General features: G+C 41.7%; 1 long non-coding RNA gene, 1 pseudogene and 7 gene segments (V, D, J or C); all 9 read right to left on the reverse strand.

Annotated features, from left to right (window-relative positions):
• Nucleotides 1–4318: 4318 nt before the first annotated feature.
• On the reverse strand, nucleotides 4319–5468 carry LOC125251384. Its single transcript, XR_007180987.1, has 3 exons — nucleotides 5385–5468; nucleotides 5012–5296; nucleotides 4319–4903 (listed from the first exon to the last, which is right to left on the reverse strand). It is a non-coding gene; the product is annotated as an uncharacterized LOC125251384 (long non-coding RNA).
• A 6712-nt stretch (nucleotides 5469–12180) lies between these two features.
• LOC125251378 lies at nucleotides 12181–13090 on the reverse strand (annotated as a pseudogene).
• Nucleotides 13091–23625: 10535 nt separating this feature from the next.
• On the reverse strand, nucleotides 23626–24730 carry LOC125251380. The segment is given in 2 exon segments: nucleotides 23626–24252; nucleotides 24421–24730. Coding segments are annotated over 2 exon segments (354 nt in total).
• A 159-nt stretch (nucleotides 24731–24889) lies between these two features.
• Nucleotides 24890–25734, reverse strand: LOC125251377. The segment is given in 2 exon segments: nucleotides 24890–25416; nucleotides 25511–25734. Coding segments are annotated over 2 exon segments (398 nt in total).
• An 11718-nt stretch (nucleotides 25735–37452) lies between these two features.
• Nucleotides 37453–38113, reverse strand: LOC125251369. The segment is given in 2 exon segments: nucleotides 37453–37914; nucleotides 37989–38113. Coding segments are annotated over 2 exon segments (501 nt in total).
• Nucleotides 38114–44322: 6209 nt separating this feature from the next.
• Nucleotides 44323–46617, reverse strand: LOC125251374. The segment is given in 2 exon segments: nucleotides 44323–45032; nucleotides 46354–46617. Coding segments are annotated over 2 exon segments (429 nt in total).
• Nucleotides 46618–46758: 141 nt separating this feature from the next.
• LOC125251375 lies at nucleotides 46759–51691 on the reverse strand. The segment is given in 2 exon segments: nucleotides 46759–47125; nucleotides 51596–51691. Coding segments are annotated over 2 exon segments (399 nt in total).
• A 13666-nt stretch (nucleotides 51692–65357) lies between these two features.
• Nucleotides 65358–66680, reverse strand: LOC125251950. The segment is given in 3 exon segments: nucleotides 65358–66193; nucleotides 66286–66484; nucleotides 66660–66680. Coding segments are annotated over 3 exon segments (588 nt in total).
• Nucleotides 66220–67639, reverse strand: LOC125251376. The segment is given in 2 exon segments: nucleotides 66220–67058; nucleotides 67161–67639. Coding segments are annotated over 2 exon segments (399 nt in total).
• Between the last annotated feature and the right edge of the window lie 4450 nt (nucleotides 67640–72089).

Genomic DNA, 72089 nt, shown 5'->3' on the forward strand with positions numbered 1-72089 from the left:
AGTTCAGAACACGGATTCCCATCTGTCTGAGCGGGGAAAGAGCCGCATTCATGCACTTGATAAAAGTGCGAGGAGCCAGGGACAGCCCGAAGGGCAGGACCGTGTATTGGTAAGCCACACCCTCGAAGGCGAATCTCAAGAACCGCCTGTGGTGGGGGGCTATCTGGATGTGAAAGTAAGCATCTTTCAGGTCCAGTGAGCAGAACCAGTCCTCGTGACAAATTTGTGCGAGGATCTGCTTCAGCGTCAGCATCTTGAACTTCCGTCTCATGAGGGAGCGGTTCAAGATCCTGAGATCTAGGATGGGTCTGAGACCGCCGTCTTTCTTGGGGACCAGAAAGTAACGGCTGTAAAAGCCCGACTCGCTCTCTGGAGGAGAAACTATTTCTACAGCCCCTTTCTTGAGCAGCGCAAGACTTCGGTTCGGAGAACGTGAGCGCTGTCCGAATTCACCGAAGTCTGAAGCACCCCGCCGAAGCGTGGGGGTCTTCGGGCGAACTGGAGCGAGTAGCCCTGACTTATGATCCCTAGGATCCACTCTGACAGCCCGGGGATGGCACGCCAAGCCTCGACCCGGGCGGCAAGAGGTTGAATAACATCGGCTGACAGCCCGCCTGAGGGGGGGCTGTGCACCGAGGGGAGTGGAAGAGGAAATTTGCCCTTTATTAGAGAAGGTAAAAATGTGTTCGCCGTGAAAACGGCGGTTTGAGTGGACGCAACATTTGTGGGTCCATCTGTAACACTGAGCATTATTCCCGCGCCCGGATGTGAACGAGGCGGAGGGGAAACTGCACAAAGGAGCTTTGGGGGTGGTCCGGCCGCAGCGAGACATTCCCCCGTCCTCTTCCTTCTTGGATCAGGATGACTTGGGCGTCACAGGGTCCAGCGCAATCTTGGGCCGGGGTCCCTGGCGTCTCGGGAAGGAGCGTCTGGCAGAACGCGAGCGGTGGCGTTGCTCCTTTGGCGGTGCTGCCTGGGAGGCAGAGGGGGTAGGCTTGCTCTGCTGAGCCGGCGCAGGCCTGGGTCGGCTTGAAGCAGATGCGGAGCTGGAGCGTTTTGGCAGGAAGTGTCTCATGGCCTGAGACGACTTCTGCGCTGCGGTGAATCGCTCGGTGAGACCCTCTACTGATGTCCCAAAGAGACCGGAAGGCGAGACAGGGGCGTCTAAAAAGGCCATCTTATCTGCATCCTTGATCTCGGTCAAGTTGAGCCATAAGTGGCGCTCTAAAACCACCAGGCTGGCCATGGACCTTCCAATGGCCTGGGCTGTGGCCTTCGTGGCTCGCAGGGCTAGGTCAGTGGCGCTGCTGAGGTCCCTGAAGGCGGGTGCATCAAAGCCGGACTCGTCCATAGAGCGGAGAAGCTTGGCTTGAAACACTTGGAAGATGGCCATAGTGTGGAGCGCCGAGGCAGCTTGGCCAGCTGAGGCGTAGGCTCGCGAAGCCAGGGTGGAGGTAGTTCTGCAGGGCTTCGAAGGAAGGGCTCTCTTAGATTTCCAGCCCACGGCCGTGGGAGGACAGAGGTGAGCTGCCACTGCTTCATCCAGGGGTGGCGGGTGCTCGTAACCCTTTTCTTCAGCGCCGTCTACAGTGGTGAGGGCTGAACGGTGCGTGGTGTGCAGGCGGGCAGAGTAAGGAGCGCGCCATGACTTGGTAAGCTCTTCGTGTACCTCGGGGAAGAACGGGGCAGCACGTTGACGAGGGGCCTGGCGTCTTCCCGGCAGGAACCACTCATCTAGACGGCTTCGAGACAGCTCTTCCGGCGGAGCCCAATCCAGGTCCAGCTCCTCCACAGCTTTTGAGAGGACGCGGAGAAGTTCGGCGTCCATACCCGAGCCGTGTTCGATGGGCTCCAGCGGAGGCGGGGGGGCGGGGTCGTCCAACTCGCCAACCCAGCCTTCTGCTTCAGAAGCCGCGAGAGACATGGACTCATCCAGCGGCTCTTCGTCGGATCCACCAAATGAGACGAGGTCACTTGCATGTGCTGAGGGACGCTGCTCAGGGTGGGAGAACCTGACGGGCGACTGCTCTCTGGTGGGAGAGGGCGAGGCACGCGGGGGCTGGGCCGACGTGAGCTCGCTCATCTCCGGGCGCTGAGTCGCTCTACCCCGCTGTCTCTTCCTCGCAGGCTCGCGGCGGGAAGGGGACGGGAGGGCGCGAGCGGCGGGACTGCTTCCGGCAAAGAAAGCAACCCGCGAGCGCAGAGAGGCCAGACTCATGCACTCGCAGTGCGGGCATGAAGTGTCGGTGAGCGCGGCTTCCGCATGGGGCTTACCCAGGCATCCAACGCACTCATCGTGTCCATCGTTGTCCTGCAGAGGGGCTCTGCCGGTGTCACAGAAGTGACGCGGCATTTGTAACAACGCCGGCGCCGTGAAAACGGCAATTGGGGGGCTCTTATAGAGCGGCGAGGGCTGCGGAAGCTCTTTTAGAGCGGACGAATCCGTTAGGAAAAATGCTCTTAGAGCGGTAATAAACCGCGAGGAAAACGCTCTCAGAGGGGGCGCCGGATGGCGGCAGGAGACGGCTGAGACGGCGGCCGGAACAGGAAGCAGGCGGCGGGCGTCTTGAAGACGGCGCTCGGGGCAGTAGTCCACGAGGGCGCCGGCGCTGTGGAAGTCCGGCGGCTCAGCTGGGTCCGCTGCGGGGCCTCTTCAACGGCGGCGAGAGCTGCTTATTCCAGGCGGCGAGCTTCTTCGGCTTCAGAAGAGATGTGTAGTCGTCGCTGAAGGAGAAAGGACTGAATTCCTATGGCGAAACGCCCGCTTATATAGCACTCAACCCCGCCCCTTTCGGCGGGAAAATTCGCGCGCTTTCTCGCCATAGGGCGCGCAGCTATGCCGCGCCGTCATTGGTCCAACAACTTCTCATGAGTGAACCAATGACGATGCAGTTACACTGCGTTATTGAAAAAGGCTTCAGTGACGGGGAAAAAGGGAGACTTTTCCCCATACGCAGTACGAGTGAAGTATCGAAAGGGAAACCAGACCGTTATTTCCGGCGTGACGATCGAGTCTGTCCCAAAAATGCCTCTCAATGCACCCTCGTGGACTCGCGCCAAGGGCCCTAAAGGTCTGCACTACATGACGTCACCAAAGTGTGGACTCTGAAGAAGTCCACAAGTCCGGAGTGTGCCATTTGGGACAGGGCCCATAGTAACCCTGAAGACCTTGATCAGCTTCAGGTGTGTTTAAATAGGGTTGGAGCTAAACTCTGCAGGACAATGGCCCTCCAGGATCAACGTTCCCCACCCCTGGCTTAAAGGGATAGTTCACCCAAAAAATGAAAATTCTGTCATTTACTCACTCTCAGGTTGTTCCAAACCTGTATACATTTCTTTGTTCTGTTGAACACAAAGGAAGATATTTTGAATAATGTGGGAAACTGAACAGTTCTGGTGCACCATTGACTTCCATAGAATTTTTTCCTACTATGGAAGTCAATGGTGCCCCAAAGCGGCCTGGTTACAAACTTTCTTCAAAATATCTTCCTTTGTGTACAGCAGAACAAAGAAATTTATACAGAATTTAAACAACTTGAGGGTGAGTAAATGATGACAGAATTTTCATTTTTGGATGAACTATCTCTTAAACTAGTCCTAGACTAAAATGCATGTTTAGGCTGTTTTAACTGAAAGAAACTTGTACTGACATATTTTAAAATATGTGTCTCAAGATGCACACCAGTAATTTTTTTTTTTTTTTTTTTCTAGGGCACATATATAAAAGCTACTATCCTAATTGAACTAAGACATAATCCTGGCTTAAAGGTGGTAAATAGGATGTTTTTGTTTTATACATTTTTGCAATATTACTTGAAACTGTCTTTACTAACTGATAAAAGACTATTTATTAGGTGCACTGAAAGGAATAATATTAATATATATCATCTGTGCATGAGGTAGGGCCTTAAAAACATCAGCCAATCGTTTACGCGATGATTGGCCCTCTGGCTTGTCAATCACTGCCATGACGTTCCTTGTGAGAGACGAGCGCGGCTGCGCGCTCCAGTAACTTTCCACACTCCACAGGCGCCGCATGCAATGTTTTTGTCAGGAGATAGGAGTAACAACTGCAGATTATGAGTTACCTGCGGTGAGTCCGACATAATGAATCCACTAACACGACACAGCGAATGCCGGTGGTAAACACTCGTGTTCCAATACTCGTGCACGAGTTTTGGGAGGCTTTCCCTCGAAATGAGCTGTGAAGGAGGGGGGGTTGTTCTTACGCATGCGCTCATTTCAAAAACTCACTAACAGTCTTTGGATTCTCAGTCGATGAAAAAATCCTCTCTATAACCTTTAATCTAAACCCTGTCTGTGAAACCGGGCCAATGTGTTACACATAATAATGCTTTGAAACATAACTTTTGTATGGATTTGATATAATTAAAAATATTAGAACACTTAATACACTATTCAATGTCACATTGATTTTACTTGTTTATCTATTCACTTTTATCAGTTCTGCACCTCATTAGATATTTATCAAATTATTTACCTGTTCTACATAATGCATATTAATCACAGTTCTCTTAGTCTTTGTGTATCTTTCTTCTTTCACTAATTAAGATAAGGAAATGTTTTTCTACAGTGTTCTTGTGTTTCAGAGCGCAGTAATACAGAGCAGAGTCTGATACTGCAGCAGAGGAGATGATCAGATCCACACGTTTGATCTCTTTTGAAGCTTTTGAAAACAGACGAAGATCAGGTTCAGATGTGGTTGAATATTCATTAACATGAAGTAAAAATTCAGGTTTTCCTCTGAGATACTGACGATACCAGTGGAGAGTAACACTACTGCCACTAGTGAGACTGTAGTTACAGGAGAGAGTCACATTTTCACCCTCAAAATCATGTTTTTCTGAAAACAGTGGTTGTACTGTATCACCAAAAGAAATTCCTGTAAAAAAGAAAAGGACCCTAATTAATCAAACAATTAAACACACACCTACACACACACACACACACACACACAGAGGCTGATACTGATTGGCTAAATATTTCTTACCCATGCAAAGTTGCAATATTATCCAGGTAAAGAGAAACATGATGTCTTCAGACAGACAGTGATGGCAAAAATAGTATTTGGATAACTGTTTGACTCTCTCACACTCTCAACAGTGTGAATCAGCTCCACCCACTGCTTGTAAACTGGGAATCCATTGGTTTTCTGCTGGTACCAGTAAAGATAAGGGTATTGGTCACTGGTGCTGTAAGTGCAGTGAAGTGTGACCACGTCATGTTCAGACGCTGTTTGAACTCTTGTTGGCTGATTAATCTTGTGTGCTGCACTCTGTCAGGAAATATAAAAGGAAAGAAACAAATCAGTTTTCATATATCAATATCTAAGGATACAATTTTGATACATTTAAGTTACTTACCAATTACTGCAGCCATTGAAAGTAAATTCCTCCATCAGATCAACATGTTTATGTTCAGCACACAATATTAGTCTGAAGTTTACCAGAGGTTACACACCTACAGCAGGAGCTTCAGTGAGCAGTTTCCATCATCATCAGATTATTACACACAGTGGCCAACTTCTGAAATTACATCATATTCATTAAATTATAAAGAGTTCTTTTCAGAGACAAAAGCTGAAATAATCTTTATCACTGTCTGACTCGAAAGGTTTGTTTTACTTTCTGTATAATGAAAGCACAAGTTTTTGAATTGTATCATTCTTTACTGACTTTTCTTTGTGCACAGAGATATTTTGTCATGCTGAAATTGTAAAGGTCCCTCCAAAAAACTGCTGCAGCGAGACTAAAGAGAACACAATTCCCTAGAATGTTATTAAGGAGAATCAACCAATCAGTCAGCAGAGCCATGAACTCAACAGGAGTGTTGTTGAGAGACACAGAAAAAGTACAGAGAGTCATATATTGAAAGAAAGTGGGATTTCAGCACAAATGAAGTTTAACTGATCTCCCTCTACTGGCTCTCCATTATTGCTGCATGATGACATTTAAGAACTTAAGAAAATATTTAAAAAATGTATTTGTTCATAAAAGGAACCACATGGAACGTGAATTATAAATATATTGTTAACAGGCATAATTCAGCCTCACACAGGTGTTACCACATATTTTATTACATTTGGGGCTGGATAGATTGTGGTTTTGATTGTGGTTTTCACTAGATCGGTTCAAAGTGAAAAGAGCTTCAGGTTTTTGTACGACGTGTTTCATATTTTGTATCACTGGGCTCCAACTCTTAGAGCACAATAATAGAGAGCTGAATCTGACAGACGTACATCAGTAATAGTGAGTTCAGTGGATGAATCTGATGCAGTCGACTGAAACCGTTCATCAGAGGTGTGTTTATAAGCACTCCGTGATCGAGCTCCTCTGTATAATAAATATTGAGGTTCTTTGTTTGGATATTGTCTGTACCAGTAAAGATAAACATATTCACTATTTGTACTATATGAGCAGCTCAGCTTGACAGTTTCTGTTTCTTTATTGTTTTTTTCTCTCTCTTTATCTGGCTCAATGTTGTCTCCAGTCACCAAACCTGTGAACAATAAAAAAGTGATTGATTCGTGAAAGGTTGACAAAATGATACTGCAAACACATATACAATTAATAACAAAAATAACAATTACTAAATTAATATAAATTTAGCCTTTGAGGTTTGAGATTTGAAAACAAAGTAAATATTTATGTTCATAATTTCATTAATTACTCAGTAAATAACGCACCTGTTCCCACAATGAGAATCAGTATGAAGCATGTGTCCATGTTGAATCAGATCAGATCAGTTCTCTGTTGAGGCTCTCAGTGCTTGAGCTGTAAGTCACTGCAGATCAGTCACAAACACACACAGGAACTTCCTGCTTTATAAAGGTGTGGCTTAAATACTAGATGTCTTTGCATTTTTCTGAGAAATTTCCTTCTCATTTCTCATGAAAATATTAACTGATGGAAATATGAAGAATATTTACTTTATAGTTATATATATATTTAGCTAGCTATTTTATAACCATAATTTAGAACAAGTAACAGCTCAGTTTGAATGTGTGTGCTTTATAATACATGAGAATCATTTGAGATATTTTAACTTTTGCAGTTATAATAATACTTCGTTACAGTAGCCTACTTAAGTATTTTTTGGGAGAATCTGTACTTTACTTGAGTTTTTATATTTCTGTCAACTTTTACTTTTACTCCACTACATTTCCTAAATAAATTGTATACTTTTACTCCAATACATTTTCCCAAAGCATTTTCATTACTTACAAAATAAAGTCGGAAGAACACAGACTGCAAGCAAGCATGTGCAAACAAGTACTCGCACAACCGCGGTTGATTTCATTTTCCGGGTTGCGTCCGATGCTGGAGCAGCTGAGAATTGCGCTGTCATTACAAGACATTACGAGAGCGACCTCTAGAGGTGAAATAAAAACTATCACTGATGCCTCGAATAGTTTGTTTTGACACGTGATGTGAGGCTGCGCGCTGCACAGAGCGGGTCACTTCAAAAACGATTTAAAACGGACAACAAAACGGTATGTTATACAGTGTACACTACAGTACATGTTTTCATATCACTATAAAGTCATTAGTTTGTTGACTAGATGCTGCATTAGTGGAGAACAGTATGTTTGCCGTCGAGGCTGAGGATGCTAACATTTAAAAAACAACAACAACAACAACAAAAAAACTGTATGCCACGATTGTTACCATTCATTTGCATTAGTTTATATCTATTTGTTCGCTGTTATGCATTCATTATCCGGCAAAGTTGCATATTTAAACTGTATTCTCATCATACAGCGACAGAAGCATAACAAATCAGAAATGTAGCCTATTCAATTTCAGTTTTTAACGGCACTGTAACACATATTTTGATTAGATAATCATCAATTTTTCTAAAATAGAGCCAAATAATGTGTGAAAGTATACATATAATAGCCCCATGCTATGCCTTTGTGTGTAAAGGTGGTAATTTTGTAAGCATGACTGTTTGGATTTATATGAAATAGTAACATTTTACAATGAGAGTACATAAATAAGGTTAATAAAAGTGTTGTTTATTTTTAATATCAACATTTACATTTTAACATTTTAAAGTTGTCTCTTACATTGGTTATAATGCACTATGAATTAACATGAATGATCAATGTATAATTAATATATTAGATTTTTTTTATGTATAAAAATTACAATAAACATTTAGCCATTTTTTTAATTTAAAGAAACAAAATGTAAGAGAGTTAAAACTGAACACAATCTTGTTGCACAAACTGTGTATAGAACGTATATCAAGTAAAAACACAAACAATAACCATACAAACATAACTAGCAGTAACGCACTTCCCCCCATAAACTCTTTTTAACAACAACAAAAAAAAGAAACTATGGTGGAGTAGCTAATGTTTCAAAAGAAAATTAAAGAAAAACTAAAAAACAAATCAAACAAGTTATGTTTAGATTCTTGACAGACTGTCAGCTACCACATTTTCTGACCCCTTTTTATGTTTAATCTCTAAGTTGTAACTCTGCACAATCAACGCCCAGCGCATGAGCCGTTGGTTGTGATTGTACATCCTAGACAGAAACACCAAAGGGTTGTGGTCAGTAAAAACAGTCACAGGCGCAGAAGAAGAACCCAAATAAACTTAAAAAAATTGCAAAGCAAAAATAAGTGCTAGAGTTTCCTTTTCTATTGTAGAATAGAAAAATAGCAGACTGGATGATCTAAACCTCTTTCATCCTCCTGTAAAAGTACAGCCCCCGAGCCTGAAGCACTAGCACCAATCTCCAATTTGAATGACCGGGAAAAGTCCGGGGAAGCCAACACGGGAGCGTTAGTAAGCAACGTCTTAATGCTATCAAAAGCATGTTGACAATTTTCTGTCCATTTCCAGGTTCTCTTAGGACTCAATAGATTTGTAAGAGTCTGCACAATAACGGAAAAATTACGACAAAAGCTACGGTAATAGCCAGCCATCCCTAAAAATCTGCGCAATTCACGGCGCGTAGTGGGAGCTGGATAATCTACTATTGCCGTCACTTTAGCATTGACAGATTAGCAACTGCTTTGTTTATGGGGTTACCGGGGTAACGGCTGCATTTCTGCTGTGTCATTTTCATTCAGTGCATGTCCTTCACTCGTTCCGAAGGAAGGAAAGATGCATTGAGTCATCTGAAATGGTTTGGATGGTTTTCTACTGTATGAAACATCACATTAGACCAGAGTGAATTTGGAGGACATTACAGCTATTCTGTGTGAAATATAGGGGTTAACAGATTTCGGTGACCTTTAAAACAGCTTTGTTATAGCCATTCTGTGTGAAATTGTCATTATTAGGACCTGAGCATATTTTTGGTATGTTTTTGTCAATATTATTAAGGCCAAAGGTGAAGGGCCCTATTGTTTTCCTGGGTACATTTTTTTCAGACTTTCAGGAACTTTTGGAGCCCTTAACATGCTCAAAAACTCGTGAAACTTTGCACACACATTGGAATCATCGGCCATCAGGGTCGGGCACAAGTTGTCATGGGGGGGGCTCTGTGGTGCACCCTTTTATATGGTTGTATTTGTAGAGCACCCCTTTTCACTTACAGTACCAAAACTTCATACAGTTATAGATCTCAGCGCATACTCTAAGGCCGTGTGTCCACCAGAGCGTTTTTTCCAGCTGCTAGCGTACTTTTTCAATTGTTTTCAATGGGAGTGCCGCATTTTTTAAACGGTAGGACCGTAACGAGGCACTGAGCGTCTTTTTCACACTCAAGCGCTGAGAGCTCGGTGTTTTTTACTGGTCGCCTCGAGTTGAAGAATGTTCAACTTTGAGTAAAACGCTGCGCTCATCACTGTCACTTTTTAGCCAGCCGTCCAATCAGAGTGGAGGAGAGGCGGGACAAATACTACACCGGCCAACCGTCACAACATTCTTGCTGTACAACAACATCAACAAACAGAGAACGGAACAAAATGGATGAGAAATTAATATTGCTGCTCTCCGAAAATACATAGCACAGTAATTTCACATTGTGTCAACATTTTAAGTCTGAAACAAATTACCTGCAAAATCAGTTATAAGTAACAGTGCCGCAGATATTCCGTATCATAGCAACAAAGCGTCTCAACGGAAAAAAATGCTGCACTGCAGAAGCGCTCTCAAGCGCTCACAGACGGGCATTTTAAGCAGAGCGGCTAGCGTTTTCAGCTGGCTAAAAACGCTCTGGTGGACACACGGCCTAAGTCATACGCCAGCCCAACAGAAAGTTGGCTATTATGAGTTGTTCGAAAAATGCATTCTCTGGAATTTTATATACTTCTCCTAAGGGAATTCATCCGATCGCAAGCAAACTCAGTCAGCATGAAGTGAAAACATTGAGGATGCTAAATTGTGAAGGGATATTAGATATCTCAAACGGTGTTGCCATGTTGAGGGATTAAAATAATGACGAAAAGGGTAACAGGAAGAGTCTTATATCTTCTAAACAATATATTATACACCATTTATTTCTATATAAAATAATACAAATATTAGAAATAAACATTTTATTTTACTTTTTCAATTAAAGCAGTATGTGTAAGTTAAAATATTTAATATTTAATTAACAAATTTATATTTAGTGTAACCACTAGATGACAGCATAGGTATTTTTTTTAGCAAGGTTGAGAAAATTCTTTTTGCTGAAAACATAATGTTGAAACTGATAAAAATTGTTCAGACATAATCCTTTTATCAGGGATTGCATTTGGATATATGTTTAGACATTATCAAAAACAACTTTCTGTCACAGTTTAGATTTAATTTTTGTTTTTGTTTAAAATGTGTCATGGTCTGTGTGTTCATTTTGCTTGGACTATCTGTCTTATTGCCCATCATGTTGCCCTGAAGCTACCGGGGTGGTGGTGGTGCCTGGGCTTGGGCCCGTCATTGCTGCTTGCAGCTATATTACAAATTGAAATTGTATAATGATGTAACTGATGCTGTTGCACTGTGAGTGTTGAGTGTGTTTGAGTCACAGTGGGCTTCAGAGCACAGTAGTACACAGCAGAGTCCGACACACACAGGTTCTTGATTGTCAGAGGAACTGAAGTTTTGCTGAGATTTGCTTGAAATCTCTCCTCGAATTCATCCTCATTTCGTCCAGAGTTAGAGTATCTATTCAACATGTACTTGGGGATCCCATTAACTTTCTGCTGGTACCAGAAGAGAGTCGGGTTTGTGTAAGACGCCTGATATGTACAGTTGATTGTTACATCATCACCTTCAAAAGCAGACTGAATCTTTGTGTGCTTATCAACTTTGTCTTGAGATTTACATCCTGAAATAGAATTGAAACAATATCAATAAACATTTCACACATTGGTCACAAGGAATATACACATAGACAAAAGAATCATTATTTAATAGTGCTACTCACCCCAGATATATAAAAATATGATCACAATGACACTTTTCCAGAGTGCCATAATATACAATTGAAATCCCCAAGGATATATGCAGAGATGTTGTGATCTCCTTCCTCTTTCTGTATCTGTTAAAGCAGCAGTAAATTCAAGTCATTTGGTCTGACTGCTGGGAGGAGCCTGTGCTACAGTAAGTGCCAATGAAGACTGTAGTTTATGTAATATATAGTGCTGTATCACTTCATTTTGCTTTTATGTATAATAATGAATCTTAGGATGTGTGTATACGTGTATTTGATTAGCTTATATCACTTTTTATTCACTGAAAAACACAGTATCTTATTACACTTTAGAATGCTTGATTCTGATTGGTCAATCATGGCATTCAGCAGCAGTCTGATATTTCCTGATATTTGCCATCATCCATAGAAACATTATATATCAGTCCTCTTATCTGAGTAACTCAAACAGGATCTACTTTCATGTCTCTCGTATCACAACTCTTGCTCTCTCGTTCCAAACAAACACAACTTGCATCTCAGGCCCTGTTTCCTCCTGATATTGTAAATCATCTTGGAAATGACCTCAGATGACTTCAGGATTAATGTTACTATTATACTGTTGCAGTGTTTGTCTTGTTGCTAGCCCAGTTGTTCTGTATGCTGTTGTGGACTTTAAGATAACATAGCTAGAGGTCAGATTAAAAACTAAAGTCGCAAACTTGAACTGTAAAATCCAATTCATATCTACATGCCCTCACAAAAAAATAAGTATACTTCAAGTTCATTTTTATTAAAACAGTATATTTAGTTAAAAGAATTCCTCAGCCTGATTAACAGAATATAAGAGGCTAATAAGTATTCCAGTGCAGTTTAAGAATATTTAATGTAAAATCTGATTTAAAATGTAAACAATTGAAATGAACACCTGCTATTGTCAAAGGTATTATTGAGTAACTACTGCCCTCTTATGGTTAACAGCAAGTATTACATAAATGAAACAGCGCCATCTCATTGTGTAACAAGTAAATAAATATATATGACTCAGTTTTAAAATGTTGCTTTGTTTTATGTGTTATCATTCTTGCATTAGATTATGTAATTATTTGTATACTAGGTTCTTTCTCAAAGTTTTTTTCTCTCCGTCTCTGTGTTTCTCTCATTGTAACAGGTTTTTGTACAGTGTTCTTGTGTTTCCTGTGACTGTGGGCCTCAGAGCACAGTAATGCAGAGCAGAGTCTGATACTGCAGCAGAGGAGATGATCAGATCCATGTGGATTTGTTCCTTTTTTGTTACTTTAACAGAGAATCTTGATCTACTTTAGATACTTCAGGATCTGTTGCAGTACTGTAGGTGGAAACAAGAAATTCAGGTTTTGATCTTCCATACTGACGGTACCAGAAGAGATAATCTGTAACTCCAGTGGAGGAATAACTACAGGACAACTTAACATTTTGTCCCTCATCAGCACCAACATCTGTTGTGTCTGGTTTGATGGTATTTCCAAAGACAGCAGCTGAAACAGAAGAGGAATGGGTTGATTTATAGAAAGATTTCTTTATAATCAGTCAATGAATGAATCAAAGAAATACACACCTGCTGAGACACAGAGCAGAATAACTGAATGAAGATTCATTGTTCAAGTGTTCACTCTGAGAAGAGTCAGACTGAATCGTTTCATCCACAGTCTCTTTCAGACACGATTAGATGTCAGATCTGTGAACTCTGAGTCCATCCTCTCTGAGAACATCATGTCTATATTTCACACTTGAGGAACTGAAGAAAGAGCCAATCACACTCACTGTTCTCTCTTGTTTTCTCTGTGCTGTGTTTTGTGTGAGATTTTGAGATATGTTTTATATAGGAAATATATTAATGTCCTGCAAATTAGATTTCTGAAATTTACCTTTCAGTTTCATCTGCATTTACAAGCAATGTTTGAAAAGGGCGGGGAAAGGCCCTATATAAGTGAGCATTTCGCCATAGGCAACTCAGGCCATATCGACTGAAGCAACGACACTGAGCCGCAGCCTAGTGGCACGGCAAGTAATGCAGTACTCGTTCCGTATCTCAGGGAACCGAGGTTACGTTAGTAACCGATAAGTTCCCTTTCGATACTTCACTCGTACTGCGTATGGGGGAACGAATTCAACCACGCCGTGCCACTGCTGGGGAACGACTGGACTTGACCGGACACCGCAAGGGGACCGAATGTCAAGTGAGAAGGCCGAAGCCGCCGTAACCCTTGCACTACGAGGGAGAGACTCCCGGGTTTTGCGTAAAACGCAGAACTATGATGGCTGCGTAATTACGCCGAGAGGACCCGAGCCTGAAAGGTTGGAATGTCCAACTGATAAAATCTGGCAAAAGTGGACGGCGAGGACCAGCCGGCCGCCTCACAAATGTCTTTAATGGAAATTCCACTGGACCAGGCCCAAGATGAGGCCATACCCCTAGTGGAGTGGGCTCTTACTCCTATGGGGCAAGGGGTCCCCACCGAGGAATAACAGAGCGTGATAGCGTCGACAATCCAACGCGAAAGACGTTGCTTTGAGACCGGAAACCCTTTGGTGCGGCCGCCAAAGCAAACAAAGAGCTGATCAGACTGCCGGAAGGGTTGTGATCGCTCAATGTAGATGCGCAGTGCCCTGACAGGGCAAAGTAATTCTTGCTCCTGATCGCCCGGCATAGGGGAAAAAGGCAGAGAGCGAAATGACCTGTGATCTGAAAGGTGTAGAGAGCACCTTGGGAACGTAGCCCACCTTAGGTTTCAGCACGACTTTAGAGTCGTCTGGCCCGAACTCGAGGCATGCAGGGCTAACAGAAAGGGCCTGCAAATCGCCAACACGCTTGATCGACGCCAGTGCAAGAAGCAGGGCAGTTTTAAGCGTCAGGGGCCTAAGGTCTGCTTGGCGCAGTGGCTCAAAGGGCGGGCCCTTTAGAGCTCTGAGGACCAAATGGAGATCCCAGGAAGGAACCGTAGGGGTCCGTGGTGGATGCAACCGCCTGGAACCCCTTAGAAACCTAACAACGAGGTTGTTCCGACCTACAGACTGGCCAGCAATAGGAGCGTGAAACGCTGCGATGGCTGCTACGTATACTTTGAGCGTGGAGGGGGCTCGCCCCGCGTCCAGGCGCTCCTGGAGGAAGGACAGTATATCGGCTACGTCGCATTCCTCAGGGTCTATGCTGCGTGTAGAACACCAGCTAACAAAGACCGCCCATTTCTGAGCATAGAGGCGTCTAGTGGACGGGGCTCTAGCATGTGAAATGGTATTTAGCACATTCTCGGGGAGGCCAGAAGGCTCCCGTCGAGAGACCACAGGTGCAGAGCCCACAGCTCCGGCCGTGGGTGCCAGATTGTTCCGTTCGCCTGAGAGAGGAGGTCCCGTCTCAGAGAAATCGGCCAGGGGGCTTTCGTGGAAAGCCTGAATAGCTCCGAGGTCCAAATTTGGCACCTCCAGAGCGGGGCCACTAACAGAACTCTGTGTCTGTCTTCCCTGACACGCCTGATCACCTGGGGGATCAGAGCGACCGGGGGAAAAGCGTAGAGAAGGGTGTTGGGCCAAGAGTGGGCCAGCGCATCTTCCTTCTTCGAAAAATAAATTGGGCAATGAGAGCTGTCTTGAGAGGCGAAGAGGTCTACCTCTGCCTTCCCGAATAACTCCCAAATGGTGCGAACTATCTGGGGATGGAGCGTCCACCCGTCTGAGGGGACGTTGCTCCGGGACAGCATGTCTGCTCCCAGGTTGTTCTTTCCGGGAATGTGGGTCGCTCTGAGCGACCGAACCCGTGAAGAAGCCCATTCTAGCAGTCGTTTCGCCAGGGTGCATAGGCGGCTGGATGAAAGACCTCCTTGGCGGTTGATATATGACACCACTGTCATGCTGTCCGATTGGACTAAGACGTGGCGATCCGTCAAATGAGCCTGAAAGGCCTGTAGGGCTCGAATCACTGCCAGCATCTCGAGGCAGTTGATGTGCAGATGGCTTTCCTCGTGGGACCACGAGCCGAAGGCCGGACTGCCCTCGCACAGAGCGCCCCAACCCAGGTTGGACGCATCCGTGGAAAGCACCGTCCTCTGTGACACCGCCTGTAGGGGTACTCCAAGACTGAACCAAGAGGGGTTCGTCCAGGGCCTCAGGGCTGCTACGCAGGCCTGATTGACCTTGAGGCGCAAGCGGCCGTGCCGCCATGCGTGAGGAGGGACCCGAAATTTCAGCCAGTACTGAAGAGGTCGCATTCATAGCAGGCCTAGCTGCAGCACCGGGGAGGCGGAAGCCATCAGCCCTAGCAACCTCTGGAACAGCTTCAGAGGGAGGTAAGCTTTGTTCTTGACGGAGGCCGCGAGCTGCTGAATGGTCAGAGCGCGCTCTGACGAGACTACTGCCGTCATACTGACAGAGTCGAGAACTGCACCCAGGAACGAGATACGTTGAGTGGGAAGCAGCGAGCTCTTGGCTAAATTGACCCTGAGACCCAGACACTGCAGGTGGCTGAGAAGCACGGATCTGTGGTGCTCCAACTCTGACCGCGAGCTGGCTAGGATGAGCCAGTCGTCGAGATAGTTCAGAACGCGTATACCCATCTGTCTGAGAGGGGAGAGCGCAGCGTTCATGCACTTCGTGAAAGTGCGAGGAGCTAGGGACAACCCGAAGGGAAGGACCGTATACTGGTAAGCCACACCTTCGAACGCGAATCTCAAGAATCGCCTGTGTTTGGGGGCTATCTGGATATGTCTTTCTTTGGAACCAGGAAGTAACGGCTGTAGAAGCTCGCTCTGTGAGGGAGGCACTAATTCTATAGCGCCTTTTCTCAGAAGAGTTAAAACCTCGGCCCGGAGGACATGAGCGTCGTCCGGTTGTACCGTAGTTTGAATCACCCCGCCAAAGCGCGGGGCCTTCTGGCAAACTGGAGCGAGTAGCCTAGGCTTATGGTTCTCAGAATCCAACTTGATACATCGGGGATGGCTCGCCAAGCCTCGACCCGGCAGCAAGGGTAGAATGACATCGGATGGCGACCCGCTTAGAAGGGGGTCGCACACCGGTATGGTAGGAAGAGGAAATAAGCTCTTTTGAGGAGTGTGTAAAAATTGGGTCGCCGTGATAACGGCGGTTGTTGAGGACGCAGCAAGTGTGGGCCCTTTTACTGCAGGTTGCATTTGTCCCGCGCCCAGCGATAAACGAGGCGGAGGGGAGCATGTGCGCGCGAGCTTTCGGGGTCGTCCGGCCGTGGCGAGACATGCCCCGATCCTCTTCTTTTCTGGCTGATCAGGACGACTTCTGAGGCGCCGGGTCCAGCACGATCTTGGGCCGGGGTCCCTGGCATTTCGGGAAGGTCGTGCGCTTCGCAGAGCGCGAGCGGTGGCGGTGCTCTTTGGGCGACGCAGCCTGAGAGGCAGAAGGGCTGGTTTCATCTGCTGAGCCGGCGCAGGCCTGGGGCGGCTAGGAGCAGATGCTGAGCTTGAACGTTTGGGCAGGAAATGTCTCATCGCTTGAGAAGACTTCTGTGCTGCCGTGAAACGCTCTGTGAAACCTTCAACTGCCGGTCCAAAGAGTCCTGACGGGGAAACAGGCGCATCGAGGAAGGCCGTCTTGTCCTGATCTTTGATTTCCGTCAGGTTAAGCCATAAATGGCGCTCCAGCACCACCAGGCTGGCCATTGATCTGCCAATGGCCTGGGCCGCTGCCTTTGTGGCCCGCAGGGCTAAATCAGTCGCGCTGCGGAGATCCCTGAAGGCGGTCTCTTCAGTGCCAGACTCGTCCATGGCGCGGAGAAGTTTGGCCTGGAAGACCTGGAAGATGGCCATAGAATGGAGCACTGAGGCGGCTTGGCCAGCGGATGCATACGCTCTTCCTGCAAGGGCAGAAGTGGTCCTGCAGGGTTTAGACGGAAGGGAACGCTTCGTCTTCCAGCCCACGGCCGCGGGCGGACAGAGGTGAGCGGCCACTGCTTCGTCCAGGGGCGGCAGGTGATCGTAACCCTTTTCCTCCGAACCATCAACTGAGGAGAGGACTGAGCAGTGAGAAGTGTGCAGGCGGGCCGAATAAGGGCGCGCCATGACTTCGCCAGCTCCTGATGAACCTCAGGAAAGAACGGGGCCGAGCGTTGCTGAGGAGCTTGACGGCGGCCTGGGAGGAACCACTCATCCAGGCGGCTTCGTGACAGCTCCTCTGGTGGAGCCCAGTCGAGGTCCAATTCCTCCACGGCTTTAGATAGGACGCGGAAAAGTTTGGCGTCCATACCCGTGCCGCGATCAATGGGCTCCAGGGGAGGCAGGGGGGCAGGGTCGTCAGACTCGCCCAGCCAGTGCTCCGGTTCAGAGGCTGCTAGAGACACGGAGTCATCGAGCTGCTCTTCGTCGGATCCGCCGAAGGAAACAAGGTCGCTTGCATCAGCCGAGGGACGTTGTTCAGGGCGGGAGAACAGCACTGGGGACTGTTCTCTGCTGGGAGAGGGCGAGGCACGCGGGCAGTGGGCCGGCGTGAGCTCGCTCAGCTCAGCGCGCTGAGCCGGTCTTCCCCGCTGTCTCTTCCTAGCCAGCTCGCGGGAGGAAGGAGAGAGGAGGGCGCGATCGGCGGGGTGACTTCCCATGAAGAAAGAAGCCCGTGAGCGCAGCGATGCCAGGCTCATAGACTCGCAGTGCGAGCATGAGCCTCCAGCAAGCGCGTCATCTGCGTGGGACTTGCCCAGACATCCGACGCACTCGCCGTGGCCATCTGCATCAAGCAGAGGGGCTCTGCACGTAGTGCAGTGGTGAGGCATTGAAAAATGCGGGGGCGCCGTGAAAACGGCGAGGGCCGTAAGCGGTGAAAACCGCTGTGGAAAGTGCTCTTAATGCGGTGTGAGAACCGCGGAAAAATGCTCTATTAGATGCGCCGGATGGTGGCAGGAGACGCGCTGAGTCCGGGCCGGAAGCAGGAAGCGGGAGGCGGCGGCTCGTCGACGGCGCTCAGGCGGCAGTCGGCGAGGGCGAAGGCGCTGGCGAATCCGGCGACTCAGCTGGGTCCGCTGCAGGGCCTCTTCGACGGCGGCAGAGCTTCTTCCAAGGCGGCGAGCTTCTTTCCAGGCGAGCAGGCTTCTGCGAGGATCAGCGAGGAGAAGACGAGTCGTCGCTGAAGGAGAAAGGACTGAGTTGCCTATGGCGAAATGCTCACTTATATAGGGCCTTTCCCCGCCCTTTTCGGCGGGAAAGTTTGCGCGCTTTGTCGCCATAGGCTGCGCAGCAAAGCCGCGCCGTCATTGGTTTAACGACTTGCAATGAGTGAACCAATGACGATGCAGCTGCACTGCGTTATTGAAAAGGCTTCAGTAGCGGGGAAAAAGGGAGACTTTTCCCCCATACGCAGTACGAGTGGACGCATACGTCGGACAGACCGATGAATAGGAATCCCTACCAAAGCGCCACAGGAGCTGCCCCCTTCCAGCGCTCTGTTGTAAGCCACCTGAACCCCCTTGCCTGAGGATGGTGGGACAGGGCTAACACAGAGAGAGTCGATCACTGCTGTTCCCCAAAACCCATTCAGTGAGACTATTGAATAATGCTGGGAAAGCGTACCCTTTCGCTGGGAAAGGAACGCTGCGGAAGCCACATCCTTCCCCGAAGGAGTTATGTGGAGAAGTACATATGGACTAACCCTGTAGGGCTGTGCTACATATGGAAGAGCTGGGGTGACTCCAACCCGATGAAGGGTAGGTTCTCCCAGAGGGAAAGACACGGGCTTCGTTTAGGAGCAACCGTGGAACCAACCATATGGGATCCCCGTAGGGTCACACATATGGAACCCAGCCTAAACCCGGTTCTCAAGGATACAACGGAGTATAGGCCTGGCGCCAGACGCTCCGCCACGTCGGCTGCCGAAGGGATATCGGAGGACTCGACAGGGTCTGCCTTGTAGGGACTCTCTGGAGAAAAGAAGCGCATGTAGCGCAGCAAGCCGACACTAAGCCGGGGCCTCTCCGTGCCTCTGACCTGTGGCGAGAACACGGGAGGAGACCGGCTCGACACGAAGGCTATAGTATCTAGCGAACGTGTAGGTGTCGCCCAGCCCGCAGCTCTACAAATGTCTGTCAGCGAGGCGCCACGAGCCAGCGCCCAGGAGGATTCGACACCTCTCGTGGAGTGAGCATGCAACCTGAGCGGGCAGGGCACGCCCTGAGCTTGGTAAGCCAGGGCGATGGCATCCACTATCCAGTGGGCCATCCTCTGCTTGGAGACAGCCTTTCCCTTCTGCTGGCCTCCATAACAGACAAAGAGCTGGTCTGAGGTCCTGAGGCTTTGGGTTCTGTCTATGTACTGTCGCAAAGCGCGAAGTGGACAGAGCAAAGCCAGGGCTGGGTCTGCCTCCTCCGAGGGCAGCGCTTGCAGGCTCACCACCTGGTCCCTGAAGGGAGTGGTAGGAACCTTGGGCACATAGCCAGGCCGGGGTCTTAGTACCATGTGGCTATCACCCGGCCCGAACTCCAGGCACGATACGTGATTAGCACCCGGAACGTGCCGCGTTGCCACGCCCATCTCGGGACTCGGCCGTGAAGCCAGTGTTGAAGCAGTCTCATATGAAGCAGACCAAGCGGGGTTACTGCCGCCACGGCCGCCATATGCCCCAGGAGCCTCTGAAAGAATTTCAGTGGGACCGCTGTCCTGCCATTGAACGTATTCAGGCATTTCAACACCGACTGAGCACGTTCCTCTGTGAGGCGTGCTATCTGTTCGACCGAATCCAGCTCCATACCGAGAAAAGAGATCCTCTGCACAGGGGAGAGTTTGCTCTTTTCCCAGTTGACCTGAAGACCCAACTGGCTGAGGTGTCTGAGCACCAAATCCTTGTGTTCGCACAACTAACCCCGGGACTGTGCTAGAATGAGCCAGTCGTCGAGGTAGTTGAGAATGCGAACACCCTGTTCTCTCATGGGAACAAGGGCTCCCCCTACGACTTTCGTAAAGACGCGGGGAGACAGGGCCAGCCCGAAGGGTAGGACTCTGTACTGATATGCTCGACCTTCGAACGCAAAGCGCAGGAATGGCCTGTGTCGCGGAAGAAACGAGACATGGAAGTACGCGTCCTTCAGGTCGATCGCTGCAAACCAATCTCGGGGACGGATGCACTCAAAAATGCGCTTCTGCGTCAGCATTTTGAACGGTAGCTTGTACAGGCTCCGATTCAAAACTCGCAGGTCCAAGATCGGTCGTAACCCACCGCTCTTTTTGGGTACAATGAAGTAGGGACTGTAGAACCCTGACCTCATATCGGCTGGAGGGGCCGGCTCCATCGCGTCCTCCGCCAGTAGGACTGCGATCTCCGTACGCAAGACAGGGGCAACGACATCTTTCACTGTAGTGAAGAGGACGTCCCTGAACTTGGGGGGATGCCGGGCGAACTGAATCGCATAGCCGAGCCTGATGGTCCGAATGAGCCAGCGAGACGGACTGGGGAGCGCTAACCAGGCTTGCAGAGACCGTACAAGCGGGACCAAAGAGACCACTGGCGTACCCGCAGCGGGGGCAGCGAGGTGGAACACAGGGACGCGGCTCGGGGGGCTCTCTTTGTGAGGCGGCCCGAAGCGGCGTCACAGTGTGCTAGGCAACACTTACCTGGTTCCACGGATGGACAGAGGGAGCAGTCGAGGCTTTGGCTGCCCGCTGCTCGCTGCTGTCCACTGGCGACAGAAGAGGGGGATGAGAGTGGTGAGGTTTTTCTCCTCCCACTGCTCTCCAAACCCTCTTCAGACCTGGAAATGGAGGAACTGCTCTTTTAATTTTGGGTACCACTGCCTCTTGGGTCAGTGGCGGAACAGAAACAAACCCAATAAAAGGATTTACCACCCGGCCCTCCTCCGGGGGTGGAAGAGCAGCCCCACCCATCTCTGGGTCGCCCGTCTCAGGGGTGATTCTCACCAACCACTTAAACAGCTGCAGAGACGGGAGGCGTCATCTCCCCGCAATGGACACAGCAGAGCCTGCTGGGCCAGAGTTTCTTGCAGGGGACGACACCCTTGGCGACGAGCAGACCGAGGGGCGGCCCAAGAGGAACTCAATGGTTTGTCATGGGAAGCTCCCCGATCCGCTACTAACTGAGGAGAACCGCTGGGCTCAGTCCTCGACAGTGTCACCGAAAAGGCCACCTCGTAAGATGGGAGCATTGAGAAAGCATTTAGCTTGACAACCTCTCGCACCTCACAAGGTAAGCCAGGGGGCACTTCTGGACCACTGAGGTGGACATCGTCTGGCTGAGGGCCTGCGCCGTGACTTTGATCACGGTTAGTCAACAAGCGCAGCTCAACCCCAGCACAGAACTACCCTCATGCAAAAAGAGTGCCTTGGCCTCACATGCAGGGTGGGTGTGGTCTGTGTACAGCCACCCCAACCAAGAGGGTAGTGAGAGAGGAAAAACTTATGCAGATTTTGGCACTTTTGGCATTCCATATTTATGGCATCAACATACCCCATACTGCCAAGTTTTCCATGCACATCTGGAAGACCCAGGAAAGCATGGCTGTAAACTCCGAATCTGAGTCAGCATAAGCACACACCATTACAGTGGGCAGCGTCACCCTCATTTCCAGAGCATAACAGCACTCTCTCCGATGCTGCAATCGACGTCTGTCCCTCAGCTGGAGCTCTGAATGAAATGCTAGGTTCCCCTATGAGAAGGACCAGCAATCCACTCCAGAAACTGCACAGCTTGCAATGCGCTAGAGAGGGAGGGGCCCTAGGGGGTTGGTTCCCCGAAGGAACCCCTCAACCTCATGTCACCCAAGCCATATCAGCAAAGTAGACCTCTTCTGGTGCACCAGAGAGGGCGCTACAATGGAGATTATGCAAGGGAACCGCGCATCTAGAGCGCCGAGCGAGCGCTGGGTTGCCGTGACAACCCGCGCTGCAGCCCGGCAGCTCGACGGCACACGACACGCAGAGGAGCGAGAGGTTTGCTCTCGCTGATCTCCACGGTCTTCCCAGAGTGTCGGGCAGACCCGCGGCTGTGCTTTTACACACAAGCGGCAGCTGGCCAACAACAGAGGGGACTCAAGCTTCCCGGAGAAAGAAGAGTCACGACCGGCGTGTCGACGTGATCATGTTCTCATATGAAAACATGAAACACCCATGAACATCATTTCAACACGCGCCCAGACATGTGAAACAGTGATCGTGGCCATCAGTGAGGACAGGAACGACCGCATCCAGAAACACAAGTAGGATGTCATCTTTAAAAAGACGCGAATCTACTTGTGTAAGCTCTTTCAGGGACTTTACTCTTTTAAAAGTGCTGAAGCACGCAGGGGAACGGCCGCCGCAACACAGACAGGGATTGTGTGCAGCCTGTCGTGTGCTCTCTCTCTCTCTTTGAAGGCGCTCACTCTTACCAGCCGTAAAAACGGCTTTTCAGCGCTCAAAAGCGCACCGTACCGGCAGTGAGAACAGCCTTCCGACGCTGTCAAAACAGCTATTTGCTCAAAAACGGCAAACGAAACAAAAACAGAAAAAGAGAGGACTTCAACCCCGCTGCTGTGCTGTTCGCCTGCACTCGGAAAAAAAAGAGAAGTTCAACCAAAAAGCTTGACTCGTCTTCTAGCAGACACTCGCTTGCAGAGAACAGGAACAAACACCGTTCGGCTCCGAAGCGAAAAGCTGAAGATGCAACGCACCTGCTGCTCATTATATACCCGCGCTGCGAGGCGAGCAGCTGATGCATATGATTGCATGCCAATGTGCATTGGCTCGTTTTAGTTACACTCGAAGTAGATTGGCCTCTCTAGCGAGATTCCTATTCGTCGGTCTGTCCGACGTACGTCGAACGTGACCGACTGAATGGGAACTAAATATATATTGTGCTTATTTTCTGTATTAAATCAAATTATATCAAGCAGCATTAGGCAAAATTCAGAATTTAAAAAACTGGCTCCCTTTCATGAATTTGAATTGAATTGGTCACATCCCACTGGAAACTGAATTGGAATTTGAATTAGAATATTAGGAAGTGGAATGACAATCCATACAATTAATGTTAAAGTTACACTTTATTTTTAGGTGTCCTTGTTACTGTGTAATTATACATTTAAGTACAGAGTAATAATAATTAACAATGTATTTAATATAGAGTAAGATTAGGGTTTGGTTTAGGCTAGTTGTGTGTAAATGAAATTATTCCTAATTTATAGTTATTACTAGAGCAACATGTAACATGTGTAACAAGGACACTAAAATAAAGTGTTACCAAAGTTAATATATGCACTTTTAAGAAATTATAAAAACTGCATTACGTCTAAGAAAGAGAGAAAGTGGTTTAACAAATTGATGTTTCTGCAGAGAATGCAGATTATATGGCCATAAAAAAGTGGTTTGAACATGTGGAATATGATATCTGGTCATATTGTTAATATTTCTTTTCTGAAATTTCTAATTTATGCCTTATAACAAAGACCTAATTCAGCCTCACACAGGTGTTACCACATATTTTATTACATTTGGGGCTGGATAGATTGTGGTTTTGATTGTGGTTTTCACTAGATCGGTTCAAAGTAAAAAGAGCTTCAGGTTTTTGTACGACGTGTTTCATATTTTGTATCACTGGGCTCCAACTCTTAGAGCACAATAATAGAGAGCTGAATCTGACAGACGAACATCAGTAATAGTGAGTTCAGTGGATGATTGTGATGTAGTCGACTGAAACCGACTATCAGAGGTGTGTGTTGCAGCACTCGCTGATCGAGCACTGTATAATAAATACTGAGGTTCTTTGATTGGATATTGTCTGTACCAGTAAAGCAGAACATTTTGACTATTTGCAGTATATGAGCAGCTCATCTTGACAGTTTCTGTTTCTTTAGTGTTTTTTTCTCTCTCTGTATCTGGCTCAATGTTGTCTCCAGTCACCAAAACTGTGAACAATAAAAAGTGATTTTTGATTTGTGAAGGCAAGGTTGACAAAATGATATTGCAAACACAATTTACTTTTTATAAAAAAAAAAATAAAAAAAAAAAAATGCTATTTGATACTTTAAAGTTGTAATTGTTTATGTACAGAATTTTATTAATTAATAACATACCTGTTCCCACAATGAGAATCAGTATGAAGCATGTGTCCATGTTGAATCAGATCAGATCAGTTCTCTGTTGAGGCTCGCAGTGCTTGAGCTGTAAGTCACTGCAGATCAGTCACAAACACACACAGGAACTTCCTCCTCGCTCAACTTCCTGCTGCTGTTCACTTTCATCCATATGCTGTATTGTATATTATACATCATTTAATTGTGTTTGATAAATCTTTTCCCACCATTTTATAATAATTCTTCAAAAATACTAACCTTCTAGTGCTGAATCTGTTTATATATCACTGATCTTCCTTCAGTCACATGTTTTTCTGATCAACTGTGTCCTCTGATCTGCACTCTGTGAAGGTTTAAGAATATTTAACATAAAATCTGATATAAAATGTAAACAATTGATATGAACAGCTGCTGTATTGTCACATGTAATGTTGAGTAACTACTGCCCTCTTATGGTTACCTGCAAGTATTGCATAAATGAAACTGCGCCATCTCATAGTGTAACAAATGAAAGAAAAAAAAAGATTCACTTTTAGAATGTTTCTGTTTTATGTTTTATTATTCTTGCATTAGATTATGTAATTATTTGTATACTAGGTTCTTTCTCACAATTTTTTCTCTCTGTCTCTGTGTTTCTCTCATTGTAACAGGTTTTTGTACAGTGTTCTTGTGTTTCCTGTGACTGTGGGCCTCAGAGCACAGTAATACAGAGCAGAGTCTGATACTGCAGCAGAGGAGATGATCAGATCCATGTGGATTTGTTCCTTTTTTTCAACTTTAACAGAGAATCTTGAATCTACTTTAGATACTTGAGGCTTTTTTCAGTACTGTAGGTGAGTACAAGAAATTCAGGTTTTGATCTTCCATACTGACGGTACCAGAAGAGATACTCTGTAACTCCAGTGGAGGAATAACTACAGGACAACTTAACATTTTGTCCCTCATCAGCACCAACATCTGTTGTGTCTGGTTTGATGGTATTTCCAAATACAGCAGCTGAAACAGAAGAGGAATGGGTTCATTTATAGAAAGACTTTTTTGTAATCAGTTAATCAATCAATCAATCAATCAATCAAATAAATATACACACCTGCTGAGACACAGAGCAGAATAAGTGAATGAAGATTCATTGTTCAAGTGTTCACTCTGAGAAGAGTCAGACTGAATCGTTTCATCCACAGTCTCTTTCAGACACGATTAGATCATGTCAGATCTGTGAACTCTGAGTCCCTCCTCTCTGAGAACATCATGTCTATATTTCACACTTGAGGAACTGAAGAAAGAGCCAATCACACTCACTGTTTTCTCTTGTTTTCTCTGTGCTGTGTTTTGTGTGTGATTTTGAAATATATTTTTTATAGGAAATATATTCATGTCCTGCAAATTAGATTTCTGAAATTTGCCTTTCAGTTTCATCTGCATTTACAAGGAATGTTTAAAAATATTTAAGAAATATTGATTTTCACTTTCGTTATTTAATTTTCCAATCCCAACATGATATTAGCTACATATATTGTGCTTATTTTCTGTATTAAATCAAATTATATCAAGCAGCATTAGGCAAAATTCAGAATTTAAAAAACTGTCTCCCTTTCATGAATTTGAATTGAATTGGTCACATCCCACTGGAAACTGAATTGGAATTGGAATTAGAATATCAGGAAGTGGAATGACAATCCATACAATTAATGTTAATGTTACACTTTATTTTTAGGTGTCCTTGTTACTGTGTAATTATACATTTAAGTACAGAGTAATATTAATTAAAGTAATTTATATTGGGTAAGATTAGTGTTTGGTTTAGGCTAGTTGTATGTAAATGTGTAATAAGGACACTAAAATAAAGTGTTACCAAAGTTAATATATTAAAGGCAGGGTAGGTAAAAAAGTTTGTTCCAAATTTGTTTAAACTTTCTATATATATCCATGCATAATTACAATGTAAGAACTCTGATAAAAAGAGTATAAAAATCGAGTGACTCTAGACCGTTTAATCTGTATTAAACACAGCTCATTATTTCCATCCGGGACGAAACATAGGATTGGCTTAGGCAGCTGTCACTCTCTCGCAACCATGGCAACCACCCTTTTGCCACACATGACCTGCCCACTTGCGCGCGCACGTTTGATTTGGGGAATTCAAGAGGCATGGATCCTAGGAATACCAAAACAATGGCAGAGAAACAGCAAGCAAAATTCACAGTACCGGCCTATGCAGTTAGTGAAGGCAAACCAGGCAAAAAAAGGAAGACAGTAACAGTACAAGAAAAGGCAATGAACAAAAAGTCTTTGGATAAACAAAGAAATAAAACGTGAGTTAATATCGGCGTGGCTTTCCAGCGATGGCGAGAACTGAGGGAACTCAAGGGGCTGAAAAGTGACTCCTTGATGGCTTTATTTCTGCTGGACAGGTAAATCTTTCTTTTTGTATTTTGATCATACATATTTTTTGTTTATTTTTTCATGAAGCATGTGTCATTAGCACACGTAGCTGCGTAATATAGCTAACATAACATTACTTAGCGAGCCGTAGTAGAGACGATAAATAATCTATAGCTCAAGATGATAGCTATAGTGTTGAATTGTGCATAATTTTGCTTTAGATATCTAAATACATGTTTAACAGATAGTAGGCCTAACGTTACTCCGCATCTAGGAACTTTTCTTAGAACTATATTTACCCTCTGTCTAACTCTTTTACCATGTTCACCTGTAAGTTTACCTGCACTTTTTTTTTCGCCTTTGTTTTGTTTTTATATTCTCTACCTATGTTTTCTGATGTCTTTATCTTGTATCTGTGTGTGTCGTACACACTTTGTTGTATGTGTGTGTTATTATTTTGTGTCTGCAATGCAGTTGTGAGTTGATATTTGAGTGTATGTTACTCTGTTTATCTGTAGAACAACGTATATGTTATGAATCTTACACGAAATTCATCTGCATCACAGTGTAAATGATGGTAATGGAAAAACGTGTATCATGCAACCTGTTTTTAGCTTTGCCTTATAGATAACTAGCTCGTTAGCGAATCAAAAAATATATATTTTAAACTTAACCAATATCAATGTGCTAGCTTGATAGTGAGTACTAAAATACATCTTGTTTGTTTATCTTCATAATTATAAAGTTATTTTTATTACATGTGATTCTGACATGATGTCACTACATGCACTGTGCTCCTTCCTCTCCGCTCGTCTCAGGTAAATAATGCGTCTTCCAGCTCAGTGGTCGGAGTCGCACGTTCATGCGTTTTGGGGGCGTGGCTTTGGAAGGAGCCCAGAAGGGAGGGGGTGGAGTGAATGGAAATAATGAGCTGTCTTTAAAACAGTCGTGAGAGGTCTACAGACACTCGATTTTTATACTTTCTTTTTCAGAGTACTTACATTTTAATTATGTATTGATATATAAATAAAGTTTAAACAAATTTTGAAAAAAAGTTTTTTTATACATTTTTTACCTACCCTGCCTTTAACTTTTAAAGGAAATATAAAAATTGAATTACATCTAAGAAAGAGAGAAAACGGTTTAACAAAGTGAAGTTAATAAACGTAATTTCGGGAGGAGTACGCCCATCTAATCTTCCAGTGAATACCAAGGTATAAAACCAGCATCTTACCTCTTCCTGTTGTTAGTTCTCTTGGCATTTGGCCCGCACAAACCGCATCATGACTGACTTCCAGGAAATCGAACTGTTTCCCTCCGACGACAAGCTTTCTAATGTGCCAGAAACTCCTGCATGTTTTTCCCCAAACAGGTTGGATCCTCTTTCACATCATATGTCACCTGTTGATCGCCCAGGTCGCCGGTCTCATCGTTCCACAAACCAGCTCAACACACCTCGCTCAAGAAGACCTCTTTCTCCTCCTCCATCTAGATCATCACGGGGCTCGGCTGATCTTCGCCGTGATGCATCTCATCCTTCATCATCATCATCATCCTCTTCAGCAGCAACCCCTTCCGTCCCTCCGGTAGAGAAATGGTCCGTCAACGCGCTCAAGCAAACGTTATCCAACGCGGGTATCCATTTCTCCTGGAGGAATACAAAAGTGCAGCTTCACGATCTGCTCGTGCGCTCGCACCACAACTCTCCGCTTCCTCCCAGCAACACGCAAGTTACAACGCAAACAGCGGCTCGATCTATACGGTTTGCCTCCAACCCACCTCAGTTTCAGCCCGCATCAGCAGCGGTGGCAGCAGCGGTGGCAGCCGCGGGCGCCGCTTCCTCGTCCGCCACTCATTCCAGCCGGTCTATCGCGGCCACTCGTAATAGTTCCGCGTCCTCTCCGACCGTTACTGTTACCTTTCCTCCGCCCACAGGTGAGTCTTCCTCTGTTCACACTTCCAACATTTCTCTTCCTCCTGTCTTTCAATCTCAGTTTAATTCATCTAGCCATGGAATAAATAATTTGAGGCTACCTTTGCAAACGGCTCCCATCCCCCCCCAACCCAACCTCTTCCATTCCTTTCTCATCCACTTTCAGAGCAGACCCAAGCGTGAGGCTGCCTCCGCAAACGGTCCTGCCCCCCCCCCCCCCCTCCCTTTCCTTTCTCATGCGCTGTCTGAGCCGATCCAAGTGTGCCTCCCCAAGCAATCTATTCTCCGGCCTTATTCCATCCAGCTACTGCTTCAACTGTTACTCGCCTCCCAACATTTACACTTTCAATTGCATCTGCTCTTCCAGTTACTTCCAAAGCCGTTGCTATGGATCCACCACCCGTCTCCACCCATCTACGCTCCCAGATTTGAGTAGGTGCGGACATTGATCTCTCTTCTCTTCTCTCCTCTCCTCTGTGTCAATAAGTGAACCCTATCGCACCCTTGACTGTGGTCCCATTACGTTAAATCTAAAAAACCCAAATCCCAAATCGAATCGTATACTTACCATGGCTGAATTTTGTATCGCTTTTGGAAGATATACAAAAATTATTTATTCGGTCTTCGCCTCAAGGCGCAAAGAGCTGAATGATTTTTTAACCATCATAGCCGAACTGTCCCACTCCTTGGTACCCATTTCTACACTTATTACAGGCTTTTTTCAGCGAAATGCGCAGCTCGAGTCACCCAGTGGAATCAATGTCCTTATTGGGGAGCTCTCGATCTTTCGGTCTTCGATCTTCGGTTTTTCTGGGTTGCCGTAGCGTCTCTTGCGTTTTGTGCAATTCCGCCACACATGAGCCGTCCACGTGCCCCCTTTTCAATCCTGCCCCTCCAAGCAATCTGGGCCATAATCCAGGCACTTCTCAATTCGTAAATTCCACATCTTACATACCACAGTCCAGGGGCGATTCCAAAAACTGCAATTTCAGGTTCACTTCAGGCAGTATGTAATAATTTCAATCAGTTTGGCTGTACTAGACAACGCTGCAAATATCTTCATGTGTGTAATTTCTGTGGTGGCGCTCATGCTCGCTCTGTATGCCCTGTCTATCGCTCCTCAGCAAACTCCAATAAAGAATTGAGAAAGTATCTGTCTTCTCCTATCATTGTCTCCTCTTTAGCGCACGAACTGGTGAATCACCCAGACCAAAACTTCACACAGTATCTACTTGCAGGTTTAAAGGAAGGTTTTAATCCTGGTTTGGAAAGCTTGCCTACCACTAGCCATATTTGCAAAAACCTACAGTCTGCAATAGCCGAACCTGAAGCAGTTGACACCCTAATAGCCAAAGAGCTAGAGTCTGGATTTATGATTGGCCCCTTTAATTCCCTGCCTTTCAAATTGTTTCGGATTAGTCCCATCGGAAATTTTCAGAGAAAAAAAAAATGATCATTGATCTCTCTGCTCCGCACTCATCCAAGTATTAACAGCCTCATCCCGCTAGAAGAATTCTCCTTGTGCTACCATAAAGCCATCAATCTAATAAAAAATGCAGGTTACGGAGCCTGGTTAGCAAAAGTTGACATTACTCCAGCATTCAAAGTTATGCCCATTCATCCAGATTTATGGCACCTTTTTGGCATTCGCTGGAAAAGAAAATTCTATTTTGCAGTGTGTTTAACTTTTGGCTACAAAAGTAGTCCAAAATTTTTTGACATGCTGTCAGAAGCACTGTGCTGGATCCTGCAAAACAACTACGCAGTCCTTACCTGGTGCATCTTCTAGATGACTTTCTCACCATTTCCCCGAACTTCTTTCCTCCAGCTGCTCACCTCTCCACAGTTCAGGAAGTTTTTTCTAAATTGGGAGTTCCACTGTCCCCAGAGAAAACATCAGGCCCTACCACATCCCTAGAATTCCTTGGAATTAACCTTGACTGTTAAATTCCAAGCTTCCCTTCCCAAAGACAAAATAGACAGGATAATCGCCATCTCATCCAATCTGCTGGATTTGCTATCCCTGCTAGGCCACTTAAACTACGTCATGCGTATAGTGCCTCAACGACACCCTTTCATCTCCCACTTGCTGTCTCTTGCATCTTCTATTCAGGAATTGCATAATACCATATCTCTAACCCCATCTTGTCTCGCCGATCTGAATCTATGGATCATGTTTCTTAAACAATGGAATGGCCTTACTTTTACGAGGACATTCAATCTCATTCTAGTGATCTCCCTCTGTTTACAGATGCCGCTCCCTCAGTTGGCTTTGGAGGTTTTTACAAGAGTCATTGGTTCGCTTCAACCTGGCCTTTTATCTCAAAGTTTATCTTAGCGGCATTCAATTTTTCTATAAACTAATCTATGGCTATCCATGCCCTGCCATAACAAACCCTCAGATCACACTCCTTATCAAAAGAATTCAAAAAAACCAACCCCACTCGTCCTGATTCTAGGCAACCTCTAACCATTGATCTTTTAGCTAAATGCCTGACTTTCCTCCGTTCTGGTCTTAAGCCCCCCGATACAGCAAGAACTCTGGATGCTATGTTTACCTTGGCCTTTTTCGGATTCCTCAGAGTTTCTGAAATTACAACCAATTCTAAATTCAACCCAGCCATCCACCCAACCTTCTCCGATCTCTGAGGTTTAGACATGGACACCATCCGTTTCCTCCTCAAATGTAGCAAAACTGATCAATTAAAAAATGGCCATTTCATCCATATCTTTAATCTTCCAACACCCATCCAGCCATATCAGTCTCTTTCCTATTTCCTTGCACACAGGAAGGTTCAGATCTCCTCTCCGCTCGACCCGCTTTTCATTGATGAGAACAACCTTCCAGTCACTAGGCATTGGTTCCATAAAAAGCTTAAATACATCCTCACCCACTCTGGTATCCAAGCTCACTTGTATTCATCTCACTCCTTCCGCATTGGAGCAGCCACCACCGCAGCCCAAAAAGGTCTACCAGATCATCAAATCAAACTACTGGGTCGGTGGTCCTCAGACGCCTTTCAGTCTTACATTAGTTCCGACCTCAGCCTCATCAAACAAGCCCATCTAACTCTCGCTTCTCTTTAGGATAGAAATTTATTTTCTGAAATTTCTAATATAAGCCTTATATCAAAGACCTAATTCAGCCTCACACAGGTGTTACCACATATTTTATTACATTTGGGGCTGGATAGATTGTGGTTTTGATTGTGGTTTTCACAAGATCGGTTCAAAGTGAAAAGAGCTTCAGGTTTTTGTACGTCGTGTTTCATGTTTTGTATCACTGGGCTACAACTAGTAGAGCACAATAATAGAGAGCTGAATCTGACAGACGTACATCAGTAATAGTGAGTTCAGTGGATGATTGTGATGTAGTCGACTGAAACCGATCATCAGAGGTGTGTATTGCAGCACTTGCTGATCGAGCTCCTTTGAGTAATAAATATTGAGGTTCTTTGTTTGGATATTGTCTGTACCAGTAAAGCAGAACATTTTGACTATTTGTACTATATGAGCAGCTCATCTTTACAGTTTCTGTTTCTTTAGTGTTTTTTTCTCTCTCTTTATCTGGCTCAATGTTGTCTCCAGTCACCAAACCTGTGAACAATAAAAAGTGATTTTTGATTCGTGTAAGGTTGACAAAACAATATTGCAAACACAGTTTACTTTTTACAAAAAAAAAAAAAAAAAAAATGCTGTTTGATGCTTTAAAATTGTAATTGTTTATGTACAGAATTTTATTAATTAATAAATATTGTACCTGTTCCCACAATGAGAATCAGTATGAAGCATGTGTCCATGTTGAATCAGATCAGATCAGTTCTCTGTTGAGGCTCTCAGTGCTTGAGCTGTAAGTCACTGCAGATCAGTCACAAACACACACAGGAACTTCCTCCTCGCTCAACTTCCTGCTGCTGTTCACTTTCATCCATATGCTGTATTGTATATTGTACATCATTTGTGTTTGATAACTCTTTTCCCACCATTTTATAATAATTCTTCAAAAATACTAACATTACAGTGCTGAATCTGTATTATATGTTACTGATCTTCCTTCAGTCACGTTTGTCTGATCAGCTGTGTCCTCTGATCTGCACTCTGTGAAGGTTTAAAAATATTTTATGTAAAATCTGATATAAAATGTAAACAATTGATATGAACAGCTGCTGTAATATTGAGTAACTACTGCCCTCTTATGGTTAACTGCAAGTATTGCACAACTGAAACAGCGCCATCACATTGTGTAACAAATTTTTAAAAATATGACTCACTTTTAGAATGTTGCTTTGTTTTATGTTTTATCATTTTTGTGTTAGATTATGTAATTATTTGTATACTAGGTTCTTTCTCACAATTGTTTTTCTCTCATCTCTCTCTCTCATCTAACAGGTTTTTGTACAGTGTTCTTGTGTTTCCTGTGACTGTGGGCCTCAGAGCACAGTAATACAGAGCAGAGTCTGATACTGCAGCAGAGGAGATGATCAGATCCACACGAGTTTGTTCCTTTTTTTCAACTTTAACAGAGAATCTTGGATCTACTTTAGATACTTGAGGCTTTTTTTCAGTACTGTAGGTGAGTACAAGAAATTCAGGTTTTGATCTTCCATACTGACGGTACCAGAAGAGATACTCTGTAACTCCAGTGGAGGAATAACTACAGGATAATGTAACACTTGAACCCTCCTCAGCAAAAACATGTTTCATCTGGTTTGATGACATTTCCAAATACAGCAGCTGAAAAGAAGAGGTACATTTGTACATTTTTAGTGCTTTTTATTTTATTTATTTCATTTTATTAATACAACAAAAAATAATCAATCAAATAAATATACATACCGGTTGAGACACAGAGCAGAATAACTGAATGAAGATTCATTGTTCAAGTGTTCACTCTGAGAAGAGTCAGACTGAATCGTTTCATCCACAGTCTCTTTCAGACACGATTAGATCATGTCAGATCTGGAGTTCCTCCTCTTCTGATACTTCAAAACAAAAGAGCAGCTTTATGTTGAATGAAGGTTTTTTGAGTCTGGCTCATTATTGCTACTATTATTTCAAACAAATCTGTTGATCAGTGTTAAAATACAGGTGATTTCTAAGTGGCAATAAATAATTATTGGGTACAAAGTGGATTTTGTAATAATAAGTTAAAATAAACTGTGTCAGACAGTTTGTCACAGTAAGCTTTAAAACAAAATTATGAAACATATTTATGTTTCCAGCAAAAATGATCTCAAAATCTAAATTGTTTATATAGCAATACAATTTTACTTGTGATCAAAATGTATTGATTGCACGTTCATGTGTTCATAAAATTTTGTTTATAAATTTTATAATGTTCATATGACTGTTACTCTGAAAGTTTGAGCTAAATTCTCATATACAATAGTGCAGGTATATAACAATTAGTTCAAACTTTGACCTGTGGAGGGCAGTAATACACTTAGCAGCGTCTACACTCCCAGAATACTAATAGAGAAGAAGAAGAGAGCTCTTTCAAGATGAGCATTTGTGGTTAAAACCAGGGCTGCGTTCCAGTTCGGTTTTAGACACGCACTCGCGAACTTCCCTACACACTTCCCCTCGGGGGAATCCCTGCTGCCATTTTGAAGTGCGTTCCACTTCGTGAAGTGGACGAGGGAAGTTTATATGGACAGACCCTCGCTCCCTCGATTTTGTACTTCATATGTACACTTAAGGCAGCTCCATAACCCACAATGCAACACGATTGTGACGTCACCGCATATCGTGTTTAATTTACCCCAACACAAACAACTCTATGATATATTAATTATTTTTTAAACATTTAAAACACACATATATACATATAGAATGCTGTATTAAACAATTTTGTAAGGGGAAAAAATAAATAATAAATCAGCTCCATTGCGGATTCCAAGTGATCAAGGGACGTTCCAGTTCAGCCCATTGCAAAGGTTCCGCCAGAAGTGGGCACTCGTGCAACGTAAGCAATGATGTACATCCGAGTCAAAGAGACCGAGTGAAGTTAGCGAGGGAAGGGCATTTAAAAACCGAACTGGAACGCAGCCCAGGACTTGACATTTACTTTTTTGTTCACCAGCCACTGTGACTAGTGGTTTTCCAAAATTACCACTTTTGGCACTTTTGCCACTAAAATTACTTGATTTTGAGTCATTTTACTTGATTAGCTAGATTTAAAACCCTTTAAAACTTTCAAATGCAGACTGACCACCAAAATCAAGACAAGGGCACTTGGTATATCACCTGGTACAGATGGGCAAGGGGTGGGTAATATGACCATAATATTAGTTTTTTTTATCATAATAAAATTAATTTTTATTAGGCTATATAAAAAGAACAAAGAAGCAAATTAGCAAATTACAAATACAATAGTAAATTAAATAGCCTAAACTCTTTTTTTCAGATACAGTAAGTTTATTTAACATTTATTTTACATTTTTTGTTGATTAACGTTAATGACAGACAGGTATTTAATTGGGCTGCTGAATGCATGTAATATACTGACACATATCCAGTTTTTACCAACCTGTTTACGTCCACTTAAGCCATAACTGACTGTATTCACGCAAGATACTCCACACGATGGACATTTTGACATCTGTGTGTGCATGTATTTGACGTGAGGAGATCTGATCGCGCGCGCGACAGAGAGAGAGCGCTTTTGTTGTGTGTCATTCAACGCGATCCTGCCTTCACTAACTGCAAGTTAATCGATAAGGAATTGTGATCGGATTGTAATTTTGTGCTACGACAAGTTTGGCTACCTTTGATTAGGCTGTAGGCTGAAATTTTATTTTATTAAAACATATTTTATTCAACCCACCAAAGTGGCTAGTGGGAGTGGCTGAAATCTACCCACATTTGGCGGGTGTTAATGTCAAGCCCTGGTTAAAACGTATATATATATATATATATATATATTTTATTTTTATTTTTATTTTATTTTTTTTTTAGAAAATAAGCGATGATTTCGCTAGATAAGACTCTTATTCCTCGTCTGGGATTGTGTAGAACGCTTTGAAGCTGCACTGAAACTGTAATTTTGATCTTCAACTGTCTGGAGGCCATTGAAGTCCACTATAAGGAGAAAAATCCTGGAATGTTTTCATCAAAAACCTTAATTTCTTTTCAACTGACGAAAGAAGGACATGAACATCTTGGATGACATGGAGGTGAGTAAATTATCAGGAAATTTTTATTTGAAAGTGGACTAATCCATGAATTGTCTTGCTACCAATGGAGGCTTCACTGAGCCATCGGATTTCATCAAAAATATCTTAATTTGTGGTACGAAGATGATCGAAGGTCTTACGGGTGTGGAATGACATGAGGGTGAGTAATTAATGACAGAATTTTCATTTTTGGGTGAACTAACCCTTTAATCTATAGACTACTTTAGTACGGATTTAACATATTTAACAATATTAGGAGCTTCATTCATTTTGAATGTCATAAAGATTTTAATATGTAATCTTTCTATCTGCAGTTTATATTTGTAGATGTATATCCATTAGCTTTTTATCAGTTTATTTATTTTCATTCAGTTATTGCTCTACTTATTACTTTCATCTGCAGTTTACAGATTCTCTTAGTCTTTGTCTCTGTGTCTGTTGCTTGTTCTCATTGGATTAAATACAGAAGGGTTTTTGTACAGAGTTACAGTGTTTCCTGTGACTGTGGGCCTCAGAGCACAGTAATTCAGAGCAGAGTCTGATACTGCAGCAGAGGAGATGATCAGATCCATGTGGATTTGTTCCTTTTTTTCAACTTTAACAGTGAATCTTGAATCTACTTCAGATACTTGAGGCTTTTTTTCAGTACTTAAGGTGGAAACAAGAAATTCAGGTTTTGATCTTCCATACTGACGGTACCAGAAGAGATTATCTGTAGTTGTAGAGGAATAACTACAGGACAACTTAACATTTTGTCCCTCATCAGCACCAACATCTGTTGTGTCTGGTTTGATGGTATTTCCAAAGACAGCAGCTGAAACAGAAGAGGAATGGGTTCATTTATAGAAAGATTTCTTTGTAATCAGACAATGAATGAATCAAAGAAATACACACCAGCTGAGACACAGAGTAGAATAAGTGAATGAAGATTCATTGTTCAAGTGTTCACTCTGAGAAGAGTCAGACTGAATCGTTTCATCCACAGTCTCTTTCAGACTCGATTAGATCATGTCAGATCTGTGAACTCTGAGTCCCTCCTCTCTGAGAACATCATGTCTATATTTCACACTTGAGGAACTGAAGAAAGAGCCAATCACACTCATTTAAATGTTTTTTCTGTGTTGTAAATGCATCTACTGTGTGATTCCATAATAAACACTACCTTAATTTTTTTTTTTTGTGTCAGTAAGATTTTTAAATGTCTTTGAATTAAGCCTCTCAGCATCATTACTCCAGTCTTCAGTGTCACATGATCCTTCAGAAACCATTGATGATTTGCTGCTCAAGAAGCATTATTATTATTATCAATGTTGAAAACAGTTGTGCTGCTTAATATATTTGTGGAAACTGTGATGCATTTTATTTTCAGGACACTACAAACAGTTCAAATGAACAGCATTTATTTAAAATCGATTTTTATTTTAACAATGTAAATGTCACTTCAATGCATTGATTTAATTTAATGCATCCTTGCTGAATAAAAGATAAAATAAATATGTTGTTTTTCTTATCACAACAGTATTACTCTACACAGTTTTTAACAATGTATCACTGCTTATATAAATTTATTGATGATGATGATGATGATAACTAGAATATGATGATGTTGTAACAAAGAAGCACAGACTAAACCATCCGTGATCTTGTTTCTGCTCCTGTGTTTTTGTATGTGGTTTGACTTCAGTTTTCTCACAGTGGGGTTCAGAGCACAGTAATACACAGCAGAGTCAGACACACGCAGATCCTTGATCGTCAGAGGAACTGTTGATGCAGATGTGTTGAGAACTGCATTAAATCTCTCCTTGAACTCTTCATCATTGTTACTCGATCCAGAAAGTCTTATCAGCATGTATTTTGGTGATCCATTTGTCTTCTGTTGGTACCAGAGGAGATTTGGATACTGAGTGCTGGTTGCTTTGTAAGTGCAGTCAAGAGTGGCTGTTCCATCTTCAAAAGCTGTCATAACTGGTTTGGACTGTATTACATTGTCCTGTGCTGTGCATCCTGTACAGTCGGAAATAAATCAGTGTCCAAGAACATATTAACTTTATGATTAAAAAAATCAAGAAAATGCTTACCAAGGATAAATGCTGTCACAAAAAGTGCATTACTGTAGCACATTGCCATCATTGCAGTGTTAAATGCATGCAAAATAAAAGAGATATTACCTAGAGACCTTTAAACACCTATGGTAGGTCTTTTTACTGCTTCCATCACAAATACTAAACACAAAACCTGGGAGGAGTCATTAACATACAGACTTCCCTTATTGCCTCACTGTAGTTTCTCGTTTTATTCTCATATTATTTTTATTTACAACAACAATACTATCAACATTTGGGCTTGCTTTAAAGATATTTAAGCACATTCTTGGATTTTAAGTTGGGCCTAATTGTACCCCATTATATGCCATTAAATATGGTGGAATATCTTGTTCAATAGGCTATTTTCGGTTACACTTTATTTTAAGGTGATGTAGTTACATTGTACTTACTCAAATAAGTACTGAGTAATATTAATTAACTACATGTACTTACTATAGAGTTATAGTTAGGGTTTGGTTTAGGGTTAGTTACATGTAATCATGCATAACTTACTGTTATTACATAGTAAGTACATGTAGTAACATGTAATAAGTCACCTTAAAATAAAGTGTTACCCTATTTTCTCTGTCTATAGTCTAATAGGCTAAATATTTTTCCTCGTTTATTTATTTATTTTTATTTAAGCCCTAAATCTTACTCTATTTAAAATCTATTTGTCTAAGGTGTAGCAACCATCTGTGGTGTTTCTGCATGAGGGTTGAATGTGATTTAGTCACAGTGTGTCTCAGAGTATCAACACTGAGGATGACTTCAGGCCTCTGTTATATCACTGAATATGTTCTCCATTAGTCCAATGTCCATGTGCGTTATTCATACAGAGAAAATACAAAATAAGATCGGCATCATAGTTAAACCATCAGTTGTTGTAGGCTACTTCACTATGAGGCTATTAGGTTATTTTGAATATGAGGCACAGTCTGTCACTTTGATTCCTGAGACGATACTGCCATCTTGTGGTGAGTTCTGAACATACTAACTAGTATCATCACGTTGTCTTTTTAAAGGATTAGTTCACTTTCAAATTAAAATTTCCTGATAATTTACTCACCCCCATGTCATCCAAGATGTTCATGTCTTTCTTCTTCAGTCGCAAAGAAATTAAGGTTTTTGATGAAATCATTCCAGGATTATTCTCCTTATAGTGGACTTCAATGGCCTCCAAACATTTGAAGGTCAAAATCACAGTTTCAGTGCAGCTTCAAAGGGCTTTAAACGATACCAGACGAGGAATAAGGGTCTTATCTAGAGAAACGATCGGTCATTTTCTAAAAAAATTTAAAAGTATATGCTTTATACAAATTATCGCAATATTACTTTAAACTGAGAGTTTTATGGCCATAAGAAATGTTGTTTGAACATGTGGAATATGATATCTGGTCATATTGTTTATATTTCTTTTCTGAAATTTCTAATTTAAGCCTTATAACAAAGACCTAATTCAGCCTCACACAGGTGTTACCACATATTTTATTACATTTGGGGCTGGATAGATTGTGGTTTTGATTGTGGTTTTCACTAGATCGGTTCAAAGTGAAAAGAGCTTCAGGTTTTTGTACGACGTGTTTCATGTTTTGTATCACTGGGCTCCAACTAGTAGAGCACAATAATAGAGAGCTGAATCTGACAGACGAACATCAGTAATAGTGAGTTCAGTGGATGAATCTGATGTAGTCGACTGAAACCGACGATCAGAAGTGTGTTCAACATAACTATATGATCGAGCTCCTCTGTATAATAAATACTGAGGTTCTTTGTTTGGATATTGTCTGTACCAGTAAAGCAGAACATATTGACTATTTGTACTATATGAGCAGCTCATCTTGACAGTTTCTGTTTCTTTAGTGTTTTTTTCTCTCTCTTTATCTGGCTCAATGTTGTCTCCAGTCACCAAACCTGTGAACAATAAAAAGTGATTTTTGATTTGTGAAGGCAAGGTTGACAAATTGATATTGCAAACACAATTTACTTTTTTTTACAAAAAATGCTGTTTAATGCTTTAAAATTGTAATTGTTTATGTACAGAATTGTATTAATAACGCACCTGTCCCCACAATGAGAATCAGTATGAAGCATGTGTCCATGTTGAATCAGATCAGATCAGTTCTCTGTTGAGGCTCTCAGTGCTTGAGCTGTAAGTCACTGCAGATCAGTCACAAACACACACAGGAACTTCCTCCTCGCTCAACTTCCTGCTGCTGTTTATGATTTTCATTTAAGTAATACGACCCGATCTTATTTTATTATATAAGATTTAAAACAGCAATATCTCCATGTGAATGTGTCTGAACACTGCCATCCTGTGGCATACATGTACCAGTAGTGATGTAGTCAACTGAACTTGGAAGTATTTGATGAAGAAATTATTTGTTAAAGGGCAAATGTTACTTAACTACCCATCTAAGTCTGGGGAGCCAGTAAGAAAAAAAAAGAGAAAATAAATAAAAACAACTAAAAGAAAACCTTGGAGAGAGAACCAGGGCAATCCAACCTCCTGTCCCAGAGTGAACCCAAACACCAATTCAAATTAATGTCTTTTCATTTGAAAAGATAGTCATAAAAAAAAAAAAAAAAAAAAGTACTCTCAAAGTAAGTATTAACAAACATGTAGGAAAGACTTCAGGGGAGAGCTAGGCCAAAATAAACAAAACCAAACTAACTAACCCAAGAACATTTATAAATTACCTAGAAAAAGATAATCCACAAATAAAGTACATAAAACTTCCCTCTCTCCCTATAGCCATAACCTGGAGAAAAAGGGAAGTACAAACAAAAATGGCACCTTCCCCCTACATTCCCTTAAATCAAACAAACAAACATAGAAACACAAGACATAAACACAGTCAAAAGATGTAAAGCAACTTCAGTTCTGTTTCTGTTAAAGAACAACAAAATCCTGAGTTCACTTACTCAGAAATAGATCAACACAATCAAACAACTAATAAATCTGGGAAAAAGGAGGAAGTATTTGCCCTGGCAGAAGGAAGTCTCTCTCTCTTCTCCACAGATCCACCGTGTCTTAAATTCCTACTCCTTCCTGCCATCATCCAATCCCCCACATCACCGGATTGAACACAGCTGACTGGAACACCGGTCTCGTGATGAGAAAGAGAGAGAAAGAGCAAACAAAACCACATCCAACACACATACATAATTATGAACACACTGAATATGTCCTCGGACGTAACAGCAAACTACAGCTACAGTGTTTGGTTTTTCCTGTGAGATGTTTGTTTTCTGTGTCATTTTTTGCATAGTAAAATAAATCCTGTGGCTGTAGTTTGCCCTTTAACAAATAATTTCATCAGATAAATACCTTAACCAAGTTTAGTGTTCAATCAAACTAATCTTATAAGTTAATTAATAGAACAACAGGTGAACAAAATCAGTAATTAAGGGAACAAACCGGCACACACTAGAGCAGTGGTTCATTCTTGGAGGTTCCTCAACACTGCATGTTTTCCATGTCTCCTTAATCAAACACACCTGATTCAGATCATCAGCTCATTAGACTCCAAGACCTGAAATGTGTGTGTCAGACAAAGGAGAGATACAAAATATGCAGTGTTGGGGCCTCCAGGAACGTGGATGGGAACCACTCCACTAGAGAACTAGATCAGGGGCCGTATTCACAAAACATTTTATCTTACCACTAAGAGTTCTCCTAAATAGCAGTAAAAGTTCTTAGCAAAGAGTTTTCTCTTAAAACCTATTCACAAAGCTGCAGAGAAAAACTTTTACTAAGGAATAGACTGAAGTCTTAAGCTAAGAGTAAGGGCGGGGTTGACCTCGTTGCTATGGAGTAAACACACAGTGATTGGCTGATGGGGAGGAGTCAGCGATTTAATCATAGAAATATTGTAGAATGACGTGTCATGTTTCCATATTAAAATAAAGGTTTTAAAATACAAATGTTGCCCTATTCAAATATTTTTTATTCAAAAATGTTGCCAGTCAAAATAAAATGTTGCCATATTGTTGCCATAAAGGTTTTAAAAAGTGTCACTAATTAAACTAGTATATACAGTTAATTGTCCACCTCTTGGATGTCTTCATCTCAAGAGAATACAGAATTCAAGCAACAAATTATGTTTTTATAAACAAAGTTTGGGAGAAACACATTGAAACGGTCTTTCTAATCAGCTCGAGAGGAGGAATATATACACAGACGAGAGCCGACTCACAGTTACTGTGACAGTTTTCTGTATCCCTCCTCCACCCCGCTCCTCACTCTCTGCTGGGGATACAGGGAGAACTTTGGGTTTGGGCTTACATTCCAAGCTCGGAGCCCTAAATCCCCTTGGACACAGGCCCGGATTAAGAACACATTGGGCCCTGGGGCTATAGCAACACCAAGGGCCCCCTTTCATCTGATTGCCATGCCACAGTGTCTTGTACCACAAGAATTTTTTTTTTATTGTTATTATTTTATATTTTTATATTGTATTGCATATATTGCTGACACAATAATTCTTTCCTCTGATTAACACAAAATAAACTATTTTGAAGAATGTGGGTAACCAAACTGATTTCCACATTATATTTTTTTTCCTACTATGGAAATTAATGGGGACCAGCAACTGTTAGGTTACCCACATTCTTCAAAATATTTTCTTTTGTGTTCAACAGAAGAAAGAAACTCATTCAGATTTAAAACAACTTGAAAGTGAGTATGTGATGACAGGATTTTAATTTTTGGGTGAACTATCCCTTTAAGGACAAGGGTCCGCATGCTAACTATTAGGATGCTGTCACTTTAAGACCTGTACGCGTCCGATTTTCTCAACTCACTTCAGACATAACCAACTGTGTTTGTGTAAACCTTTTGTGTGTTTGACAGTATTATAGCGCAATCAGACGCGAAAGATGAAGTCCATAGTCAGGTGCTGTTTGACAGGCTTAAGTGTGTGTGCACGCTTCGGGTGTATGGGGTCAGAAAAAGCGCATCTCAGAACAGCACACAAATGACATGTTTAACTGGCAGGGCTTTAAAGCACATGCAAATAAAGAACTTTTGTGATTGCGAATAAGTGCAGTGTCCCGTGAGTAACTCTACCGCTGTGTTAACATGTGATGTGAATGTGTCGAGGTCGAGTTGTACGGATGGAGGCACCAAAACTGCAACCGATAGAATGTGCTTCAAAGGCAGATAGTGGAGACAAGTCACACGACATTGGTGTTCGTCAAAAAACAGTAGGAAAGTTAATTCGGGATTTTTACACGGGTGATGATGATGATGATGATGAGAGAAAAACTCTGACATTCAGAATTCAAATGGCAATAAAATCAATCGACTCGTCCCTGTAAATGTTGAAAACACCTTACGTTTTCATGAGAAACAATTACCATCCGAATAGGGCTTAACTCGTTATAAGAATAATAACTTGCTGCAGCTGCTATCTCACCTTCTTCAACGTAAAGCACGCAGATCGGCGACGGTGTCAGTGGGTGAAGATAATTGTGAGCTGCCGCTGCACGCGGGGTCTTCCACTGGCTCGGATGTTTTATGTGAACCGAAGTAGTCAGTTAGTTTTGGAATTTTTGCTGTAAGATTAGCATCCCTTTTCTCCCTTTCAAGCTTATTTTTCCTTTTTTGCGCACCACTATCACTTTTTTTATCATTTTGAACACCAGCGAGGCTGAACAAGCAATAAAGGCCAATTTCCCATTTTGTAGTCTGCATGCGATAGCATAACGCAAAGAGGCGTTTCCCGATGTCATGGCGCGAATTGTAAAGTGATTTTGATTGGACGGTGATTTATCATAGTGATTTATCAGTCAGGCACATTTTCCAATCATTTTTTCTTGTTATTTTATTAGACACAAATCAAATATATACACAAATATATATATATATATATTTTTTTTACTCTATTCATTTGTAAGTGTGAACTCATAAAAAAAACACACAGGTACAGGTAATCAGACAATATTTATTTATTTGTTAAAGTTTTTTTTTTTGGCGTCTCATCATATATTCAAATCTATAAATCAAAATGTATTGCATTTATAAAGAAAAGGTTCAGCACCCAAGGCTCAATTGCTATTGTCTCAATGGTGTTCAGTGTCTTTGGGTGGATTAGGACTGTTCGTGATTTGGTCTTAGTGACTTAGGAGTCCTCTTGACTACTCCTAACGTTTCACAAATTTAGGAGCTACTTTTAGGGCTAAAATGCTTTGTGAAATACTCTTAGAGCAAAAATTTAGGACTCCTAAAATTAGGACTGACACGCCCATTATTTTTAAGAGATTTTCGGCAAGTTAGGAGCTACTTGTAGCCTTAAGATGTTTTGTGAATACGGCCCCAGATCACATAAAACACAACGAACAAAACATAATCCTGACACTTGTAGGATCATTAAATATATATTTAAATCCTAGTCTCCAGATATCATTTTTTGCCGCTACTGTATATTGCACATGACAATAATTTGAGATATTTTATTGTTTGTTGTATTAAAGGGCAGTTTATAGGGATTTAATAACTCTAATTGAATAATGTAAATCTTTCACATTGCCACACAAATTCACACCTTATAATTAAAAGAAAATAAATCTGTATCTACCTTTTGATTTGGTACCTGTGATTTATTTATTGGTTCTATTACTTTCCTGAAATACATAATGCTTTAATTGTTAGTTACAGTTTATTTCTGTGTTCGTCCGTGTCTCTGTGTAACAGGTTTTTGTACAGATCTGATGTGTTTCCTGTGACTGTGGGCCTCAGAGCACAGTAATACACAGCAGAGTCAGACACACGCAGATCCTTGATTGTCAGAGGAACTGAATTTGATGAAAGTTCAGAGTGAAATCTCTCCTGGAACTCAGTGCCATTTTCTCCAACTCCAAACTTGTCTCTCCTCAGGATGTATTTAGGAAAGTCATTCGCTCTCTGGATGTACCAGAATAAATCTTCTCCTGTTGAATCTGTTTTATATTTACACTGTAATGTCACTGATCTTCCTTCAGCTTCAGTCACATGTTTGTCTGGCTGATCAACTGTGTCCTCTGATCTGCACTCTGTGAAGGTTTAACAATATTTCATGTACAGTACGATACAAAATATGACCAACTTGCATGAATATGAAGCTGTATCAGTGGCGGCTACTGGTCTGTCAGAGAGGGGAAGCTCATTTTCGGCCTACATCATAAAATTGTCTATTTATTTAAAAGTAAATTCTGCCCAACGTTCCTTTTCAAGAAAATGGTCTGTGACCCTGTCGTACCAACTAGGAGTCTTTTCAAGTGACTTGACCAGTGTCCTCTCAATGGCCAGCAGAGCTAGGCTGCTTAAACGGCCTTGGCCCATTGTGTTTCGGGTGTAAGACTTGAGTCGCTTTAAACAGGAGAAGCTCCTTTCATCAAGAGGCATGGCCAGCAGTACAATTTGTCACAGCACTTCCAGTCAGCCAGCTAACTTTGACATACCAGGAGAGCTGAAAAGACCTGTTATTTTTCCCTATCTTTTGCACTAAATCAATCTTAGGTGTTGATCTACCCTGCTGTTTAATTCTAAGTTTTTCCTCGTAAGGAACACTTTCAAATGGCTTCGCCAAAATCAGGTCGACAATATTAGCACCGTCTGCCATCGTGCGCAGTTTCACCCACGACGCTAGCCTAGCCTACTAACGTTATATGAATGAATGAATGAATGAATGAATGAACGATCTAAAAAAAAAAATATTAAACTCTGTAAAACTGAAACAAGGAATGTGGTGTATAATTGTGTGAAATGTATGATGAAAATCAAGCAATTTCGCCAAGCAAATATCAAAGAAATAGGTTGCAGCAGTTTTTATTTCGACTGAACTTGAGAAATCCGCGATGGGACTGAGCGCGAATAGCTTCAGTGATTCCTTATAGTACAGAATCGCTGTCAGTCAAAAGGAGATGCAGTCTTTCGACAGACCCTCCAATCATCACGCAGAAGCTCGGAGTCCGGGCCAGCCCACTCCCCATTCACCCCCAGAGACGCTGAGCGTCCGTGGGCGGGACATAATCGCAGCGTTTATCCAATGACCGTCTAGTTTCGAAGCGCTGAAAAAAACCGTTCAAAGCAGCCCCATTGAAGTCAATGGACGCTGGGCTTCAATAGGGAAATGCACTGTGACGCTGCGGGAATGTATGAGAAGGAAATCGAGTCAGCCGACCTGCTATATGTAACTGATTCTGAACGAACTCGTCTTTGAGATGAACGTTTTCTAACGCATTTTTAGTCAATAAAATGTTAATACAATAGTACATATTTGACCATTAATTTTGTGACATTATAAGGGAAGCCGAGCTTCCCTTGCAGTCTTAAAGAAATCGCCACTGAGCTGTATTAAATGAAAATTCATACCAAGAATGAAGAGTGTGAAGAGAAATATATTCCTCAACTTGTGTGACATGACTGCTGAATAAACCTTGAAGTTCAGATAAATCAGCAGTGGGAGAATTTGACTTTTAGTATTATAATAATGATGATCCAAGGAGGAGCTTGTGGATACCCAATAAAGCTTCAGTATTGTCAAAGGTAATGTTGAGTAACTACTGCCCTCTTATGGTTAACTGCAAGTATTGCATAACTGAAACAGTGCCATCTCATAGAGTTTAATGTAAATTAATAAAGATATTGTTTTCTGAATTATGGGATGTTCTAAAGGGACTGGTGAACTGGAGGATCATTCATACTGCCACACAAATTCTTTGTGTTTTTGCATTAGATTTATTACATACTTTAGCTTCCTTTTCATCTCTGTCTCTGTGTTTCTCTCATTGTATCAGGTTTTTGTACAGTGTTCTTGTGTTTCCTGTGACTGTGGGCCTCAGAGCACAGTAATACAGAGCAGAGTCTGATACTGCAGCAGAGGAGATGATCAGATCCATGTGGATTTGTTCCTTTTTTGTGACTTTAACAGAAAATCTTGAATCTACATCCGATTCTTTAGCATCTGTTGCAGTACTGTAGGTGAAAACAAGAAATTCAGGTTTTGATCTTCCATACTGACGGTACCAGAAGAGATTATCTGAACCTCCAGGAGAGGAATAACTACAGGACAATTTAACATTTTGTCCCTCATCAGCACCAACATCTGTTGTGTCTGGTTTGATGGTATTTCCAAAGACAGCAGCTGAAACAGAAGAGGAATGGGTTGATTTATAGAAAGATTTCTTTGTAATCAGGCAATGAATGAATAAAAAAAAAATAAAAAAAGAAATACACACCTGCTGAGACAGAGCAGAATAAGTGAATGAAGATTCATTGTTCAAGTGTTCACTCTGAGAAGAGTCAGACTGAATCGTTTCATCCACAGTCTCTTTCAGACTCGATTAGATCATGTCAGATCTGTGAACTCTGAGTCCCTCCTCTCTGAGAACATCATGTCTATATTTCACACTTGAGGAACTGAAGAAAGAGCCAATCACACTCACTGTTCTCTCTTGTTTTCTCTGCTGTGTTTTGTGTGAAACATTTAAGAAACATTATATTTGTCACGTTTTGAGTTATTCATGTTTAGAGTTTGTTTTTGATCTGTTTCTGTTCATCGTTTGATTCTAGGTTGGTTTTCTTGTTCTGTGTTTTAGTTCTGTCCTCTGCCTGTTTGTATCATGATTTCTGATTTGATTAGAGTTTGAGTTCAGGTGTGTCTTGACAATCATCCAATCAGTTCCTGTGTTTAATCAGTGTATTTCAGCCGTGTGTTTCAGTCTGTTCTTGGTCAGTTCTCTGTTGTGTTGTGTTGGTTGTTCTGTTCTTGTTTTTGTTTCTAGTTATTGTTAAAAAACTTTTTCTGCTGCACTTAGATCCAGCATTTCTCTTTCATTTGCAACCATGTGTAACAATATTACTTTAAACAGAGTTTTATGGCCATAAGAAATGTTGTTTGAACATGTGGAATATGATATCTGGTCATATTTTTAATATTTATTTTCTGAAATTTCTAATTTAAGCCTTATATCAAAGACCTATTCAGCCTCACACAGGTGTTAGCACATATTTTATTACATTTGGGGCTGGATAGATTGTGGTTTTGATTGTGGTTTTCACTAGATCGGTTCAAAGTGAAAAGAGCTTCAGGTTTTTGTACGACGTGTTTCATGTTTTGTATCACTGGGCTCCAACTAGTAGAGCACAATAATAGAGAGCTGAATCTGACAGACGAACATCAGTAATAGTGAGTTCAGTGGATGTTCGTGATGTAGTCGACTGAAACCGACGATCAGAGGTGTGTGCATTTGCACTACTCGTTGATCGTGCTTCTTTGCGTAATAAATACTGAGGTTCTTTGTTTGGATATTGTCTGTACCAGTAAAGCAGAACAACTTCACTATTTGTACTATATGAGCAGCTCATCTTGACAGTTTCTGTTTCTTTAGTGTTTTTTTTCTCTCTCTTTATCTGGCTCAATGTTGTCTCCAGTCACCAAACCTGTGAACAATAAAAAGTCATTTTTGATTCATGAAGGCAAAGTTGACAAAATGATATTGCAAGAATAATTTAATTTTTGGAAAAAAAGAGAGAAAAAAAAAAAAGAAAAAAGCTGTTTAAAGCTTTAAAATTGTAATTGTTTACGTATACAGAATTTCATCAGTTACTCAGTAAATAACGCACCTGTTCCCACAATGAGAATCAGTATGAAGCATGTGTCCATGTTGAATCAGATCAGATCAGTTCTCTGTTGAGGCTCTCAGTGCTTGAGCTGTAAGTCACTGCAGATCAGTCACAAACACAAACAGGAACTTCCTCTTCGCTGAACTTCCTGCTGCTGTTCACTTTCATCCATATACTTGTTACGACCGCTAGGGGTCAGCCGTAATAGAAAGGAAGCGAGTCTTACCAGAGAGATCAAAATCAATATAAAGTTTATTTACAATGAAAATTTTTGTTCAGCGTCAGGGGCAGACACGGCCAAACTAATAAACAAAACCATCTTCTTTTAGAAACTAAAATTACCTCACCAAAAATAAAGAAAACAAAATACAACTTAACTTACCTATCTCCCTTAACCATAAACAAAGTGAAATTTAGATACAAATAAATTGGCGTCAAACCCCCTACTTCCCTTAAAGTGAAAGTAATATTTACAAGAGTTTTTTACAGCAGTATATACAGGGTTTTGGGCAAACAAATCGGATTCAGAATTCAATTAGCGTAGTCAAACAGGCAGAGGTCAAATAAACCGGGTAATCAAAAATATTAACAATAAACAAACACTCACAACCTCCTTATACGCTCACAATCTCTCTGGCACGACACTCTCAAACAAACGATGACGAAACGAACAGTATTATCAAAAGTCAGTGGAAGCGAAGAACGATGGCGATAGCACAAAGTCAACAAGGCACAAGGCGAAGGCTGAGTCTTAAATACAGGTCAGGTGCTTATTAGCTGGACCAATCAGTGCTTCCCGAACAGTAAATGGAAACCACGCCCACCTGGAACACAAACACGACTATACACAGAGAAAGAGAGTATTCGGTTGTTAAGTCTGACGTCACAGCGCTTCCGGGTCCTAACGCTCTATCTCATACCACAAGAAAACAACAAATGGTGCTAATATACATACGCGATGTGTTGTAATACTACAAAAAATATATAATCATAACCTTTATCTCCATACCAAAATTCCAGATGGCCAGACAATGATTCATCTTTTATAAATCGTTAAAATATTAATATCTGTGACGCTGTGAGCATGGAGACTGTTGTGTAGACTGTAAGTATTTAAAATGTTTAACTTTTTAAAATGATTGATGTTTAAAATGAATAAATAGCGCTCATAAACGGCCGTCGATGGCATTCTCAAGTGAAACGAGTCGAGGCTTGGACCCGGAAACGGCGTTCCTTACGTCACGACTTAACAAGCGGATAGAGGGTATGCACGTGACGTCACCGTCGACCGTTACGTCTGCGGTCACGGCCACTGAGTGGCAAAAGACTGAAGGGGCTCGCACACCGGACGCGAAGCTCAGCGCCTCGCCACGTCTTTAAAATTCGAACGCATTGTTTTCTATGAGTGTACGAACACCGGCGGCGACATTCGGCGCCCAGCTACGACTCAGAAAAAAATATAAAACAATGCGTTCGAATTTGAAAGACGTGTCGCGGCGCTGAGCTTCGCGTCCGGTGTGCGAGCCCCTTGAGCAGCAGCGTTGGTTTTCGGCGTGAATGTCGCGAAAAACACACAAAACACATCCAAAACGTGAAAGAGCTTTGTGATTGACTGTACAAATAGCTTTGACAGAAACCCTGAGGTATATATTTAAAAACTGCAGAAAGCAACAGGGAAAAAAAGCAAATGGATCACTGCAATTCACAGAAACAGCTCGACTCCAGGCAGAGAAACATGTTTTAGTTATCATTTTGTGTCAAATTGTTGGATTTTGAGGTAAAATCATACCGTATATATTGTATTGTTATATATTAGTTTGACAACTCATCAATTAATTATTTTCCATCTTATATTCTGCATAATTGGGTGTTTTTAAATAAACAACACTGACAAAAACTATACTATAAAACTATATATGTTTTAGGGCTGCATGGGCAATATGATGATATAACATTGATATAAGTGATTACGCGGATTTAAACCTACCGATATTGTAGTTATATAAAATATTCACAGGCAGATTTGCTTTATGTATTTCCCCGGCGTCGAAATCAGGCATATATAAATGTGAGGAAACACGACTCCAGGCTGCATGTCAATATCCATGGATTAGGTTTATTTGACAAGTTGTAAGGAACACATTCAATTCAAACCTTTAGTGTAATTCGTTCGTTTTACTCGCGTTTTCGCAGTTTCCTCTATTAAATCCAGTCACGCAGCAGCTTCTTTTGCCACTCAGTCCAGCTGAGGGAGCGCGTTTTCGGCGGGAAAATGACGTCGACGCATACCCTCTATTGTCAAAGGTAATATTGAGTAACTACTGCCCTCTTATGGTTAACTGCAAGTATGCACAACTGAAACAGCGCCATCTCATTGTGTAACAAATTTAAAAAAAAATATGACTCACTTTTAGAATGTTGCTTTGTTTTATGTTTTATCATTTTTGCATTCGATTATGTAATTATTTGTATACTAGGTTCTTTCTCACATTTTTTTCTCTCTCTCTCTGTGTTTCTCTCATTGCATCAGGTTTTTGTACAGTGTTCTTGTGTTTCCTGTGACTGTGGGCCTCAGAGCACAGTAATACAGAGCAGAGTCTGATACTGCAGCAGAGGAGATGATCAGATACACGTGATTTTGTTCCTTTTTTTCAACTTCAGCAGTGAATCTTGGATCTACATCAGACGGAGCTTTTTTTGCACTTCCAAAGATGAGTACAAGAAATTCAGGTTTTGATCTTCCATACTGACGGTACCAGTGGAGATAATCTTGAGCTCCAGAGGCAGAAAAACTACAGGATAATGTAACACTTGAACCCTCCTCAGCAAAAACATCTGTTTCATCTGGTTTGATGACATTTCCAAATACAGCAGCTGAAAAAAAGAGGTACATTTGTACATTTTTAGTGCTTTTTATTTATTTATTTTTTTTATTTAATTTCATGTTATTAATACAACAAAAAATAATCAATCAAATAAATATACACACCTGCTGAGACACAGAGCAGAATAAGTGAATGAAGATTCATTGTTCAAGTGTTCACTCTGAGAAGAGTCAGACTGAATCGTTTCATCGACAGTCTCTTTCAGACACGATTAGATCATGTCAGATCTGTGAACTCTGAGTCCCTCCTCTCTGAGAACATCATGTCTATATTTCACACTTGAGGAACTGAAGAAAGAGCCAATCACACTCATTTAAATGTTTTTTCTGTGTTGTAAATGCATCTACTGTGTGATTCCATAATAAACACTACCTTAAATTTTTTTTGTGTCAGTAAGATTTTTAAATGTCTTTGAATTAAGCCTCTCAGCATCATTACTCCAGTCTTCAGTGTCACATGATCCTTCAGAAATCATTCTAATATGATGATTTGCTGCTCAAGAAGCATTATTATTATTATCAATGTTTAAAACAGTTGTGCTGCTTAATATATTTGTGGAAACTGTGATGCATTTTATTTTCAGGACACTACAAAAAGTTCAAACGAACAGCATTTATTTAAAATCGATTAGTCTATTAATCGATGTAAATGTCACTTTAATGCATTGATTTAATTTAATGCATCCTTGCTGAATAAAAGATAAAAAGAAATCTGTTCTAGTTTTCTTATCAAAACAATATTACTCAACACAGTCTTTAACAATGTATCACTGCTTATATAAATTTATTGATGATGATGTAATAATATGATGATGTTGTAACAAAGAAGCACAGACTAAACCTCCACATGTTTCTGCTCCTGTGTTTTGTTGTGGTTTGACTTCAGTTTTTCACAGTGGGCTTCAGAGCACAGTAATACAGCAGAGTCAGACACGCAGTTTGATCTTCAGATGTACCCTTCACGGTCAAGATAGGGGATTTAAACTTAACAGGATAAAGCAAAGAGTCCACCAGGCAGTCTTTCAGTGCATCCAACTTAAACTTTCTTTATTTATTCAAACGTTGTAGGAGAGGGGAATGGGGAGAAACTGTAACTCAGGCAGCTCTTCTTCCTTCTTTCTTTCTTTTTGGGATCAAATTATGTCTGGGGAAAAGGCAGAAGAGATATAGGATTAGTCTCTGTACTGCAGACTACTCACGTCCTTCTTTCCTCACAAGCTCGTCTTGGGTAGCACTTGTCCAGGCCCTGGGCTGAAGAACGCTCAGCACAATGCGTCTGTTCACCTCCCCTGCTCCCTCCTCTGTGACTTTGTTGTTCTCTTTTTATGTGGCTGCTGATTAGGCCCAACAGCCTGCAGCTGAGGGCCCCTGTCAAAAGGGAAACTCTGCACACCTGTGTTGGTGCTATCCCTGGTCCTGAATGTCCCTGAGTGGCTCTGCTGGTGCTCTCCAAGGTGCTGCAGGTGACATGCTTCCTTATGGCTGTCACATACCCCCTTTTCCAGCTCCAGGCTCCTGCTTGGAGCGCACGTCCCAGCGTTGTCATACCTTCTGGACATGGCATCAGCATTTGCATGAGAGTTCCCAGCCCGGTGTTCTACTGCAAACTGGAAGTCCTGCAACTGAAGAAACCAGCGGGTGATTCGTGCATTTTTCCCTTTGTTTTGGGACATCCATTTCAGCGGGGCATGATCAGTTACTAAGATGAATTTTCGACCCAACAGGTAATATCTCAATTTTTCAACAGCCCATTTAACAGCAAGACATTCTTTTTCAATTGTGGCATAATTCTTCTCATGGGGTAGCAGCTTACGGCTAATAAACATAAGTGGGTGTTCCATACCTTCCTGCAACTGGGACAACACAGCTCCAATTCCTACTTCGGATGCATCCGTTTGCAGAACGAATGTTGTGTTGAAGTTTGGGGCTTGCAAGATGGGTTCGCAACAGAGCGCTTCCTTTAGCTCAATGAAGGCATGCTCTGCTTCTTTGGTCCACTTCACCTGGTTTGAGAGGTGCTTGCGGGTCAGTTCAGTTAGGGGGGCTGCTTTTGTGGCAAAGCCAGGGATAAACATTCGGTAATAACCAACTAGCCCAAGGAAGGTTCTTACCTGCTTCTTGGTTTGAGGTCGGGGCCAGGTGAGAATGGAATCAATCTTCTTGGATTGTGGTTTCACATTTCCTCTCCCAATCGTGTACCCAAGGTAGTTGGCCTCTTCTTGGGCAAGTGAACACTTACTTGGGTTTGCTGTGAGGCCCGCTGAGCGTAGTGCCTGTAAGACAGCCTCTAGATGGTGAAGATGTTCTTCCCAACTCTTGCTGTGAACAACAATGTCGTCCAGATATGCAGCAGCATATTGTTGGTGGGGACGGAGGACTCTATCCATGAGTCTTTGAAATGTGGCAGGTGCCCCATGGACCCCAAAAGGAAGAACCCGGTAATGGAAGACCCCATCAGGAGTGGAGAAGGCAGTCTTTGGTTTGGCTTGAGGGGTTAGAGGTACCTGCCAATATCCTTTGGTCAAGTCAAGTGTTGTGATGAACCGAGCAGGGCCCAATTGTTCAATTAGCTCATCTATCCTTGGCATGGGGTAAGTGTCAAACTGGGAAATCTCATTTAATTTTCTGTAGTCGTTGCAGAATCGTATGCTTCCATCTGGTTTTGGTACTAGGACGATGGGACTTGACCATGCACTTTGGGATTCCTCCAGAACTCCTAACTCCAGCATTTTCTTTACCTCCTTCCGGATGGCTTCTCTTTTAGCTTCTGGAATCCTATATGGTCGAAGTCTAACAATCTTCCCTGGATCCGTTACTATATCATGGGCTATAAGTGAGGTCTGTCCAGGAAGATCAGAGAAGACATCCCGGTTTCGCCACAAAAGCTCTCTTAACCCTTGCTTCTGCCTAGGAGATAGCTGGTCACCCATTTTCACCTCAGGGGTTACAGGGGAAAGGATACTGGCTGTGAGGACATCACGTGGAGGGGTGATAGGTTCATGCCATGGTTTTAAGAGGTTAACGTGGTAGATTTGGTGGCCTTTCCTTCGGCCAATCTGGCGTACTCTGTAGTTAACTGGGCCCATCCGCTCTACAATTTCATAGGGTCCCAGCCACCTGGCCAGGAATTTGCATTCATTAGATGGGATTAAAACTAAAACCTTTTCTCCAGGACGGAACTCTCGTACCTGTGCCCCTCGGTTGTATATCTTGGCCTGCTGTTGTTGGGCCTGTTGCATGTGTTCCCTTACGATTGGCCAGACTCTTGCCATTCGGTCATGCATCTGTTCGACATGCTCAATGAGGCTGCGATGTGGCGATGGCTGCTGTTCCCAGCTCTCCTTGGCGAGATCCAGCATTCCTCGAGGTCGTCGCCCATAGAGGAGTTCAAAGGGTGAGAAACCAGTGGAACTCTGTGGGACTTCTCGAACAGAGAACAAGACATATGGTAGCAATTGATCCCAATTTTTCCCATCAACATCAATAACTTTCTTCAACATTTGTTTAAGAGTTTTGTTAAACCTCTCTACAAGCCCGTCAGTCTGGGGGTGAAATATGGAGGTTTTGAGTTGCTTCACCTTCAATTGTCGGCAGGTCTCTTTCATCACAGTAGACATGAAGCACGAGCCTTGGTCTGTAAGGATCTCATCTGCTATCCCCACCCAGCTGAAGAGTTGGATCAGTTCTCTGGCCACAGCCTTGGAGGTGGCTGATCGGAGAGGGACCGCTTCAGGGAATCGAGTGGCGTAATCAAGGATGACCAGAATGTATCGGTGTCCCCGGTTGGATTTTGGTAGGGGTCCCACGATATCCAGTGCAATCCTGCTGAAAGGGGTCTCAATGATTGGCAGAGAAATAAGAGGATTTCGATATGTTACCTTGGGGCTGTGAAGCTGACATTCAGGGCAGTGACGACAATAGTCTTCAACTGCCTTCTTAACACCGGGCCAATAGAAACGTGTGAGGATCCTTTCGTAGGTCTTTTCGGCCCCCAAGTGGCCTCCCAGCAGGTGAGTGTGGGCTAAGTACAACACCTTAGAGGTATATGGCTTGGGAACCAGCAATTGTTCCACGACTTCCCCCCTGCGCAAATCCATTCTATACAACAACTTATTCTTTACCATGAAATGTGGATAACTGAGTCTACTCACCCCAGTTTGTAACTGGCCTTCAACCACCTGTGCACTCCGCCATGCTTGGCTCAATAGCGGGTCTTGCAATTGAGCAGAGCCGAAGCGACCCAGCCTTCCTCCCTGGAGGGTCTCTGCAGGGGGAAATTCAGAAAACACTTCATGGGATTCTATGTCATCAAGTACCTGTACACCTTCAGGATCTTCTGAGGCGGTGGCCGTGGGGCCAGAGTGATCCTTCTCACCTCCAACCTCATTGAGGGGTTCCTCAGGGCTGGTTGCTTCTGCATCTGTGATCTCTTCCGTGGTCCGAGAAGGCCGGTGGTCCGATAGATGATCTCTACGCCTGCGCCGGGTAGGTCTCTTCCTGTCTGCCGCTGTGCCTGTCCAATAGGCCGAAAATGCTTGACAGTCTCTGCCAATCAGGATCGGGACTGGCAAGTGTTCCACAATCCCTGCTTGCACTTGAAACTGGCCCCGGGGAGTGACCAGGCTTACTTTTGTAGTTTGATAGTCCCGGGTGTCCCCGTGAATACAGGATACAGAGATCTCGCTCCCCATGATCGGCCCTGCGTACTCTGGTCGGATCAGTGTCACCATACTCCCCGAGTCTATGAGAGCTTCTGTGTCCCTGCCCCCAATCTTGACAGGGACCCTAGGGGCAACTGCCCCCTCATGGGCCCAGCAGGTGGTAAGGAAATGGCAGGGGGCTTTTGATGAATCTGAGGCACTGGCCGTGGGCATGAGTTCCTCTCGGCCTGGGCAATCCCGAGCCAGGTGTCCCTCCCTTCCACATGTGAAGCAACGGAGCGGAACGGGATTTCGCAGAGGCCTCTCATCTCTCCAGTTCCCTTGAGCTCTCAGGGGCCTTGTTTGGGCTGCTTCGGGGTACTTCTTAGGAGACTCTCGCTCTGGCCTCGGTTTCCAAGACGGGGTTTTGTTCACCTCAGGTTTCATCAAACTCACGGTTACCTGGTGGTTTTCCAGGAGTGCAATTAAGGCATCTACGGACTGTGGTCCTTGTTGAGCCACATACTTCTTTGCATCTGTAGGGAGGCCCCGTATGCATCGATCGATCACCACTCTTTCTACAGCTAGTGGCCCATCTCCTTCCTCTAGCCAACTTCTCACCATGCGGGTTAAGGTGGTTACTTGGGCTCGTGCTGGAAGTGTTGCATGGTATTCCCAGCTATGGACCCGCTGGCCTTTGGCAGGCAGGCTTAGCCCATACTGGGCGAGGATTGCTCTCTTCACCACTTCATAATTGGTTGCTTCATGAACAGTTAGGTCGCGGCAGGCCTTCTGTGCCTCCCCGGTTAGCAGAGGGAGAATCAGGTTTGCCCAGTCTGCCCTAGGCCACCTCTCTCGTTGGGCCGTCTTTTCAAAGAGATCAAGATAGGTTTCCACATCATCGTCTCTAGTCATTTTAGTCAGATATTCTTGAGGTCTCCTACCCTGTGCCTCAGTCCTTCGGCAGAGCTCGGTGACGGCTGCATTCAGTGTGGTTTGCGCTTGCAGAATGGCGGTCAAGGCCTCCTCCATCTTCTTGTCGTTTCCTTTCTGCCCAGTGCACTGTCTGTATCGATGCGAGGCTCACCTCATGCCCGCATTCTCCACCATATGTACCCTTCACGGTCAAGATAGGGGATTTAAACTTAACAGGATAAAGCAAAGAGTCCACCAGGCAGTCTTTCAGTGCATCCAACTTAAACTTTCTTTATTTATTCAAACGTTGTAGGAGAGGGGAATGGGGAGAAACTGTAACTCAGGCAGCTCTTCTTCCTTCTTTCTTTCTTTGGGATCAAATTATGTCTGGGGAAAAGGCAGAAGAGATATAGGATTAGTCTCTGTACTGCAGACTACTCACGTCCTTCTTTCCTCACAAGCTCGTCTTGGGTAGCACTTGTCCAGGCCCTGGGCTGAAGAACGCTCAGCACAATGCGTCTGTTCACCTCCCCTGCTCTCTCCTCTGTGACTTTGTTGTTCTCTTTTTATGTGGCTGCTGATTAGGCCCAACAGCCTGCAGCTGAGGGCCCCTGTCAAAAGGGAAACTCTGCACACCTGTGTTGGTGCTATCCCTGGTCCTGAATGTCCCTGAGTGGCTCTGCTGGTGCTCTCCAAGGTGCTGCAGGTGACATGCTTCCTTATGGCTGTCACAAGAGGAACTGTTGATGCAGATGTGTTGAGAACTGCATTAAATCTCTCCTTGAACTCTTCATCATTGTTGCTCGATCCAGAAAGTCTTATCAGCATGTATTTTGGGGATCCATTTGTCTTCTGTTGGTACCAGAGGAGATTTGGATGAGTGCTGGTTGCTTTGTAAGTGCAGTCAAGAGTGGCTGTTCCATCTTCAAAAGCTGTCATAACTGGTTTGGACTGTATTACATTGTCCTGTGCTGTGCATCCTGTACAGTCGGAAATAAATCAGTGTCCAAGAACATATTAACTTTATGATTTAAAAGAAAGTCAAAATGCTTACCAAGGATAAATGCTGTCACAAAAAGTGCATTACTGTAGCACATTGCCATCATTGCAGCGTTAAATGCATGCAAAATAAAAGAGATATTACCTAGAGACCTTTAAACACCTATGGTAGGTCTTTTTACTGCTTCCATCACAAATACTAAACACAAAACCTGGGAGGAGTCATTAACATACAGACTTCCCTTATTGCCTCACTGTAGTTTCTCGTTTTATTCTCATATTATTTATATATTATTAACAATACTTTCACCATTTGGGCTTGCTTTAAAGATATTTAAGCACATTCTTGGATTTTAAGTTAGGCCTAATTGTACCCCATTGTATGCCATTAAATATGGTGGAATATCTTGTTCAATAGGCTATTTTCGGTTACACTTTATTTTAAGGTGATGTAGTTACATTGTACTTACTCAAATAAGTACTGAGTAATTTAAATTAACTACATGTACTTACTATAGAGTTATAGTTAGGGTTTGGTTTAGGGTTAGTTACATGTAATCATGCATAACTTACTGTTATTACATAGTAAGTACATGTAGTAACATGTAATAAGTCACCTTAAAATAAAGTGTTACCCTATTTTCTCTGTCTAGTAGTCTAATAGGCTAAATATTTTTCCTCGGTTTTTTTATTTATTTTTATTTTAGCCCTAAATCTTACTCTATTTAAAATATATTTGTCTAAGGTGTAGCAACCATCTGTGGTGTTTCTGCATGAGGGTTGAATGTGATTTAGTCACAGTGTGTCTCAGAGTATCAACACTGAGGATGACTTCAGGCCTCTGTTATATCACTGAATATGTTCTCCATTAGTCCAATGTCCATTTGTGGTATTCACACAGAGAAAATACAAAATAAGATCGCCATCATAGTTAAACCAACAGTTGTTGTAGGCTACTTCACTATGAGGCTATTTTCACTATAGGTTATTTTGAATATGAGGCGCAGCATGTCACTTTGATACCTAAGACGATACTGCCATCTTGTGGTGAGTTCTGAACATACTAACTAGTATCATCACATTGTCTTTTTAAGGGATTAGTTCACTTGCAAATAAAATTTTCCTGATAATTTACTCACCCCCATGTCATCCAAGATGTTCATGTCTTTCTTCTTCAGTGGAAAAGAAATTAAGGTTTTTGATGAAATCATTCCAGGATTATTCTCCTTATACTGGACTTCAATGGAGCCCAAATCCCGATCGGTCATTTTCTAAAAAAATGTAAAAGTATATGCTTTATACAAATGATCGCAATATTACTTTAAACTGAGAGTGTTATGGCCATAAGAAATATTGTTTGAACATGTGGAATATGATATCTGGTCATATTGTTTATATTTCTTTTCTGAAATTTCTAGTTTAAGCCTTATAACAAAGACCTAATTCAGCCTCACACAGGTGTAACCACATATTTTATTACATTTGGGGCTGGATAGATTGTGGTTTTGATTGTGGTTTTCACTAGATCGGTTCAAAGTGAAAAGAGCTTCAGGTTTTTGTACGACGTGTTTCATGTTTTGTATCACTGGGCTCCAACTAGTAGAGCACAATAATAGAGAGCTGAATCTGACAGACGAACATCAGTAATAGTGAGTTCAGTGGATGAATCTGATGTAGTCGACTGAAACCGACGATCAGAAGTGTGTGCCTCAGAACTATATGATCGAGCTCCTCTGTATAATAAATACTGAGGTTCTTTGTTTGGATATTGTCTGTACCAGTAAAGCAGAACATATTGACTATTTGTACTATATGAGCAGCTCATCTTGACAGTTTCTGTTTCTTTAGTGTTTTTTTCTCTCTCTTTATCTGGCTCAATGTTGTCTCCAGTCACCAAAACTGTGAACAATAAAAAGTGATTTTTGATTTGTGAAGGCAAGGTTGACAAATTGATATTGCAAACACAATTTACTTTTTTTACAAAAAATGCTGTTTAATGCTTTAAAATTGTAATTGTTTATGTACAGAATTGTATTAATAACGCACCTGTCTCCACAATGAGAATCAGTATGAAGCATGTGTCCATGTTGAATCAGATCAGATCAGTTCTCTGTTGAGGCTCTCAGTGCTTGAGCTGTAAGTCACTGCAGATCAGTCACAAACACACACAGGAACTTCCTCCTCGCTCAACTTCCTGCTGCTGTTTATGATTGTCATTTAAGTAATACGACCCGATCTTATTTTATTATATAAGATTTAAAACAGCAATATCTCCATGTGAATGTGTCTGAACACTGCCATCCTGTGGCATACATGTACCAGTAGTGAAGTCAACTGAACTTGGAAGTATTTGATGAAGAAATTATTTGTTAAAGGGCAAATGTTACTTAACTACCCATCTAAGTCTGGGGAGCCAGTAAGAAAAAAAATAAGAAAATAAATAAAAACAACTAAAAGAAAACCTTGGAGAGAGAACCAGGCCAATCCAACCTCCTGTCCCAGAGTGAACCCAAACACCAATTCAAATTAATGTCTTTTCATTTGAAAAGATAGTTTTATTAAAAATAAATAAAGTACTCTCAAAGTAAGTATTAACAAACATGTAGGAAAGACTTCAGGGGAGAGCTAGGCCAAAATAAACAAAACCAAACTAACTAACCCAAGAACATTTATAAATTAGAAAAAGATAATCCACAAATAAAGTACATTAAACTTCCCTCTCTCCCTATAGCCATAACCTGGAGAAAAAGGGAAGTACAAACAAAAATGGCACCTTCCCCCTACATTCCCTTAAATCAAAAAGAACATAAAATACCAACAAACATAGATAATATAAGACATAAACACAGTCAAAAGATGTTAAGCAAATTCAATTATGTTTCTGTTAAAGAACACAACAAAATCCTGAGTTCACTTACTCAGAAATAGATCAACACAATCAAACAACAAATAAATCTGGGAAAAAGGAGGAAGTATTTGCCCTGGCAGAAGGAAGTCTCTCTCTCTTCTCCACAGATCCACCATGTCTTATGGTGCGTTCAAGTCCTCCTGGGAAGTTCGTATTTACGAGGTGGGAAGTCGTGTGTACGACGGTAGGTGCGTTCAAGTCACTTTCGTCGGAGTATGATGGCGGTGTGCCTTCTCTAAATTAATTACACAAAATAACAACACTTCTGCTTCTGGAAAATGGAGAGCAAAGAATGTGCATTAGTTGTATGTTGCTTTTTTATGTTTTTTAATTAATTTATGAAGCCATTGAAAAATTTTTTTTTTTACATATTTCATTTTTATATTGTGATGCTATCGTATTTTTTGCTCGGAATCAGCTTACTTCATTGTAAATAGAAAAGCCTGACAATGTCACTGAAAAATACCTAAGTATTGTGGTATTTCGCCATGTTTCTGACTGACACGCCCCCAACTCATACAGATCGGAGCTTAAAGAAAATTACGAGCTTCCCACTGGTATTTACGACATTGTGGTGGCGTTCATGTCGGTTCTGCTCGTAAATACGATCGTTCCAACATGACTTGAACACACCATTAAATTCCTACTCCTTCCTGTCATCATCCAATCCCCCACATCACCGGATTGAACACAGCTGACTGGAACACCGGTCTCGTGATGAGAAAGAGAGAGAAAGAGCAAACAAAACCACATCCAACACACATACATAATTATGAACACATTGAATATGTCCTCGGACGTAACAGCAAACTACAGCTACAGTGTTTGGTTTTTCCTGTGAGATGTTTGTTTTCTATGTCATTTTTTGCATAGTAAAATAAATCCTGTGGCTGTAGTTTGCCCTTTAACAAATAATTTCGTCTGATAAATAACCAAGTTTAGTGTTCAATCAAACTAATCGGTAACACTTTACAATAACAGTACATGAATAACCATGAACTAATACCTGAATTAATAGTTACTTCAACATGAACTCATGATTAGTTAAGATATGAACTAATGAAGAGTGATCCTTAACTACGACAGGAGTCATAAGGATTCATGCATGAAAACAGCAGCCTTAACTACGCGTTAATACATGTTTGATAATTAATGCATTAATTAACATTTAGGGGTAAACTAAATCAAACAGTCTCTATAAGAAGGAATAATAAATACTTTGAAATAAATTTAAACAATTTATTATTGTCAGAATTTAAACTAGTGACATCAGCAGCTTCATTATAAACATTACTGAAAGGCACAGGATTAGTTTGTCATTATTTTCACTGATCCTCCTTATCAAACATATAAAATACTAAATAAATACACTAATAATTTATCTTAAAAGGTCTTAATATGTTTTGTGATATTCTTTCCTATGAAACTAAACAACTGTGACTTACATCAGTTCCTGAGGAATCGGTTCCCAAAAAAATAACCAAACAGGAAACATGAACTAAGGTCAGGGAACGTTTGCTGGGATCAGATTCAGAAGTTCACTCTCCATTCAGACGCAGGCCGTGATCATATACTGTACCTCCATTCTCTGACTTTTTGAAAAGTCACACAACATCACTTAACTGGGCTGAATACTTATATAGTTGTGTTAGTACATGTGTATTTGATAGTAAGTTAATGATAATCATGAGCTGAATTTGGTAAGTAGTTAACAGTGAATTAATTATGATTGTGCCCCCTCAAGTAAAGTCATGACATAATTATGCATTATTAAGCTATTAGTTGATGTTAGTATATGGTTAGTTAATAATGAGTTAATTATGATTGTGCCCCCTCAAGTAAAGTCATGACATGATGCACATATCACACATCATTAACTAATATATGAATAAACACTATAGAGTGCCATCCTTATTCCTTTACACCCCGGTACAAAAAAACTAAAATAAAAAGTATTTGTATTTTATTTTTATTTATATAATTAAACATATATGGACTTGAAAGCAAGCCATAAACATACCTGTAAAGACACACATAAGGCACATTTACATGTAAAATCGCGCGCGTCCACAAGCTAATGCTAATCAAAGCATATACATTTAAACGACAAAAATACAAATACAGTTAATAACTGCACATAACCTCCTGAAAATCCCAATAAAACATACATGTAAATATGTCTTTAATTATTAATTCGGCTTACCAAAGCAGTCAACATTTATTAGTTTAAAATGCCAGCAACACAACAAACGCGCCAAGAGAACACCTAGCGTGCGCCACTAATGAGTGTCCCGCCAGAAACAAACCCTACATACTTTAGTTCCGGGAATAAACTATGACTATTTAGCTGTGACTAAATATAAATGAACAATAAAAATCAGAAAACGGTTTAGATCAAATTAAATTTATTAGTGGTAGTTAGTCTATTTTCCACATTTGATTAGACAGATCTATGTAATTAATGGCTAAATAATCATGTGCCATTCCAATCATTTGTCACAAAGCTGCAGATGGCAGATTATGATATTACAGTGTAAATTATGACAGTATTAAATCACGTTTAATTCATATTCAGAGTACTTCTTGTTTACTCTTATGGAGCCTGATTTATTTAGTTTACCCCTAAATGTTAATTAATGCATTAATTATCAAACATGTATTAACGCATAGTTAAGGCTGCTGTTTTCATGCATGAATCCTTATGACTCCTGTCGTAGTTAAGGATCACTCTTCATTAGTTCATATCTTAACTAATCATGAGTTCATGTTGAAGTAACTATTAATTTAGGTATTAGTTCATGATTATTCAAGTACTGTTATTGTAAAGTGTTACCAACTAATCTTATAAGTTAATTAATAGAACAACAGGTGAACAAAATCAGTAATTAAGGGAACAAACCGGCACACACTAGAGCAGTGGTTCATTCTTGGAGGTTCCTCAACACTGCATGTTTTCCATGTCTCCTTAATCAAACACACCTGATTCAGATCATCAGCTCATTAGACTCCAAGACCTGAAATGTGTGTGTCAGACAAAGGAGAGATACAAAATATGCAGTGTTGGGGCCTCCAGGAACGTGGATGGGAACCATTGCACTAGAGAACTAGATCAGGGGCTGTATTCACAAAACATTTTATTTTACCACTAAGAGTTCTCCTAAATAGCAGTAAAAGTTCTTAGCTAAGAGTTTTCTCTTAAAACCTATTCACAAAGCTGCAGAGACAAACTTTTACTAAGGAATAGAGAGAAGTCTTAAAGGGATAGTTCACCCAAAAATGAAAATTTGATGTTTATCTGCTTACCCCCAGTACATCCAAGATGTAGGTGAATTTCTTTCTTCAGTCGAACACAAATTATGATTTTTAACTGCAACCGCTGCCGTCTGTCAGTCAAATAATAGCAGTGGATGGGAACTTCTACTGTAACAGTAAATAAAACTTGCTTAGACAAATCCAAATTAAACCCTGCGGCTCGTGACGACACATTGATGTCCTAAGACACGAAACGATCGGTTTGTGTGAGAAAACGAACAGTATTTATATCATTTTTTACCTCTAATACACTACTATGTCCAACTTCGTTCAGCATCCTGTTAGTGAGGTCAAAAAGCCCGCTCTGCTGACGGAAGTGATGTCTCGCCCATATACTTCAATGAGCGCGAGACATCACTTCCGTTGTCAGAGCGCGATCAGACCTAACTAACCGGAAGCTGAACAGAGTTGGACATAGTGGTGTATTAGAGGTAAAAAATTATAAAGGATCATTCATACTGCCACACAAATTCTTTGTGTTTTTGCTTGGTTTGGGAGAAACGCATTGAAACGGTCTTTCTAATCAGCTCGAGAGGAGGAATATATACACAGACGAGAGCCGACTCACAGTTACTTCGACAGTTTTCTGCATCCCTCCTCCACCCCGCTCCTCACTCTCTGCTGGGGATACAGGGAGAACTTTGGGTTTGGACTAACATTCCAAGCTCGGAGCCCTCAATCCCCTTGGACAGCACACCAAACACCAAATACGCTTATACAATATATACATATATATATATATATATATATATATTTATTTTTATTTTTTTTTTTTTTTTTTACTCTATTCATTTGTAAGTGTGAACTCATAAAAAAAAAACACTGGCACAGGTAATCAGACAATATTTATTGTTAAAGATTTTTTTTCTCATCGTATATTCAAATCTATAAATCAAAATGTATTGCATTTATAAAGAAAAGGTTCAGCACCCAAGGCTCGATTGCTATTGTCTCAATGGTATTCAGTGTCTTTGGGTGGATTAGGACTGTTTGTGATTTGGTCTTAGTGATTTAGGAGTCCTCTTGACTACTCCTAACGTTTCACAAATTTAGGAGCTACTTTTAGCGCTAAAATGCTTTGTGAAATACTCTTAGAGCAAAAATTTAGGACTCCTAAAATTAGGACTGACACGCCCATTATTTTTAAGAGTTTCTCCTAAATCAGCAAGTTAGGAGCTACTTGTAGCCTTAAGATGTTTTGTGAATACGGCCCCAGATCACATAAAACACAACGAACAAAACATAATCCTGACACTTGTAGGATCATTAAATATTTATTTAAATCCTAGTCTCCAGATATCATTTTTTGCCGCTACTGTATATTGCACATGACAATAATTTGAGATGTTTTATTGTTTGTTGAATTAAAGGGCAGTTTATAGGGATTTAATAACTCTAATTGAATAATGTAAATCTTTCACATTGCCACACAAATTCACACCTTATCATTAAAAGAAAAGAAATCTGTATCTACCTTTTGATTTATTACCTGTGATTTAGCCTATTCATTGATTCTATTACTTTCTGACATAATGCTGTGATTGTCAGTTCCTCTTTCTTTCTAGCTGTGTTCGTCCGTGTCTCTGTGTAACAGGTTTTTGTATAGATCTGATGTGTTTCCTGCGACTGTGGGCCTCAGAGCACAGTAATACACAGCAGAGTCAGACACACGCAGATCCTTGATCTTCAGAGGAACTGAATTTGATGAAAGTTCAGAGTGAAATCTCTTCTGGAACTCAGTGCCATTTTCTCCTCCATATTTGCTTCTCCTCAGGATGTATTTAGGAAAGTCATTTGCTCTCTGGATGTACCAGAATAAATCTTCTCCTGTTGAATCTGTTTTATATTTACACTGTAATGTCACTGATCTTCCTTCAGCTTCAGTCACATGTTTGTCTGGCTGATCAACTGTGTCCTCTGATCTGCACTCTGTGAAGGTTTAACAATATTTCATGTACAGTACGATACAAAATATGACCAACTTGCATGAATATGAAGCTGTATTAAATGAAAATTCATACCAAGAATGAAGAGTGTGAAGAGAAATATATTCCTCAACTTGTGTGATATGACTGCTGAATAAACCTTGAAGTTCAGATAAATCAGCAGTGGGAGAATTTTACTTTTAGTATTATAATAATGATGATCCAAGGAGGAGCTTGTGGATACCCAATAAAGCTTCAGTATTGTCAAAGGAAATGTTGAGTAACTACTGCCCTCCTATGGTTAACTGCAAGTATTGCATAACTGAAACAGTGCCATCTCATAGAGTTCAATGTAAATGAATAAAGATATTGTTTTCTGAATTATGGGATGTTTTAAAGGGACTGGTGAACTAAAGGATCATTCATACTGCCACACAAATTCTTTGTGTTTTTTGCATTAGATTCATTACATATTTGTGCTTCCTTTTCATCTCTGTCTCTGTGTTTCTCTCATTGTAACAGGTTTTTGTACAGTGTTCTTGTGTTTCCTGTGACTGTGGGCCTCAGAGCACAGTAATACAGAGCAGAGTCTGATACTGCAGCAGAGGAGATGATCAGATCCATGTGGATTTGTTCCTTTTTTGTGACTTTAACAGAAAATCTTGAATCTACATCCGATTCTTTAGCATCTGTTGCAGTACTGTAAGTGGAAACAAGAAATTCAGGTTTTGATCTTCCATACTGACAGTACCAGAAGAGATTATCTGAACCTCCAGGAGAGGAATAACTACAGGACAATTTAACATTTTGTCCCTCATCAGCACCAACATCTGTTGTGTCTGGTTTGATGGTATTTCCAAAGACAGCAGCTGAAACAGAAGAGGAATGTGTTGATTTATAGAAAGATTTCTTTGTAATCAGGCAATGAATGAATCAAAAAAAAAGAAAAAAAGAAAAAAAGAAATACACACCAGCTGAGACACAGAGCAGAATAAGTGAATGAAGATTCATTGTTCAAGTGTTCACTCTGAGAAGAGTCAGACTGAATCGTTTCATCCACAGTCTCTTTCAGACACGATTAGATCATGTCAGATCTGTGAACTCTGAGTCCCTCCTCTCTGAGAACATCATGTCTATATTTCACACTTGAGGAACTGTAGAAAGAGCCAATCACACTCACTGTTTTCTCTTGTTTTCTCTGCTGTGTTTTGTGTGAAACATTTAAGAAACATTATATTTGTCACGTTTTGAGTTGTTCATGTTTAGAGTTTGTTTTTGATCTGTTTCTGTTCATCGTTTGATTCTAGGTTGGTTTTCTTGTTCTGTGTTTTAGTTCTGTCCTCTGCCTGTTTGTATCATGATTTCTGATTTGATTAGAGTTTGAGTTCAGGTGTGTCTTGATAATCATTCAATCAGTTCCTGTGTTTAATCAGTGTATTTCAGCCATGTGTTTCAGTCTGTTCTTGGTCAGTTCTCTGTTGTGTTATGTTGGTTGTTCTGTTCTTGTTTTTGTTTCTAGTTATTGTTAAAAAACTTTTTCTGCTGCACTTAGATCCATTTCTCTTTTGTTTGCAACCATGTGTAACAATATTACTTTAAACTGAGAGTTTTATGGCCATAAGAAATGTTGTTTGAACATGTGGAATATGATATCTGGTCATATTGTTAATATTTCTTTTCTGAAATTTCTAATTTAAGCCTTATATCAAAGACCTAATTCAGCCTCACACAGGTGTAACCACATATTTTATTACATTTGGAGCTGGATAGATTGTGGTTTTGATTGTGGTTTTCACTAGATCGGTTCAAAGAGAAAAGAGCTTCAGGTTTTTGTACGACGTGTTTCATGTTTTGTATCACTGGGCTTCAACTCTTAGAGCACAATAATAGAGAGCTGAATCTGACAGACGAACATCAGTAATAGTGAGTTCAGTGGATGTTCGTGATGTAGTCGACTGAAACCGACGTTCAGAGGTGTGTGTTGCAGCACTCGATGATCGTGCTTCTTTGCGTAATAAATACTGAGGTTCTTTGTTTGGATATTGTCTGTACCAGTAAAGCAGAACATATTCACTATTTGTACTATATGAGCAGCTCATCTTGACAGTTTCTGTTTCTTTAGTGTTTTTTTCTCTCTCTTTATCTGGCTCAATGTTGTCTCCAGTCACCAAACCTGTGAACAATAAAAAGTGATTTTTGATTCATGAAGGCAAGGTTGACAAAATGATATTGCAAGAATAATTTAATTTTTGCAAAAAAAAAAAAAAAAAAAAAAAAAAAAAAAGCTGTTTAAAGCTTTAAAATTGTAATTGTTTACGTATACAGATTTTCATCAGTTACTCAGTAAATAACGCACCTGTTCCCACAATGAGAATCAGTATGAAGCATGTGTCCATGTTGAATCAGATCAGATCAGTTCTCTGTTGAGGCTCTCAGTGCTTGAGCTGTAAGTCACTGCAGATCAGTCACAAACACACACAGGAACTTCCTCCTCATTGAACTTCCTGCTGCTGTTCACTTTCATCCATATACTTGTTACGACCGCTAGAGGTCAGCCGTAATAGAAAGGAGTCTTACCAGAGAGATCAAAATCAATACAAAGTTTATGTACAATGAAAATTTTTGTTCAGCGTCAGTGGCAGACACGGCCAAACTAATAAACAAAACCATCTTCTTTTAGAAACTAAAATTACCTCACCAAAAATAAAGAAAACAAAATACAACTTAACTTACCTATCTCCCTTAACCATAAACAAAGTGAAATTAAGATACAAATAAATTGGCGTCAAACCCCCTACTTCCCTTAAAGTGAAAGTAATATTTACAAGAGTTTTTTACAGCAGTATATACAGGGTTTTGGGCAAACAAATCGGATTCAGAATTCAATTAGCGTAGTCAAACAGGCAGAGGTCAAATAAACCGGGTAATCAAAAATATTAACAATAAACAAACACTCACAACCTCCTTATACACTCACAATCTCTCTGGCACGACACTCTCAAACAAACAATGACGACACGAACAGTATTATCAAAAGTCAATGGAAGCGAAGAACGATGGCGACAGCACAAAGTCAACAAGGCACAAGGCGAAGGCTGAGTCTTAAATACAGGTCAGGTGCTTATTAGCTGGACCAATCAGTGCTTCCCGAACAGTAAATGGAAACCACGCCCACCTGGAACACAAACACGACTATACACAGAGAAAGAGAGTATAGAGGGTGTGGGTACACGATCCGTTCCACCTGCACAATCCGTTTCACGCATGCGCGTAATTACGTAGTAGAAAATGTCACGGTTTTCCTACACTATCAGTATCTACTAATGAAACACTTGACGGCAAGGCGGCACATTTGTGTAACGTTAATTGTATTGTGTTTAACATTTAACAGCGGGTCTATTTTGATGCTTTTAAATGTAGCTTAGGCTATGCATTATGATGTGTTTACGTGGTTGCCAATCAAAAATAATAAAGGAGTTGTGAGTCGTTACATGAACATGCTCAGTTTCCTCCATACTCTCCTTTGCGATTCATTGCTGGTATAAGGCTTAACTTACTTAACTTGCCGTGTTTTGGTCTGAGGTCAGTAGTATTGTCAAAGACGGTTTGTGTCGTTTTTTTTATTAAAAGCTGCTAATAGTTAACTTTTAAGTTGAGTAATTTGTATTAGTATGGGTCTATATAGGCTAATATATATCTATATAATCTAAATGATTATCACTGAGTGGCAAAAGACTGAAGGGGCTCGCACACCGGACGCGAAGCTCAGCGCCTCGCCACGTCTTTAAAATTCGAACGCATTGTTTTCTATGAGTGTACGCACACCGGCGGCGACATTCGGCGCCTGTCCGCGGCGCCCAGCTACGACTCAGAAAAAAAAAATTAAACAATGCGTTCGAATCATAGACTGTAAAAAAATATGGACGTAGCGTCCGTGACGTCACCCATAGAGTTCTGAACAGCAGTTTTGAAGCGAAAATGAGGCCGCGGCCATCTTAGCTGCGCGTCACCACACGTCACTCCCGGATAACTGAAAATGGGCAAAGAGGCGGGGAGGTGGTTTGAGCTGATATGACTGGTTGCTGAAACCACGCCCGCCTAGCTCGACGTGACCATGTTAGCAGCAAAGGAGCTATATATCTATCTAAGATACGATCTAAAATATTAATGAAGATAAGTTTTATCATCAGAACGTTCTAAAGGTTTACTGTCAATCTACGGTGTTTTTTAAGATATAGATGCTCCAACACCAGTAGTGTTGGGTGTGCAAATAACAACATGGAAAATCAAATGGGACTTCATACCTTTATAATAGAGATCGCGAGATGAATCCAATCCGTGGCACTTGGGTAAAATATGAGTGTCCATTGCAAAACAAAAAAACATGTCACATTTCTTCTGAATGATCTGCTCTCTGTCATCGTTCTTCAAGAAAGGATGCAATCTGAGCAGCCTTTATGTTGTAAAACTGTATACGTCGTATCTAACAAACAAATGAGCCCGTGTCCAAAGTATATTTTTTTTCAAAATAGTGCAGCAGTTTTAGTTATAATATCCAAGCAGTGCTGTCGGATTTTGATATCCTCCTGCCATTGTCATTGTAGTAAATCTCACAACCAAAACTTTCAGCCAATGCCACGATCCAACAACGTGTGTTCTGTGTCTCTTCCCCATGCATGCACATCTACACAGACACACATCAGTCTCGAATATTATGCAGCAAGCCATATTTTATAATTGTATAAAATAATCGAGCACAAATACGGCTGAGATGCCAAATTCAGCGGCAGCTGAGGTAACATGACGGCTCACAGACAGCAGCGCAATATACCTGTCACTCAAGTGACCACGCCCTTAATTATGCAGAACTTTAAGGCTTAATATAATTTAAACGGATAAGTTATAAAAAAATTCACCCCCCTCAGAGTTGTCATGAAGGGCAAAAATAGCAGTATAGACCAAAACCACAATTTGAACCAACTTGTAAACATGTTTTTTTCTGCTATGAACTTGGCCAATTTAACATGGGACTCTATGAGATTATGCTCTCTTTTGGAGCCTGTCCCTAGCGGCCAGTCGATGAATCGCAGTTTAAGTTACTTCCGTATTGGCTTCACGAGAGAAAGGGGGAGGTTGCCGCTTGGTTCGAATGCTGAGCTTCGCGTTCGGTGTGCGAGCCCCTTGATTGGCAGTATTGGTTTTCGGCATGAATGTCGCGAAAAACACACAAAACACATCCAAAACGTGAAAGAGCTTTGTGATTGACTGTACAAATAGCTTTGACAGAAACCCTGAGGTATATATTTAAAAACTGCAGAAAGCAACAGGGGGGGAAAAAGCAAATGGATCACTGCAATTCACAGAAACAGCTCGACTCCAGGCAGAGAAACATGTTTTAGTTATCATTTTGTGTCAAATTGTTGGATTTTGAGGTAAAATCATACCGTATATATTGTATTGCTATATATTAATTTGACAACTCATCAATTAATTATTTCCCATCTTATATTCTGCATAATTGGGTGTTTTTATAAACAACACTGACAAAAACTATACTATAAAACTATATATGTTTTAGGGCTGGACATTATGACAATATAACATTGATATAAGTGATTACGCGGATTTAAACCTACCGATATTGTAGTTTGGCTATATAAAATATTCACAGACAAATTTGCTTTATGTATTTCCCCGGCGTCGAAATCAGGCACATATAAATGTCAGGAAACACGACTCCAGGCTGCATGTCAATATCCATGGATTAGGTTTATTTGACAAGTTGTAAGGAACACATTCAATTCCAACCTTTAGTGTAATTCGTTCGTTTTACTCTAGTTTTCGCAGGTTCCCCTGTTAAATCCAGTCACGCAGGTTCTTTTGCCACTCAGTCCAGCTGA

This window comes from Megalobrama amblycephala, linkage group LG17 (assembly GCF_018812025.1).
Source record: "Megalobrama amblycephala isolate DHTTF-2021 linkage group LG17, ASM1881202v1, whole genome shotgun sequence".
NCBI classification, from domain to species: domain Eukaryota; kingdom Metazoa; phylum Chordata; class Actinopteri; order Cypriniformes; family Xenocyprididae; genus Megalobrama; species Megalobrama amblycephala.